The sequence below is a fragment of the Cygnus olor genome, chromosome 8, assembly GCF_009769625.2.
Source record: "Cygnus olor isolate bCygOlo1 chromosome 8, bCygOlo1.pri.v2, whole genome shotgun sequence".
Lineage (NCBI taxonomy): Eukaryota > Metazoa > Chordata > Aves > Anseriformes > Anatidae > Cygnus > Cygnus olor.
Window position 1 is genome coordinate 31,406,322 of NC_049176.1, and position 58,306 is coordinate 31,464,627.

Sequence of the window (58,306 nt, forward strand, 5' to 3'; positions counted from 1 at the left end):
TTCAGTAACACTGGTTTAAGAGATTTGTTGTTAAAACCAATAAAACTTGTTGGTTCACAACCTTGAATATTTACCTTGAGCTTAGAGGTATAATATTTCCGTCTTCCATTAACAATTATATTCTTCTAATTAGCAGCTACAATTACAAGACGATATCAAGTTGTCAGAAAAACAAGATGTAAATATTAGCAGTACTAATTAGTCGTTACTTCTTTTACTCTCAGTGGAAATAATAAACATCCTAAAAATTAAAACATACTTAACTGGCACATACTTGACATCTCCTTCTAAAATACTGTTTTCTATATGTCAGAACCTGGTGGTACCTGATTGTATAATTATGTTTATCCTCAGCAAGGATGATATTTCTAATTTTTCTGAGGAAGCCCCTCTTGAAGCACCGGATCTCTCGCATAAGAAGCTCATGCTGTTCTTGGGATATTTTAAGTGATCACCGCAAATTAAATCCTCAGAACTCAATATATTTTCCTCAAGCAAGCCTTTTTGCTTTTGGAATGAACCAAATATCACCAAACGATACGCGCACATAATTAAAAACCAGGGCAGAAGTTTTCTGGGAAAAGCTGGAACCCATTTCAGCATCCTGCTCCGTCACAGGCACTGGGTCTGCATTGCATCACATACATTCTATTAATAAAATACAAGCATTCTCACTCAGAGCCTTGAAGCGCTGCTTGCTAGATGGCATGGACGGCTTCATGGTTGTAAGATGGCATTCGATTACACAAATGGATTTCTCAGTCACCTGCCCGTAGGATTTTTCACCTCGAATGGAAGTCACAGCATCTATGTTTTGTTGGTTTTGCAAGGACTGTGCATATTTCACCTCCGCTTGTTATATTGGTTCCATATGAAGAGCTCTGCACTCTAGTGTCTTCTAACCACCCAATGAAATCCCGCCATAGACAAAGCAAGCCGAGATATATTCAGTATTCCTAAATTTCCCAAGTGAAGTTATGGCCTAATGGGTTTTGAGTCACACCTTGAATTAAGCACACACAAACAGATTCAAAATATTTTAATATAAACTGAGAAATAAACCGGCTATCGTGTGTATATGATCACCAACAACCAGATGTATTTATTCCACACAGCAAGAAAACAAAGTTGAAGGGTGCACGGTAGGAAGCCGCGTCCTTTTCACACGCTGTCCGCTTGCACGTGGGCATTTGCAATAAAGAGGCCAAATTACTAGCCACACGGGGCCCCAGTTTTCAGGCACTTTGTATTTGAAAATTCATTGATCGCCACATTCGCGTTGATAACTTCTGCCTCACTGGACAGGCACACCCGGCGTAGCGCTGCAGAAATCCCAACCCAGACGTTTACGTGGCAGCTCTCTCCTCCGGCCTTTCCTGGTCAGGACTGCACTTTACAGTTGTTCATCACCCCCCGGACAAACACAGCAGCTGGGGAGGCCTCGGGCCCACGTTCTTGCCGCTGTTCATCTGAGGACTCGGAGCTGAAATGCCACCGGGGGGTCAGGCAGGGCTCCGGCGCCTGGCCAGGCGGGCGGGCTGTGGTCTGTGGGGAAAACAGACAGGAAACGCGACGGGGTGTGAAGGGTGGCTGGCTTGCGTCCCTCGAAAAAAAAAAAAAAAAATGAAGAAAATGTGGGGTCTAACGAGTGACTGTGAGCTGCAGAACCGACAGGCCTGGCTGCCTACACCTGGGGGCGCTCTGGTGGGCTCCCGAGGGCTCGCTTGTATCTCGCAGAGTCCAGAGCGTTGCCCTTCTTGCGGGGGCATCGGCTGCGCCCAGCTGCCAGTTCCACAAGGCTCACGGGAAGATAAGGCCTCCCGAATCGCTGGTGCCCTGTCAAATCTGCTGGGCAGCGAGCTCAGAGGAGACGGGGAGGGTGGCTGAGGCTGACGGTTTGGACATGCCTTGCTTCCTTAGGAAGCTTGACCAACACGTGTTTTCTACCGGGGAGACACCAGCGGGCAGAGCCAGGGGAAAGGCACTCGGTGAAGAAGGTGGTTTTCTGCCTGCCATTTTTTGGGCCGTGGTGCTGCAGATAAGCGGGGCTGGCTTCCAGCGCAGGGCGAAGGGGCAGCACCCAGAGCACCGCACCGGGCAGCTCGGGACAGCCAGCAGCAACCACGGCCAAGCCCCCCCCACCAACGCTTCTTGGAGAATCGGCCCCAGCTCCTCTGCACGCCACAGGCTGTCAGCCACAGGCGCAGTTTTGCTCACACAGCTGCCTGCTGTACGGGGACAGGCACATCCCTCCATGCTCCTGCACACAGCTGGGCGCCGGAGGCTCCTGCCTAGCAGAGCTGCTGGGGGATCGCAGCTCCCCACGTCCTGGCCCCGGGGTGCTCAGGACAGGGCTGACGCCGTGGCCAGCCCAGAGATGGGCTGGTGACAAGGTTGGGGGCTTTGTGACTCTGTCGACGTCTGCTGCATGGCAAAATTTTCATCTGGAGAAACATTTGTGCACGCTCAGTGATGCCCAACTGCAATCTGGTCCTGAAAACCTGAACGGCAGACAGCCATAGCCCTGGGAATTAAATAGCCAAGGACTATTAACACAGCACTTCTGCTTCTAATCAGGGATGTAACTTTTATGTTACGGCTTCCAAATCGCCGAAACCCTGCACGGCAGTCTCAGGACGGTCATTTCGTTAGCGCTGTTTGCTGATGCGGTCGTTAGAGGGTAATTGAAAACATGCACAGACGACTTCCAGGAGCTGGCATCAATGACAGGATGGAAGTGCTGGGCTTCGGGGGAGCAGAGCCTGATCTTACCCGTTATTGTTCAGGGCCGGCGCAGAACCAGCGCTCCCACCAGCCGCAGAAGCGGGCTGCGGGTGCTATTTATGGCCGGGCCAGGCAGCCGCGCCGCTTGCCCGAAGCTGGCCTATAGATAACCCCCTAGGGAGCCCCTCGGCGCTCCTGACCAAAAGAGGCTCGGCGTGCTTTGTGACACGCTACACTCTTAGGCTATTTTCAAGCTTTGCCAGCAGCTGTCGGCTGTCTGCTTATTAAGCAAGAAGAGGAAACGCAGCAAGTTCAGGGCAGGGGGAGAAGAACCCGTTTGGGTCTTTGTTCCATCTCTGAGATGCATTTTTTCCTATTTTTTGGCTGAAGGACATTTACAAAGCCGTGTTGCTGGTTTTCTCCAGATGCGTGTGTCACTCCCCGCCATCACACACAGCACGCCGACCAGGAGGAGGTCGCTCGGGCTCTCTTTGAGGTGGATCACTTCCCAGGCCGTACGAAACGCTCCGGTTTCTTATACAGAAAATATTAGATTTGCTTCTGAATAAAGTCAAGTACAGCCAGGACTTGAGAACAGTAAGAAAAACGTAACATACCACGTTATCATGGTACCACAAAGTACCTTCAGCAACTTCTGTTCAGTTTTTCTGCAGTTGTTTTCACTGGATTTTCGACTTGCTGCAGGAAGACACCAGCGCTCAAAACGCGGTGCTCTACGGCATTGCACAACTTGAGCAGGGACAGCTCGGGGGGAAAAGTGTGACAGATGACCTACTTGTGGCAGTTCTTGTGGGTGAAGAATATGGGTGCTGGCGAGTATGAAATAGCAGACGGTGGAAGAAAAACAAGCAGCCTACCTACACTTAATTTTTTGCAATTAAAAGCACACTGCATTAACTAAGAGGCACCTGGTGCTTGCCGCTGCTTGCTCATCGCAGTGAATACAGCAGGTAGCAGGAACACAGAGCCCTTTTTACTGAGCCGTGTGCATTGGTGCATTCCTGGCACAGGGGTTCCGAATGGGAAAAAGTCCCAGAATTAAACAGCGCCGAGCAGAAGGACAGCGGGAATGACCGGGAGAGGTCCGGCAGAGCTCAGAAAAGCCGCACCGCACGAGCTGCAACCGCCGCATTGTCCTCCCGGATATTCCGCTCATTTCAGCAGCGGCACTGGGCTTTTTTGAGAGCAGAAAAACCAGCAGTGGTCATTATGAGGAGGGCTGTAAACACGGGAATAACAACACCAAGTACGTGCACGGAGAAGTAAAAAAAGGCCCGGCCTGCTGCGTGCATCAAAGTGTGCACCAGACAAGTGAGCAAACCATGCAGCCGCAGAACTTGGCCTGTAAATTCAGCCAGGCTAATTGAGCCCTGCCTCTCCTTTCTTCCCTCGAATCCCAAACAACCTGCAAAGCGGGAGTTCCTCCTTAACAGCAGTCAAGGTAAAAGGTATTTTTAGCTCAGAAAACGAGCACTGGAACAGTAAGGAGCAGAAGGTCAGGGAGCCCGAGCGCTGCTTTATCAGCCCCCGTCGTGGCGCTCGTTCCTGCCAGCCCTGCTCTGCGCACCCCTCGGCACTGCTCCGCTGGCCTCCCGCGCTCAGAAGATGGAAAAGGGGAGAAAAAAACATTTCCCCTTCCTCCGAGATCTGCAGAGTAAGGGGGGGGGGGGGGGGGGGGAGCAGGTTGGCAAGGGCTCTGCAGCACCCGTCGGGAATTAAAAACCCGCGACCGTGGGGCGAGCGGTGCCGTGGGAGCCCAGCCCCGAGCACGCAGCAGGCGCAGCACCCGTGGCGGCTCTTCCCACGGGTGTCGCTGGGGAAAAGAGCAGGGAACACAACGGTGCCGCAGCGAAAGGGCCAGCAGCAGTGCCACGAAGCCCGGGACAAGCCAAAGCAAATCCCGTGGGCCGGCGGGTCGCTGCCCGGGCAGGGAGCTGCTCTTCCCTGCCGGCTGAACCGGCCTCCGCGGCCACGGGCAGTTTCCCATCGCGGCTGCTGCTGCCACGGCCGCTTTTCTGCGGGGCTGGCTGGAAAAAAGCAAGCACACTCGTTTTGTTTTTTTTTTTTTCTTTTGGTCCGCGTTATTATTTTTAAGCTGGATCAGCTCTCTGGCTGCGTGCAGGGAGCAGCCCAAATACAAGGGGGGAAAAGGGAACGGTGCTGCCCGGGTTTGGGGGCAGGACTGGCCGCTGCTTCCCTGCAGCGCGTGCTCGGTGCTCTGCTGCTGCGCCATGCCGGTGGCCTTCCCCTGGAGCATGAACCAGAGCAGCCTGCAGCCCATGGGCTTTTGGGGAAAGCCATCGGCAACGGCCCCCAGCGCCTGCCGGGCCATGCAGGGCGGCACGTTGAGCAGCGCCGCTTCCAGCCCCACCGGCAGCCCAGCCCGTCCCCGCGCCACAGACCAGCCCGTCCTCTCTGCGTGCTGGCCCTGGAGCCCGCGGCTTCACGCGGCGTCCCCCTCCCCGTCCCCAGCCTGCCTGCGGCCACCGAGCCTCGCAGCCGCTGGGCTCCGGCCTCGCTGCCTCTCCGTGGAGCCCTCTCCGTGGCGCAAAGAGAAAGGGCCTGGCGGTTTCGCCGTGCCAACATCTCATCCGGCTCATTCCTGGTTACGCTTGGGAGCGCGGCACACCCCGGCCCCCGAGAAATCGCCTCCTTAACGTGATAGAAAAAGTGCTGTCAGCCCAGCCCCGCAGCTCGCCCTCCCACCGCCCGGATTTCTCCTAAAAAGCAGCGCAGAATGACTGCAGAACCTTTGTCCCAGCTCAAACGCCCTCCAGAGCAGCCCCCGGCACTGCCTGCACGTGCTGCTCCCTGCGGGGATGAGGATGGTGCACGGGCACGACCCGCAGCCCCCCGCGTCCCCCCCCGTGCCACCCGCAGGCCCTTATTTGCTCTGCTCTCTTTGATTAAATCAAACACCGCACACGGCATCGGGAGGCCAAGGGAAACCCTCTGCCACCCCGCGCGGCGCTCCTGGGAGGAAGGCGTTGCTCTTTGTGCGTTTCTGGGCGTTTTCCCAAATTTTGCCACTGGCAGACCCGAGTTTCGAGGCCGCCCTCCCAGCCGGAGGAGGAGCAAGGGGAGGACGTGCGGCGCTTTCGGGCTGCAGGTGGCTGGGGAACAGGGAACAGCCCGAGCCCTCGGTGGCCGTGGTGGTTCGGAGGCGCCCACGGTCCGTGCGTGAAGGCGCCGAGAGGCGAGGAGGGGAGCTTCTAAACGTGGTGTGGATTTCCCCGGCCGCAGCACGCGCCGGGCAGGCAGGGGTGCCCAGGAGCGTCCCGGCTCCTCCAGCCCCATGTCAGGCCGGGGCGATTAGCCTGAGCCATTAACGCTGATGCTGTCACGCGCTAATTAGGCTCGCGCTCCCAGGAGGCGAGCAGGGCGCACGCAGCGCGTTTCGGGGCGATGCCAGCGAGCTGCAGCCGGGACGCCGGCCCCGGCGAACGTGCCGCTGCTGGGCGCGCTCGGCCCGCACGTGCTCCGGCACGCATGCTGCGGCGGCAGGCTCGCCCCGGCGGGGAAATTCGGGGAGAACAAGATCAAACAGCCTGAAAACAGGTCACGGCATTGCCTCTGCTGCAGATGGGCAAGACAACTACTCATTAGGGTGATTACAGGCAGGGGAACTACCCCGGCTCTCTGCTAATGAGCAGCATGGGCTGCCTGACCGGTGCAGCCCAAACAAAGCCCGGGGCTGTTGTCGCATCTTCAGCTCCGGTGGCAGCTCCCAAGGCTTCCTCCCTGCTCCCGCTCCTCCCTGTCCCCATCCCCTGCCCTGCACCACAGGCGCGGCTCCCCTGGCCGCAGCGGCCGCGCAGAGGGCCCCGTCCCACGGGCAGGGAGCTTACGGGGGCTGAAGCATGCGGGAGGTGTCCCGTGGGGTCGGTCACTGCCCGCTTTGGGACGCGCTGCCCGGGGACACGCGCTGGTGGCACCGCCTGGCCTGGGCTCAGGCATGCTCCGGAGAGGTCCTGAGCATCCTCAGCTCCTGCCCGACTTCGGCTGGCATCCCGCCACCCTCCCGCTCACCACCAGACCCTGTGTGCACACGAGACGAGCGAGAGAGACGCTCTGCCCAGCCCAGGACCTGCAGCGAGACCTCCGACACCTCCCCGCGCCGTGGCTTCCACCCGCCGTGCTTGCTTCCCTTCTTCGCCCTGCCCCAGCACCCGCGTCCCGTGGGGGCAGCGCTGCTGGGGCGGATAAAGCGGCACAGGGGCTGCCGGCTGCGATAAGCGCGGTGCCCGAGGCCGAGGTCCTGGTTCACAGCGCGGGGCGTCGCGCTGCGATAACGGGGCGCGTGTCCCGGCCAGCCCCCGTGGCTGCAGGGGGCGCGGGGGGAACACGCCTCGGCGCAGCCTGACCACAAACGTCTCCAGAGACAGATTTCGAGGCCCGGAAGAAGGATGGGAGGATTCAGGCGGATGGGGTTGGGAGCGTCCCCGTCCCCGATGCACGGCTGGGACACCGGAGTGCCCAGCGCTGCGCCCGCTTGGCAACCCGGGCACCTCTCTGCCAGCCCGCACGCGTGTGAAAACGGAGAGGGGGGAGAAAAAAAAAAAAAAAAAAAAAAAAAAGCATTTGCGTTCACCGTGGGCGTGCTGCACACCCAAATCACCGCCTGTGAATTGCTCCGAGTGCCGCTGATGAAAGAGGCGCAGAACGAAGTGCTATTAACAGCTTGGCTGCAGCAGGCGGCTACGTGGGGAGCGGCACCCGCGCCGGGCCAGCCGCCGTGCCGCGGGGAACGGCCGCATCCTGCCCGCCCCTCGGCGCCCACCCTGCCCGGCTCCTCCAGCCCCGCGGCACCTTTCCTAAAGGGATCTCCTCTCACTGGGCCTCAGCCGGCCCTCGTGCAGTGCTTAAAGCCAGGGCCATTCGGTGCCAGCGTCATCCCCGGCTCCTGAGCAGCCCTGCAGGGCGTCCCCCCGTCCCCGGGCTGCCTTCCTGCCGCTGCTCCTGTGCAGATGCAAAACCAACACATGCGTGGTGTGCTAGGTCAGGTGTTGTATGTTTAGGGGTACTGTTTCATACCCATGTTCTTCGCAGCATCCTGTTGTGTATACCATATATAATTATCGTGTGTGCGCTCTGTGTGTATACCATTTATACATGGCTGTAAATATACCGAATACATCTATGTAAGTACATGCCGCTCAATAATAGCTCCCCTGGTGGGTGAGCACCCTGTGCCCAGCTGGGAGATGGGAAAGGCCAGACCCCCAAATGGGATTCCCATGGAAAAGAGGAGCCCACGGCCCGGCTCTGCGGTGCCAGCACTGCCGGGCCACGCGGGGGCTTGTCGCAGCCGCTCTTCCCCGCGCCCGACCCCGCTGCCTGGGCGATGTGCGGCAGCCCCCAGAAAGGGCCCAAAAGAAGTGAGAAATTGTTCAAAGCGCCCGTTTGCCCCGCTGCGAGGGCGGGCAGGGCTGCGCGGCCCAAGCAGTGCCGGCAGCAGGAGCGTTGGCTCTCCCTGCGCGTGCCGCTGCAGCCGGGCAGGGCATCGGGGAGAGCCGCCTGCCTGCCGCCCGGAGCCTGCTGGCGAGCAGAGAAAGAGGCAAAAATCCTCCGGTTAATTAGCTGCTGGAAGGTGCTGGCAGCTCCCACGGGACGGGAAAATAAAACCAGCGGGGCCGCCCGCTGCGGGCTCGACGTGCGAGCACCCCGAGCGGGACGGCCGGGGAGGGATCGGGTTGGCGAGGCTGCTCGGGGACAGGGGGGAGCCTCCAGCACGCCGCACCCGGAGCAGCAGCGCTGCCTTTCTTCATACGAGCACTTTATTAAAAAAAATAAATAATAATAGTAACAGTAGTAGTAGTAGTAGTAATAAGAATAATAATAACAACCATCTTACGGCGCTCATTAGGACCTTGTGCGCACCGAGCAGGGGGTCAGACCCCGGCAGCCTTGATGCTGCTGAGAAAGGCAGGGGGAAGGGGGCCGGGGGCTGACCCCAAGCCCTGCTCCCGGCGCCCCCCCCGCGGCCCAGGGGCAGGGTCCGGCCGCCAGGGGGGGCCCACGGGCGGCGGGGGCCCGGGGCCGGGCGGCGCTGGGGGAGCCGGGGGGTCCCCAGGGACCGGCAGGGGATGGGGGTCCGGGGGGGGGGGAAGGGGGGCGCTGCGGAGCCGCCCGGGGGGGGCCCCGCTGGGCCGGGGGGGGGGGGCAGGAGGGACCCCGAGGTGCTTCCTGCGCCGAGCATCCTGCTGTGCTGCGGGGGTGCTGAGCTCCTGCCTGCAGGGATGCTGCGGGAGGAGGGATGCCGAGGGCCTCCTGCCTGCCGGGAGTAAATCGGGAATTCATCGGGAGCCAGGTGTGAGGCACTCCTGGGGGCCCCCCTCGCGCTCCCCATTCCCTGGGGATTTGCTCTGCAAGTGCAGGGCCTGGCACAGCCGTCACCGACCCCGGGGCTGCAGGCGAGGAACCAGGCCCTCAAACACAGCCCGGGGGCGAAGCCCCCTCCCTGCTCGGGACTTTGCCCTCTCCATACCCAGGACTTCGCCCTCTCCGTGATCAGGACTTTGCGTCCTCCATGCTCGGGACTTTGCCCTCTCCATACCCAGGACTTCGCCTTCTCCACGCTCAGGACTTTGTCCCCCCCCAGTGCACGCTCCCTGGCCCCCAGCACACCAGCGCTGTTCAGAAACCCAGCTTCGCTGTGCCTCGGCTCGCTGGGACGAGCTCCCCAAATCCCTGCGCCCACCCCCCGGACAAGTGCCGGCGGCGTGGGTCAGGGCCGAGCCGAGCGTCCCGTGCAGAGGGGACCTGGCAAAGCCCTCCCAGCACCCCACAATCCGGCCAGCACCCACGCAGCACACTCCGGTTGCCGGGTTTGCCGCATCAGCCGTTTCATCGCCTCCCCGGCGTGCTGCCAGCGGGGCCGGGAGCTGCTAACCCCGCGGGGCAGGACCCGTCCCGTGCCCCGTCCCGCGCCCCCCGGCCCTGCCCGGCTCTGCTCGGGGGCCGCGGCGCTGGAAGCGGTGCCGCAGGGCAAACAAAGCGGCGCGGGGCCGGCGGGGCAGCCGGGGAATGTGCAAGCTGGTGTTTGCTTTGCAGAAGCGCTCGCCGCCCCTGCGGCCCGCCAGGTGGACGGAGGGGAGCTGCAGCGCTAAGGCAGGGCGCGCGGCCCCGCGGAGCGAGCTCTGCTGGGGCTTTCTGGCGCTCAGCGCGTGGGCAGCACGGTTCCGTGACGGTGGCCAAAACCCCAAGCCCAGGGCCCTCACGAAGCAGGGCTGGGCGAAACGGGAGCTCAGCGGGGCGGGTGAGAGGTGCTGGGGGGCACGGCCCCATGCAGGACGGCGGCAAGGCAGGGGCCGGGGAGCGGACGGGGACATTGCTGCAAAACGGGGACAGGAGAGCGCGGGGCCAGCAAGGAGCCAGGTGGAGAGGGAGCTGCAGGGGCAGGGGGCAGCCCGGGGCAGGGGATGTTCGGTGTGGACGTGGTCAGCTCGGGGCCAACGCAAACCCGTCGGGTGGCATCCCAGCCTGGGGCTGGGGCAGAGGGCAGGCCGGGCAGAGGGATGCTTCTGTGGATATTTTGCAGATGTGGGTGAGTAATGAGGAATCACTTCCCTTGCTGTGAGCAAACTAGCCTGATTTTCTTGTCCTTGCCCGGCATTCGGGATTATTTACCTGCCAGCCTCGTCCTTCCCTGCAGGCCTGGTGCCGAGCGGCTGCGTGCGGGTGCGCATCCCACCACGGCTGCTCTTCCCCAGCAGAGCCGCAGTCTCGGGCTGGACGGTGCCAGCCAGGACACAGCAGGAGCAGGGTCAACCCGTGAGCCCCTCTCCCTGCCGTTTGTGCAGCTCACTGCTAGCCGGAGCAGCTCGGGGACGGTGCGGAGCAGCTCGGGGTGCCAGCTGCCGGCGCTGCTCCCACCGCTCCCGTTCGTTTGGTGAGGCCGGGCCACGGGCAGCATCTCACCGACACTGTTCGATCTTTGGTCTCGTTCCCGAAAACTTAAACAACTCGAGGCTTTGACAGGCAGGACACCTGTCCCGTGCTGGTACAGCACCTCCTCCTGCAGCACGGTGCGTGCAGCGCCCGTCGGGCGCGGGCGCAGGACCCCGAGCAGGCCTCTTGCCAATCGCCCTGCACCACCAGAGCTACCCAGGGCCAGCGGGCGGCGGGGAAACACGGCCCGGGGGCGCGGGGCTGGGGCCTCTCCTGCTGCCGGGGAGCCACCCGTGGACCGGCGCTGCACGGCCCAGCACCTGCCCCAGCAGGGGTGAGGCAGGGACCTGCCTGCCTCCAGCCGGGAGAACTGGAAAAGGAAACAGTCCCCGGGCACTGCCGGCGGTCAGGGAGCTGCTGATACCCGGCGAGAGATCAAACCGGCCCCAGCTGCTTTTCGGTTCCCTCCCAGACAGATTGAGCTGCGCCGGAGCCGCACCGACAGCCCGTCTGCGGGTATAATCTGATCTGCGGCGAGCTCTGGGGCTCCGGTTGCTATTAGAGATAGGGCAAATGAAGCGGACTTAATTCGGAGGCCACCAAACAAAGCTCCCACCTGTTGCGCCGGGGCCTTGCCATCTGCCGCCCCCACCTGAGCGCTTCTCCCGCACGCCCCAGGGGTCGGGCACCGCCGCGGGATGTGGGGCACCGGGAGTCACCCAGGGCCGACCTTCGGGCACCCTCCTGGCAATCCCCAAAGGGCTTTGGCAGTGTCTGCCCCCAGGGCTCTGCGTTTGGCTGTGCGAAGCCCTCCCGGAGCCGGGCTTTATGCCCTGAAAGGTTGGTGAAGTGATGGCAGGCAGCGTGCCCAGTGCTCAGCATCACCCGGTGCTGAGCATCACCCGGTGCTGAGCTGAGCGTCCCCCAGTGCTGAGCATATCCCAGCACTGAGCATCACCCGGTGCTGAGCTGAGCATCCCCCAGAGCTGAGCACCACGCGGTGCTGAGCATCATCCAGCGCTGAGCATATCCCATCCACTGAGCGTTCCCCAGGGCTGAGCATCCCCCAGCCAGGTGCCGGGGTCACGAGCCCAGCTCCTCAGCCTTGCCCAGGCACCGCTTCGGGAAACGGGCGCCCAGCAGCAGCAGCAGAGCAGGGCTGCGAGCTGCCCCTGCAGCACCCGCTGCCAAAAACCTGGTGGGGGCTCTGCGGGGCTGAGCCGTAAGGGGCAAGCTTTGGGCAGCTGCGGGGAGCGCAGGCCGGGGGGAGGAGGAGGAGGAGGAGGAGGAGGAGGAGGAGGAGGAGGAGGAGGAAGGCTCCCGGGTGCAGGACCCGGTGGGACCGGGCATGAGGGGGGGTAGCCCGTGGCGCGCTGCCCCGGGATGGCGCGCCGGAGGCCCCGCCCCCTTTCCCACAAACCACGCCCCCCTCCCCCCTCATCCAATCAGCAGCGGCGGCCCCTCCGGTTCCCGTGGCAGCCGGGCGGCAGCGCGGGGTTCGCTTGGGGGAAGGCGAGAGGCGGTCGGGGGGGGGTGGTGGTGGGGAGGAGGCGGGGGCGGGGCGTGGCCTCATTTGCATGAACCAATGGCGCGCGCGCATGCAAATGAGGGCGGCGCGGGTTGGCGGGGCGCGGGCAGGACAACGCCCGCGGGGCGCCTTTGTCCGCAGAGGCGGCGGCGGCGCGCGGCGAGCGGGGACCGGGAGCGGGGCCGGGACCGGGACGGGCGGGGCGGGGGCGGCCGGGAGCGGCCCCGGGGCTGGCGGCGACGGAGCCCCCGTGCCCTGCTGCCCTGGCCGCACTATGACTCTGGAGGAGCTGCCTGGCGAGCACCGCACGGCCGGCAGGTAGGGACCGGGGGGGTGCAAGGGGGGCGGGGGGTGTCCCCCCGGTGCTGGCGGTGCCCTCCCCCCCCCCCCGCCCCGGTGCTAACGGCGCGTGCCCGCCCGCAGGATGGAGCAGGCGGGGGACGCGCTGGAGGAGGTGCTGAGCAAGGCGCTGAGCCAGCGGAGCCTCACCCTGGGCGTCTACGAGGCGGCTAAGCTGCTCAACGTGTGAGTGCTTCTCCCCCCCCACGGTGCTCCCGGTGGCCCCCCCCCCCCCCCCCCCCCCCGACTGGTGTTCCCGGTAACCCTCCCGGTGACCCCCCCCCCGCCGTGCTCCTTGTGACCGCCCCGGTGACACCAGTAACCCCCCCAGTGCTCCCAGTAACCCTCCCGGTGACCCCCCCGGCAAACCTCCCCCGGTGCTCCCGGTGACCGCCCCCCCCCCCACCCCCCCCCCCCCCCCCCCCAACCGGTGTTCCCAGTAACCCTCCCGGTGACCTCCCCCCGTGCTCCTGCTGACCCCCCCGGTGACACCAGTAACCCCCTCCGGTGCTCCCAGTAACCCTCCCGGTGACCCCCCTCCCCCCCCAGTAAACCCTCCCGGTGACCCCCCCCCCGGTGCTCCCGGTAAACCCCCCCCCCCCCCCCCGGTACCGCTGACCGCGGTGTCCCCGCAGGGACCCGGACAACGTGGTGCTGTGCCTGCTGGCGGCGGACGAGGAAGAAGCCGGCGACGCGGCGCTGCAGATCCACTTCACCCTGATCCAGGCTTTCTGCTGCGAGAACGACATCAACATCCTGCGGGTCAGCAACCCGGCCCGCCTGGCTCAGCTCCTGCTGCCCCACACCGGCGCCGAGCCCCCCACCGACCTCCACTGCGTCCTGGTCACGGTGAGACCGGGGCTGAGATGAAGCCTGGGTCCCGGGGAGGCTCCCGAGGCCGAGCCGTCGGCGTACGCCGACGGCTCGGCCTCGGGAGCCTCCCCGGGACCTTCCCAGGACCTTCGTGGTGCTATCGCCTGGATTGAGGGTTGCGTTCGCCGTGCTGACCCGTCCCTCTTTCCCTTCTCCTCTTTCCAGAACCCCCACGCGTCCCAGTGGAAGGACCCGGCGCTGAGTCAGCTCATGCGCTTCTGCCGGGAGCGGCGCTACGCCGACCAGTGGGTGCCGGTCATCAACCTCCCCGAGCGGTGACGGCGCCGCGCCGGGGTCGGTGGGATGCTTTCCGTGCTTTCGCACTTAGCTCAGGAAGGAAAACTCCCCCTGCCCTCGCGCGAGGATGCCGGGGAAGGGGAGGCGTGGTGGGGTGGGGTGGAAAAAGGCAAAAAAAAAAAAAAAATAATCCCCCCAAAAAAAACAAAATGTCGAGGGGGTGGACTCGTGTTGCGTGGGACGGAGGACGAGCGACGCGGCCGGGAAGCGAAGGGAAGGAGCCTGGGAGCGGCAGCGGGAGGAGCCGGAGCCTGCCCCGGGAGCGAGGACGCCGCCGAACGCCCCTCGAGGTTTCTTAAAGTGCGACTTGCAGGTTCTGGTTCAGCTCTCCGAAGAGCTCAAAGGTTAATCGACACGCTTTACGACCGATTTTTTTAGCGTATTTTGGGATGTTGAGTCTCGAGTTTTTAATGCTAAGATATATAGTAAGTTATTTTATGATATTGATTTTAAAAAAAAGAAGTTATTTATACTCCGCGGTCTCATAAGCAGACACCCCTGGAGCGGTTGGTCCTGGCCAACCCCACCTTTTAACAGGCGCCTGGTGAGAGCAGCTGCCCTAACGTCATTGTCTGAAAGTGGATAATGCTTTGTTTCGGGGTGGTTTTTTTTTTTTTTCTGTTGTTTTTGAAATAAAGTTGACTCTCGGATCCTCCGCGCTGTTCTGTGGCCTTCGCTCGCTCGGCAGCGCCCCGTCCCCGGGGCTCGGCGGGCGGCCGCGGTCCTGTTGCACTGGTCCTGGAATGGCACCTGGGCTCCTGCCTCGCCCCTCCCAAAACCAGCAAACGAAAAAGCAGCCGGCGTGCTGCAGGAAATGTTGGGTATTTTTCTTCAACGCCGCCACTTAAAAGCATAGTTTGAACGCCAGGAAGCGTTTGGGACGCTCTGAACGCCCTGCGGGGGTTGAGTCTTCTCGAAAATGGGGGTAACGCGGCTTCTTTTTGCAGGAACCCTTTACCCGGTCTGCTCCCGGCGGTGCTGCCGTCAGCCCCAGCGCCTGCGCGGCGCAGCACCCCCCGCCAGCTGCGAGCCCCTTTCTTCCCTGCTGGCTTCGTTCCCCGCGCCTCGCCAGAGCCAGGCGGGGAGGGCAGCAGGCACGCAGGGCCCCCGCGAGCAGCTGCTTTCATTCCTGTTGTCGCACACCACACAAAGCCGAGCTCCGCAGGGCAGAAATCCCCGCTCCTGGCCCCAAAGGAGCCGGACAGCTGGCGGCGGCACCCCCGCGGGTGCCGGCAGAGCAGCGCCCACGCTCTGCCCGCGGCCAAGGTGGGAGGCTCCGGGGACACCGGTGACCTAAATAGTGGCTGCTGAGATGCCCTGCTTTCTGCAGCCCCGGCACGGGCTGTCTTGGGGTGCTGGGACACCGACCCTACGTGATTTTCTGCCTGGTCCAGGCGCTGGGAGCAGCCCCTGCACCCTCCGTGCATCCGCGCAGCTCGGGTCCGGCTGGGGCACCGCTGCTGCACCGAACGGGAGCTTTCTGAGCTCGTTATTTTTTGGCTTTGTTTTTACGGCGCGTGGCCGGCGTCAGCGCTTCTAAAGCGAACGTGCCCCCGGCGCTGATCCCGGGCTGCCCCCTCCGCGTGCACGCATTCAGACAGCCCCCTCCTGGCCCGTGTTGCTTGGGAAGCACAAATTTGGGTACCGAGGAAAAAACACTGGACCACAACTACCTGGCGGTACAAGGCCAGGCCTTTCTTTTAACCCCCCTCCTGAAAGAAACCCCCACCCCTCTCTGTATGTATGTATGTATGTAGACACACACACACACACAGACACACAGACACACACACAGACACACACACACACACACACACACACACACACACACACACACACGTAAAACTTATGGCTTTTTGCTTCCGAAGAGCCTCCTTTTCTGGGCTTGGAACAAACACCGACCTTTGACTCAAAACCAAAACGCGTCAATACGAGAGCGAGGCGTTCAAGTGAAATCCGACCAGCTGGGCACAGCAGAGAAACAAAAGGAAAGACACCCCCCCCCCCCCCCCCCCCGAAAAAAAAAAAAAACAAAACACAAAAACAACAACAACAAAAACAGAACCACAGCTTTACCAAGGCTCCGTAAAACATCTGTTTTTTTTTTTAAAAAAATAAAACCAGAGCAGCCGCAGTGGAATCACCCCGCTGGAGCAGGGCGCTCCCGGGGCTGTGACCCCAGGGCTCCGCTGTGCCGACAGCCGCACACAGCCAGGCCGCAGCCCAGAGCCCTGCCGGGAGGAGGGCAGTCGCCTTCCTCCCCTTCAGCCCCAGCACTTTGACCCGTACAGGTCCGCACCGAAAGGCGCGAGGGGGCAGAGATTTGCACGCAAGCAGCAGCGCCCCTGAGGCACCCGCTGGGGTTCCCCCGGTTCCCGTCCGGGGGCTGCAGCCCTGCCCCGGCCCCGCGCCGCCCCCCCCCCCCCCGGGTGCCCCCAGCACCCTGAGCCAGCGACGGGCGCGCGTGTGTGAAGGTGCAATGAATGCATCAGCTCAGGGACGGCAGGGGGAAACAGCCGGCGGCGAGAGGCTGGAAGAGCAGAGGGAGCAGGAGTATTTGAGAGACTCGCTGAGAAATACGGAGAAGAACAGCGACTCAACTGGCTCCTTGGCCTGTGGGGCAGGAGACCAAACGCACACGCTGGGGTGGTAGCGGGTCCCCCTGACATCGGAGCCTCGAGGTGGGAGCACCGAGAGGCAGGGCCGTGGGGTGTTGGCCCCAGCCAGCCGCTGAGAGCCGCTGGCAGCACCTATCCTACCTCCAGAAACCCCGGCTGTTGTCCACGGCAATGGTTTCGTTTCTCCTTTTTCATTGCACCAATTAAGAGTCCGTATTCCTTCAGGACCGTACAATTCCCGTTCTTTCACTGGAGTATTTATACCAACAGAGCAAAGTTACAAGTGGAGACGGAGCTGCGGGAGGCCATACACCCCCCGCGTGTACTGCAGGTAAAAACACAGAGGTTACCCGCACAGCCGTACCGAAAATTGCCAGAAGCGGCCACCTGCGTGCCGCTGGGCTAGCTGTCACTCCCAAGCGGTCTGCCTGAACTGAGAAGCACCTGAAGGAAAACCTGCACCGTGTCGTCAATCCCGCGCCTCTGACCGACGACGCATCGCACCCACGTACCGTCTTCCAACGTGTAAGCGAGAATGAAGGAGATGCTGAGATAAATCTTCGCCCCAGAGCTGCAAAGAGTTCCAAATCGTACGAAGAAGCAGAAAAAACGCACCTCGCAGGGAACGGGTCCGTAGGACACGATGGATTTCCCGTAGGCAGAGGCACCCACGGCCAGCAGCCCCCCGGGGAGCCCCGTGTGCAGCCGGGGCAGGGCACGGGAAACGCCGGGGATCCCGCGTGCGAGCAGTAACCGAGCCAACGGCAGCACCATGCCAAACGTCTTTATTAGAAAGTACAAGGTTAGGCGCCTCGTGCAGCGGTGGGGTGAGGCAGGAGGGGGCAGGACGGGGGCTGCACAGCTCCAGGCGCAGGGCAGACACCGGCAGCCCAGCGGGGCGCAGCTGGGACCCACGTCACCGCTGGCTCCTGCTTTAAGGGTGAACACCACAGGGAAAAAGCACGACATTAGAAGTCATCTTTGCGTCTACACAGCTTGCCTTGGTTGGGGCGGGGAGCTCGAACACGCCGTGGATTGCTGCGGGCGGGAGGCTCGCAGAACAACACCGGGTGGGCAGCTTCCCCTCGCCCCCGACCTGCTCAGCCCCCCTGGTGCTCCCGGCCCTTTATACCCACACACAGCCAAGGTCTGTTCTTAACTAGGTGCCTTATAAAATGAGAGTAAAAAAAAAAAATCAGCGTGGATCTACGTTATTGTTTTGAAATTGTCACTAGAAAAATAGTTATAAAAATAATTTGAAGGTGAGCAGAGAATAAGCAGTACGGCTCTCTTACCGCCAGCCTTGTGTTCGCGTTTGTGAACTGTTGGTTAAAGAGGCTTGTTAAACAAATGTATAATTTCTCAATATGTTATCAACAGTGCATATATAATTTAATATAGAAATGACAAATAGGCAATGTAAGACAGTAAATTACAAGTGGTTAATAAGTTCTGTAAATAGCGTTACAGAAATGCACGGTTATGGCAGATCAGGACTTCAGCCTCCGAACCACTGGCTACAGAGAAAGACAAAGAACATTGGTAGCCAGCTGAAGTCGGGATTATTTTAAATCCCCTCGAAGTTTTCTGTTAATATGCAATGTTTGTATAAATATTCTATTAAAGTTTATACACACACACACACACAAGGAGGTTTTCATTATGTATATATATAAAATCGCTTACTTGATGGAAAGGCTCCCCAGTTATATTTGCATAACCACAATCTGGATACAATTTGGCATTTTTTCCCCTCTAAAAAGGAATTTAAAAGAGAGCCAAATTCTGAATCCCTGTACAAAACAAACGAGACTTGGAGTGACAGAACCATACCTCCACCTCAGCCACAAAGCCAGGGAAACGTGAGCTTGTAGCCTTTGATTCTTCTGACAGCTTTTTTTTAATACCAACACAGAGCTTTAATTAGAGAAAGCAGAAAAGCAGAATTGAGCAGAACTGAAGCTGAAAACTCTGCTTTTTCAACTCCTCTTGAAGAGCTATGGAAAAACCCTCAGATATCTGACTCCTGACACTTTAGGTTTTACGCTTACAAATCCTTGTCAAGAGAAAGAGGCATAACAGAGATGTAGACGTGAGTCGCTGGAGCTCGCCAGCAGTTGCTACAATGGTTTTCAAGGCAGCTGTTGCTAAATAATGCACTTGGACGTGGGTATGTGCATGAGCGCACGGCTGTGCGTCACCCAGGCAGGTATCGCTGCCCGCTCTGCGTGCACGCACGATCTGAAAAACTGAAACAAACGATGTTTAATTGGGATTCCCAATCTGTCCCTGTTCTGTCGGCAAAGCCAGGCAACTTTGGTGGTGTTTGTGGAAGTCGGGAGCAGGGCCGGAGCAGAGCGGCTCCCCGGGCACGCGGGCGGCTCTCACGGCGGAGCTGGCCCCGCGACCGCCGGCCCACGGCGAGGACCCCGCTCCCTCGGCCCAGAGGGCAGTTAATTCGGTTTGAAACCCGCTTCCTAATGAAGACCGGGAACAGAGGAAACGCTTTCGAAAGCTTAAGAAATCATTTATACACGTGGAAAAAGAAGAGTTACTAGCAGGTACCTTACAGGTTATTTGTCTATACATCTGCCTGTGCCTTGCCCCGCGTCGCAGAGCGGCGGTAGCGCGAGCGCTCCTATAACAAAACGCACGTCTTCTTATCCTTGAAGGGGTTCTCAGAGGCAGGTATGCCCATTAGCAAGGGATCTTTCTTGGCATGTTCTTCACAATAGAGCATTAGGTCTGCTGACGCCTTTGACACCTGCGGAAGACAGAAGAGAACCATAAAACGGCCACGTATTTCCCTGGAATTAGCGATACGACCAGGAGAGCTGCCCACTGGGGAAAAGCCCTGTGCACGAACAGATCGATGCTGGGCAGTCAACACGTTATTTGGGCCCAGACCCTATTTCCTGCAAAAGCCAGACTGTCCTGGGTGTGACGCTGGGGCCAGCTTTATCTGCAGAGAGAAGAAGAAGATGAATCCTGGTGCCATGCTCTTCCAGGAGCCCTGGGGATAGTTTGTGGCAGGTGGTGAAAGTACTGCTCAGCTCTTACGTAGCTCCTGCAGAAAGCTAAAAATAAACAGGAGGGGTTCGAAATATACAGCAGCTTTGTAATAAGGAACTTATCATCTGTAAAACCGGGGAGAATAAACAGAAGTGCCCTCAGATGACTAACACTTTCTAGAACGCTGCATACGGTCCCTCCTTGCGTAACGCCGCTCCGCAGCCAGCGTGGAAAAGGCACCTTCGCCGTGTGCACTTGGAGGTTTGTGCTGCTGGCCTCCAGGAGGGGCTGGGCAATAATTCGAGAAGCCAAACAGACAAGATCTGTCCAGGCAATATTACCGACGTACCCAACATCCCATCCCTTCCAGCTGGGAAAAGAGTCGGGCTTCTTTTGTGCCTTGAGTTAGAGAAAACCAGTTTCAATGACCTTCCTTTCAACGACACAAAGGTGCAGATGCAACTTTCAGCCATTGGAAGAACGTAGCAAAATCACAGAATTAACACAACACATCAAACCGGAAGCTTACACCTGCTTCTTTTTTTTTTTTTTTTTTCACTTTTGACTTGCACTTCACGTTTTGCTTTGGTCTATTTTGCAAGCCTGTGAAACACCGAAGTACCTGAGGGCACCTCTCAGAGCAGCCCCGAGACCTGGCTGTGTCCAGGTTTCCTGGGCTGAAGCACAAAGGTCAAGTTCCAAATGGGGAAAAAAGCTGAACGGTGTGCCCCCACGCACAGGCGCTCCCCTGTCACATCCAGGGCAGAACAGGAGAAAAGGGGGGGGTGAAGAAGGACGTGCTCTCACCTTTATCCGTTCTATTGAGGCTTCTATTCTTAGCTGCTGGACAGTCCTCCGGGCCTGAGCTATGTTGTTGGTGGTGCTAGCCGTTTTGCCAGACATTTTCAGAGATCCGGAGGCGCTCTGTTGGAAAGACAGCGGGTTATTCTCCCAGCAGGTGGCCCAGCGTGTTGCACCCCTACAAACAGGCAACAGCAAGACGCTGCAAGAAGTGGTTTTTTCTTATTTCACACGAGAGGAGCTGCCAGCTGAGTGTCAGCTAGTCTGGCACCAGACACCCCCAGGGAAACCACACGGAGCCCCCCCGTACGGCGCTGCCGCCGCCACCCCAGCGGGTCGCCGTGCAGCATCTCCCCTGGCCGGAGCAGCAGGACGTCGCAGCGGGAGGAAGGGCAGAGGCTCCCCTGCCCTGCCCCATCTGCCCAGGCTGTTTCAGGTCTGCAGCAGCTCTGTGACACATCCCAGGGAAAAAAAAAAAAAAAAAGAAAACGCGCGCACGCAGAAAACAACAGCCAAAGTTCACAGAAATACTGCCAGCTGCCGTCTGCTCCCATATGGCCGTGTACAGAGGCGTAGCGGGCAAAAAAAAAATAAAAGAGCAGCCCTGGGACTTTCCTTCTCTGGGTAAGAAGGCAAAGCACCGGCCCGGCGTCCTCCGCGGGAGGACACTGGGGTTCCTGCACAGCCTGAGCAGCCCGACCCCACAGCGTGCTCTGCCATAAAGCTCCCGGCGAAGCGCTGGCTCCGCGTGTGGCTGAGCGAGGTGGCGGTGGGGCAGCTCCGCGGGTGCTTTTCCGTCCTTCCTTCCCGCAGCCACGTCCCCAGCCTGCGGCACGCGGGGACTGCGGCAGTGGTTTGGGAGCATGGGGTGGGGAGAGCCCAGGCACCGAGAGGCAAAACACCCTCTGGGAGCCACCCCGAGATAAAGGCTCTGCTGGCTGCTCCGAGCCACGTTCCCCAGGTGCCCAGGAGCTCAAGGAGCAGCGGGTTCGGGCCTCCTGCCTGGCGAGGCCGCCGGCTCTTGCTGCAGCAGGCCCTGCACACGGGCGGTACCCGGGCGGCGCACGAACCCTGCCGCCTGTTTTCTGCAGATCCCCCAGAATAATCGGCTCCGTGGTGCTGCGCTTAAACCATTTATTGCCTTACGGAGACTTGGGCCAAATGCAGCTAAACGGGACCTCCCCAAGGCCGCACGCAGCCCTTCCTCGCCGGCTTCACCTTTCTCACCCCCTGGCCGGGGCAGCAGAGGTGGTTTTCCACCCACCCCTCGTGCCTGCTGAGAAGGGCGCTATCGTGCACCGAGCCCCTGTTTTGGCCCGCCCTCGCTGCCCGGCCCAAATTTCCGAGCCCGAGTTCCCCTCCGTGCGGGGACGTCCATCCCCATCCCCGCCCCGTTATTCCCCCAGCTCTCCCCCGACAGCAGCGCAGGCGAGCGCAGCGCTTTGTGCTGGCCGAGGACTGTTTGCGGTCAGCGCCCAGCACCCTGCGCCCCGGCGCCCTTCAGCATTTTCTGCTGTCAACCACCCGCGGCACCGCGGGGCCGCAGTGCTCCGGCTCGGGGCCGACCACGCCGGTGCTGCTCGCTCACCCAGAAACGCCTCCCCGGGGAGCAGGGGCGCGGGGTTCAGCCCTGCTGCTTGCCGAGATAACAGCAGAGCAGCCCCCAGCTGCTCCCCCGAGGGGGGGTGCTGGCCGCTCCGAAGCCCCGCGAGCCCCTTCCAGCCCAACCCCAGAGGTTCCCGAGGCAGGAGGGGCCGCAGCCCGCCCAAAGCGTCCCGGCAGGCAGCTCGCCGCCCGCGGCTTGGCTGAGCAGACAAGAAACAGGTTACACGCCAAAAAAAAGAGCTTGTGACGGCGTCGGCTGACTTGGAGAAAACGACTCCAACTTCGTATCCACGAAAGACGCCTCCGAATGATTAACTAGGCCCAGATGATTAACTTCGGGTTAAGCAGCTCGTGATGCGGCACCGAGAAGCACCGCGAGGGCCGTACCGACAGGTATTTCACGCTTCGCAGCTCCCAGCTGCCTCGTGCAGCCCCCGGTGAGCCACCGGCAGGGCACGGTGCAGCTTCCGAGCCTCCCCGAGCGCGGGCCGGGAGCGGCTGTGCTGGCAGGACGCGGGAGGACTGCCCGCACGGTGCTGGCCCGGCTCACGGCTGTCGCAAAGCGCGAGTGACGCCTCCTGCTCGCACGCAGGCAGGAGGGACAGCAACCACTGGTGCTGCGATTACGCTCCTGTATTGCAATCCTACGTCCCGGAGCGACCGGTACAAGCGCACTCGGGAATCTCCCTGCTCCATGTGGCCGCGGAGCAGCCGCCTCCCGGGCTCCTGGCTGCTTTCCTGGTGCGCGCAGCCGGGAGGAGGCAGGCGCGGAGCAGAACCGGTTCAAACGCTGCACGCACGCCGAGTGCCAAGCCCGGGGTAAGCGGGGGAAGTGCTTTTTTTAAGTTCGGAGTCTTTAAACGCGCGCCAGTCCAAAGATCACGGCGCCAAGCAAGCGCTCGGCGGCAGACGAGGCTCCAGGTGGCTGCAGGAAGGCGCTGCACTTGCGGCACGAACCCTGAGCACGCCCGTCCCGGTGTCCTGCGTGCGGCTGCCCCGGGAGAGCTGCAGAAAAGCTACGGAAACGTGAGCAGAGGAGCCCCCCGTGCCCCTGGGCAGGGCAACAGGCAGCCGGGTCACGGCAGCGTGCAGCAGGAAGGCCGTGCAGGCGGCTGTGCCGCTGCCACAGCCGGGCCAGTACCCGCACCTCGGCTGCCCCCCCCTCCCCACGGGCCCCTCGCTTCCCAAAGCAAAATTCCCAAAGCAAAAGCAGGGGAAGAGGAGCAGGAGGGGGCGGCTCCTTGCGGTGCTCGGCCTGCGGGGCAGCAGCACCACGAGGCGCAGCAGGAGCCCTGCCCGGCACCCCGCACGCCGCCCACGCAGGCTGAGAGCCGCTGCTGGGGCCGGGCTGCGCGCCGTGAGCAGTCCCCGGGCGCACGCAGGCGAGCGTCGGTGCCGCCCGCCGAGGGCGAGGAAGGCAGGCAGGGCCGCCTGCACGACAGCAGCTCGCCCTGCAGCGCTGCAAGCCTGCTCCAGCCCGAATCGGAGGCAGGCACGGAGAGGCAGGAGGCGAGGGAGCCCCGCGGTGAGTCAGCCAGCGCCGGGGCGGGGATGGCGCGCGGGGAGCAGCTCCGGCCGTGGGGGCGAAGTCCGGCTGTGCCGCAGCCGCCAGGACGAGGGGGGGGGACGTGTGGCGTCCCGAAGCTGCGTGCACGCCACGACCGGCTCGCGGTTACCGGCCAGCCGTGCCCCACGCAGCGCCGTGCTGCAGCCAGGACGGTGCCCGCCACGGAGGCGCGGGCCCCAGCGAGCACTCCGCGCGCCGAATCACCGCCGCTGGTAGCGCCCCAGTAACGAACGGCGTGTCGGGTGATCCAGCCTGCAGTGTACTGGAGAGGAGGAGGGAGGCTGAGTGACGCGCGCGCGGCGGTCCGGAATAGCCGTAACCCGTTCACAGAGGTTAACCTTCAGGTGCTTGGCTTTCCTGCTGGGAAAGGGGGAAGGTACTGGGAATGTCTGTCACTGGAAGTGGCGACGGGAGGGAGGCGCACGCTAAACGCATCCCACCTTACTTGTCAGATGCAGTCGAAGCGAAAACGCTCCCAGGAATTCGAGGCGGAAGCCGCGGCACAGTAACCCCGAGGACCCGTGAGTCACACGAAGGAGCCTTTCCCAATTCCAGCCGGTGACGGCCAGCCCGGCTAGCCGGGGAGGCTCACGCAGCAGCAGCGGCCAGCGCAGGAACACGCCGGGCGGGCGCCGCAGACACAAAAGCTCAGCTTCGTAAACCCGGGGGGAACGACCCTGCCCCCGAGGAGCGCTGGCAGGGAGAGGGGTGCTGAGCTCCTTCCCCCCGAGGGCAAGGGGAGGCGGCAGGACCAGCGAAAGGCCCAGGGCCGTTGAGGCCTCGCCGCACACCCGCACGTGGTTTCTCTTCTGAGCAGCGCCCACCTGGAGAGGCCTCGGGGACCAGGAGGCGGCACCCGTGCTGACGGCCCAACAAAGGAGAAGCGGTCTGTTATTTACAGGTAACGGATGCGCCCCGAGGAGTGGGATAGCTCCGCAGCTGCCCGCCCCTCTAACTCCGGCATTTCAGTTTCAAAGACGCAGGGTTAAAACCGGGCACCGCAGACCTAAAAGCCAGGACTAAGAGCTCCCGTCTCGCCGGTAGCCGTAGGCTTCGTGCTGCCTCCGCTCCCCGCGCCCCCAGCACGGAGCCTCTGCCGCCGAGTGCCCTCTCCGTTCCTAAACGACCGGCCCCATTACCGAAGCTCCCGCGCTTATTTTCCCAACCGCCCGGCTGCCTTCACAAATGGGATGTTTCAAAAACAAAACCGTAACGTTAGAAAATTGACCTGCTGCGTCTCCTCCCCCCCAAACAAACAGAAGCAGCATTACTCTAGCGGCCCTCCTAGGGTTACCGAATCCCTCCTGCAGGGATTTGCCGACAACTGGGTCAGCTCCCCTACTGCTTCCCCGAGCCCCCGGCAGCCGCCCCGTTAAATAAGCTGCCGCAAACGGCTCAGGCTGCGGGGTTTCTCGTAGGGCGCCGGTGTCTAAACCCAAACGCTCGGCGGGAGCTGCGCTGCGCGCGCCCAGCCCGGGGCGGCGCTTCCCGAAGCGTGGCTCCGAAGCAGCAGGGTGCCATCCCGCCCCGTGCTTCTCCTGCCTGCAGGAAGCCACCTGCAACGAGACGGCCACATGGCTGGGGAGGCCGCCCCCAGCTCGCAGGCGCTAAGCCCCCCAGGGGCGAGGCACAGCCCATGCCATCCCACTTCGTCCTCCTGTCCCCCCCAGCAGCGCGCAGCCGCCACCGTTAATCCTCCGTATAAAAACCGAGGTCCCACCAAGCTTTTCAGCGCAAGGACACGAAGCACCCCGTGTGACCTCATGCTGTTCTGCGGCGGCACCTGGGCAGGAGCCCAGCGGAGGACGCGCGCTGGGTGACATCCTGCGGTCCCCGAACAGCCCACGAGTGACCCCGCAGCAGGAGGGCCCCACAGGGCCAGGGTTAGAGACAGGAGAAGCTCCCCACCCGGCACAGCTGCAGTCACGGCACAAATCCTGCTCGCCTCCGGCTCAGGAGCTGAAAAGGGACCCACTTATCAGCCCTAGCAACAGCCGTGCCCAGCACCCCTGCCCAGCACCACCATTTCCACACGAAGTGCTCTGGAAGCACACGCGGCTCTGTTTGAAAACAGACGGGGCTTATTTTTTCCAGCTGCGGCTGGTCTAACAAAAGCAGCAAGCCTCCGTGCCTGTGCTTCACGCCTGCGAGAGGGCCCGAAGCTCTGCCTGCCTGCCTGCCGGCCGGGTCACCTGCTGCGCGCCTCCCGCTGCAGCTCGGGGCTCGTCGTTCCCAGCTTCTCTCTGCTTTCGGCCCTGAGCACACCGTGCAGCTTTGGTTTCCCCCTTCTCAATACGAGGGGCCTCCAGGAGCAGAAAGGTGCACTCAGACCGCTGGAAGGGCAGCTTCTGCTGCAGAAGCCATCGCCTCCAGCAGGACTCGGCTCCCAGGCCCCCAGCCCGCCACGTACCATGGCACACGCTGCCGTGCCCTCGTGGTCACCTTGTGCCCTCCTCCACCCATCGTCCCTACCCCCTGCTCTGGATGTTACTGCTTCCCCTGCTCCTCCACTGGGAAAGGATGGCATTACCTGCCCCGGAGAACGCTTTTACAGTCCATACTCCCCTCGAAAGGGACACAGCCCAGGGCACCAGACGTACAGAAACGCTACAAGCTCTTCTGAGCACGCAGCGAGGGTCTAGGATGAAGTTATTATGGGAGAGGGACGACCACCACCGAGGGCTGCTTGCCCTCTGCGGACACCTGGCTGGCAGGGGCACGCGCTGGGCTAAGACTCCTCCATCGACAGCAGAGTCAACAAACGAGTGGAGCAAACCAAGCGTGCCGCTGGGAAGGCTCGGGCTCATCCTCTGGGGGGAAAAAAAGGACAACAACTTTTTTCCATGGAAAACTGAGGACTTGGGTTTGTTTAAATAACGATCTTTAAAAGAGGAGGGTGCCCGCCAGCCACGTTTGGCCATGGGGAGGTTTAGCTACAGAGACAAAAACACGTGAACCTTCCGGCGCACACTTCATGCGGGACGTGTACCTGCATTTTTTAGTAAGTCAGAACAGAAGCGGCTACGGCCGGGTGGAGCTGCCTCTCCTCCCTCCAAGAACCCTGCTTGTAAGGCGCCGCCCTACCTCTTCCCACGGGCTGTCAGCAAGGAGGTTAAGATGCAGCAGGCGCTCAGAACGACGGCCCCGGCAGGTACACAGCCGGGCGTGAAGGCTGAGCTCCAGCCGGGATAATTAAAGCCCGATCTGTCCTTCGGGCTCCCCTGGACCCAGGAGCGCTGGGCCCCTGCTGAGCGCGATGCGATTAACCGGGCACGGCAGCCCCGCGCCGCCCGCGTTACGTAAAGGCAGCTCGGCCGCAGCAGCTGCTCGAGGTTCAGGCGGGTGTCTCCTTACTGCCCCTCGGGAAGGAAAACGGGTTTTAAGCCGGGTAACTCAAAACCGCGGATCAGTAACGCAGATTAAACCGAACACGGGACGGCAGTGATAAGAACCGTGGCGTTCAGAAGCGCGCAAGGTGCGCGCAGCCCTCACACCGTCAGCCGCGGGGTGCTGACCGCTGCGGGGTGCCCACCACGGGTGCTTTGCCCCAGGGAGGCTCGGCCAGTGCCTGGGATTCGAGCCGCGGTGACGCTCGGCCCCGAGGGCACAGACGGCAGCAGCGCCAGGAGCAGGGCTGCTGCCCGCGGGGCGATGCGGCCGGGGGGCACGCAGGCAGCGCTCGGCTCCCCACCTGCCCGTGAAATGGCACGGTGGGGTCTGCCGTTTGCGGGTTTGGTGATTCCACAGTGAACGCCGCGGGGTTACAAGAGAAAATACCCTCTGCCCTGCGACCCCCCCGCGCTCTCCTGAAAGCCTGAAGCTGGGTGCCTCTTGCACACCACCGGCAGCCCCATCGCAGCGACAGCCCCCCGCTGCTTTACAGAGCCGCCTCGAAACCCCTTGCAGTGAGACCTTACCCCCAGCACCGTCCTCCCTGGCACCCTCTCACCCCGCTGCGGCTCTGCAGGCAATTCAGCAAGAACACGCCAGGGAAGCCCACCTCCCGCCGTCTCTCTCCTCTTACCTCCCCAGCCCCTCCAGCGCTAAGAGGAATAAAAGGCAGGAGCTCGCTGCTGCCTCTGAGGTCAGCGATTTTGCTCGCCCCTCTCCGGCCCCAGGACGCTCGCAGACCACGCACCCTGCAGCACAGCCCGCTGCCCGCGGCGCGGCGCTGAGGACTCGGCGGCCGCTGCAGGCTCCGTGCGCGCTGCGAGCGCTTCAGCACGTGCAGAGTGCCCAGGCACCCGCGTGGGAGCCCGGGAGCTGCGGGCCGGGTCGGGACTTGAACGCCGCAGCCGGTTTTCCTGTGGGAAGCCGTGGCCGCTCTGCGCCGGGTCTGTTCCGACTTGCAGAAGCCAGCAGCGCTGAGTCCTGGCCAAGAAGCCCGGTGCTGGCACCGAAGGCCCCAGCCGGGGGCTGAAATAAACAGCTCTGTTTCGAGGGCACAGCACAGCGCGACAAGATCAGCGCACGGAACGCAGCTGGACCCAAGTGTCAGAAAATCTCCAGACCTCCGCGCCCGTGCATTTCATGGCCTTGTTTTTTTTTTTAATTCTCAGGTCCCTGAGGGAAGAAGCTCTCGAGGGAAGAACTCCCGGCGAACTCATTCGAAGCACGCCTGGAGGGGGACGGGGCTTGCTCTGGAGCCTGCAGCGTCTCCGTGCGCTGAGAGCAGAGCATGGATTTGATCGAGAGCTGGGAAGCCGGGATGCGTACCAAGCGTGGTACACGGCGGGAAGACGTGGTGCGGAGGAAGGGGAGGGAGAACAGCTTCCCCCATCCGTCAGCCTGCCGACACCTTCAGCATTTACCCGCCCGCCTCCCGGGTAGCGCTGCTCGTCCCATCCACAGCTCCAAAGGGCAGGCTACAAAAGCTACCCACGGCGGGGACCCCGCTGTCCTGGGTGCAGACCAAACAGAAATTAGAAATTAGAAAGCACCCGAAGGAGGGGAGGCGTCCGGCACTCCTCCAGCCAGCTGCGCGGCTCGGCGGAGGGAGCAGCGCCTTCAGCACCGCACCCGTGGGGCTGCCCAGGGACGGACAGAGGGACAGGGACGGACGCACACACAGGCGCCCAGCCCTGCGCGGGGCCGCACTGACACCCAGTGGAAAGCAGGGCGAGACGCCCGCCGGAGGGGCAGGCAGCGGCTGAGCCTCCTCCTTCTGCCAGGCACAGTGGGAAACAAAGCCTGGGGAGCAGGAACGCAGCCGAACCCTGCCCGCCTCAAAACTACGCGTAAGGAGCAGAACCCAGCACGGACTGAAGAGGCTTTCTATCCGCCCTACCTGCACAAAGAGGGCTCAGTGCGCCCGTGCCTGTTGCCGCCCCGAGCCCAGTTCCCCTGACGCAAACCCTGAGGGTCCTGCCCCTGCCCGCTGCCCCTGCTGGGAACGATTACTGGTGGCGACGGCATCAGCGGCTTCCCGGGTGTAATCGCTGAACACGCATCAGGGCAGATTTACGACCGCGGTACAGCTGCTTTAAACGTGCTAGAAAAAGTTTGGTTTTGCTAAAAGAAAGTAAGATCCTCTCCAAATGATAACAACCCCTTTGGGTGTTCAAGGATCACACCATCGCGCACAGAAAAGCTAAAGCAGGCGGCAGCCGCAGCACCCGGCGCACGGTGTGAGCAGTGCAGGATAGCAGTTCCTTGGGGTTCACCCCGCACGTTACCGCGAGCTGGAGGGATCGAGGCAACGCAGGTGCCCCAGAAGACCCAGCCTCTTTCCTGCTGGGCACAGAAGCTCCCGTTTCGTGCAGAACTGGCTGGTGTGTTGCACAGCCTGCACACGCGCCCATTTTACAGGTGAGGTGAGCCTGAAGTAAATACAGGCACAGGGTCTGACACGGCAGAGAGGCAGGAGAGGAGGGTGGTGTAAGGGGGACTGGCACGCCTCAATCCTGTTCCGTCTCCGTGCCTCTTGTTTGGATTATGGCACACGTTAGCGCATTTCTAAATCACGTATTTAACAAGAAACACACAGCAACGACAAACTCTCCCTCCACCTGCAGCTCCCGGAGCAAGTGCTGACGTTGGCCCGCAGTTCGCCGTGGGAAGCCTGCTGCTTCCGCAGGGAATTTACACACGAGAACATTCTCACCTGAAAATTCTCTCTTTTCTAAATTACAAACAATACTGCCAACCTCTTAGTTACCCTTTCTAAAACGCGTAGAAATCCCCAATAATCCGAAGTGAAAAATAGACAACTGCCAAGATCTTCACTTGGATTTAACCTCCTGGGCTCTCTGCTAAGGGCTTGTTCCCTCACCAGCTCCGTCTCAGCAGTCAGCCCGCTACAGTCCTGCTGACCGAGTCCGGGCTACAGCTACGTTTGATTTCAAAGTCAGCCTCCCAGCCCGTGATTCTGACAAACCCAATTTACTTGTTGGGAAGGGAGCACCGGAAAAACCTGCTTTTATTTTCCTCTGTGTTTTCACTGCCTGGACTTTTCATGCCTTCAGTATAAATGAAAGCCGTGAAAACTCACTTCCAGACCCAGGTTACTTCGAAAGGCATCTGAGAAGTGTTGTTTTCAGGTCACCAGCCTGACGCCAGGAGGAAAGGCAACCTGCTCCCTGCCAAACCGGGGCGCAGCTTCCCCCGGGAGGGAGCTGCTCCTCCCCACGCAGCACTGCCCCGCTTGCGCACGGCAGAAAGAGACAAAAACGAGCTACAGAAACGTGCGGAGAGACGCGGGCTGTACCAAAATCAGTTGGTCTTACAGCATGTAAAGCAGGAACGGTCCGCGGTCAAACCTCCAGACGGGGAGTCACGAGACGCAGCCCGGCCGCAGGCTGCGTGACCTTGAGCGAATTCTTTAGTCTGAAAGAGAGAGAAAGCCGAGAGCCGGGTGGGAGATGCTCTGCAGAGAGCTCCAAGGTTCCCGGGTCAAAGTCACTAAAGGGGTGCAAAGCATCACGCGAGCCGCTTGGCTGCAGGAATTTATCCGAGTGTTTATTTTGAGAAAAGGGAGGATTAGGAGGCTTTGCCTTCAGAGGTGGGCAAGCGATAATTACGAGCGCACTTCAGCAAATACAGAAGTTACGGAGGGTTCCATGCCACCCCTTGCCAACTGAGGTAGCCCCAAGGAAAGACCTAACCTCCGTGGGAGCAGCAACCCTTTCAAAACAGCGTTCCTGCCCCCGTGCTCAACGTGAAGTCGGACGAGGGTTACGGTGGAGGAGCACCCGCTGCTGGCACAGCGCTGCCCGGAGCACGGGCCGGGGCACGGCCGCAGCCCGAGGAACGCAGGCAGGCACGTGCCACACGCTGGGACCCTCCCTCTGCAAAGAAGCTGAGCGTTTTGTGTTTGTTCTACTCCAGAATTAAATGAAATCGGAGGGGTTTGGGCCTCGCCGTGCTCTTTGGTGTTCTGCAATGGAAGAAAGGAGCGAGCGTGTGCTGGACACTCACCTACATAGGCGGCCCTGTTGCTTGTCCGCCTTGCTTGGGTTTTATTTCTGCAGCGAGCCTGAAACAGAGTAAAACAACGACTGTAAGTAGTGCAAGAAAGCCAAAGCAAAGAGGAGCACCTGGGGTTTAACTCTAACCGCAAGGACTGGGGCATTTTGAGCCGGGCCCCAAAAAACACCTTCCTCAAGCCTCCCCTCCACCCAGCTCCGTTCCCCCGCCTGAGAACGCGGCCACGCGGGGCTGGTTCCCTTGGGCCGCCTCCCAGCCGTGCGGGAAGCCAGCACGTTCTCACTGCCCCCCTCGCGCCCCGGCCTCACTTCCACCACGCTGCGACCGGGGAAAAATAAATAAACAAACACACTTGACTACAAGATTTCCATATGGGTTAACGGAGGGAAATAAAATGAGATTAACGTAGCACTGGTCGCAAAGCTTGTTCTGTATTAAAGAAAAATGGATGCAGAACTGCGGGCGGTGCTTCCTTACAACATTCAAACGATGACAATTCAACGAGGGCAGCAGCTTTCTAAGGGTTTTGGTTGTGAACGGAAGTGAAACGAGGAGACCGATACATGCAGATGAGCACCCTAAGGATGGAAGCCAGCGCCTGGCGGGCGCCTGAAGATCACGGGGTTTATTTGTTTAAAGCACACCTGCGACACGAACATCGGCTGCCTTGATGCTGGGGGCGGGAGAGGTGATCCTAAGGCGACCCACCTGCTGTGAGAGCAAGAGCGGGGCCTCCACTCACAAGTCCAGGTTGCTTTTCTAATCACCTTGCCGTGACCCTGCCCGAAGGCTGTGTGCACGCTCAGTGCGAGCCGGGGGGCACCCAGGGGTGTGCAGCACACCTTCAGGTTGTGCCGCCAGCGAGCAGGCATCGAGCCCTGCCTGGTAATCGGCACATTCACCTCTCCTATCATTGACAATGCAAATTATGCAACTCCGCAGCCCCGCGGAGCCACCGCTCTTCGAGCACGGTGCCAGCTGACCGCCCGCACTGGCTGCCTTCAGACCGAGAAGCCGGGACACCAGTAACTCATTCACCACGGCCCGGCGGGGGCCAGGATCGCCACTGACACCTTTTGGACAAAAACCAAGCCCCATTTGCCAAGGGCCGGTGGAGCCCTGGCTCCGAGCCCTGGCGCAGGTCAGTAACCAGCCAAGCAGTGCAACCGGCCACAAGATTTACAAGTGCTGGCAGGCAGGAGACGCAGAGCAGACTCCCAGTGTGCCCGGTGTGCGGCGAAGCCACAGCGCTGCCGAGAGGGTGAAGGGAGGCAGGGGTGGGCTCTGCCGGCACAGTCCCGGGAGCAAAGCACACCCCTCTTCCCACGCCGGAAACGGCGCTCAAATGTTAATAGCTGCTGCTTAAACCATCGGGAGGAGCAGAAAAACGAGTTGCGTTAAAGGAGGGACTGCCCAGCTGCAGGAATCGTTGTTTTCCCAGCTCTGAACCCGCGCTTCTCGCACGCCGCGAGGAAATGAAGCGCACGCGGCACCCAGCCTGTGCCCGCACGGACGGCTGTGCTGCACAAAACGAGCTTTTAATGGCAACGAGCTTTCGTTTTAGCAGCGAAGCGAGAGGAGGAGTCTTCTGCCCACCTAAAAAGACTGCCTGAAATGGGGAAGTTTTGGGACGGCTTCAGAAGCAGCTCGAACGCGCGTGCAGCAGGACGAGGAGGCGGCAGGCCGGGGGCCCAGCACCGGCTGCAGCGGGACCAGCCCCGCTTTCAGGGCAAATCCCCCCCAGCCCCACGGCGACACAAACCAGCTGCGGCCGGGAAGACGACGGTCAGGCTTCCAAAACCGCCTTCTGCCCATCCCAGCTCCAAGCGGAGACCCAAACGCCCGACTTCTTTGGCCTGAACCCACAATCTTTCCATTGCGCTCGCTTAACCTCCCTCTGCAGCGCTGAGACTAACACTTTAACACGTTTCCCGGTGACTTAAATCAGGGATTCTTTTGTCGTTATTTGGTTCAGAAATCAATGCCTCCTGGACTTCTGCGTCACCGGTAGACGACTGCAGGTCCGTATTTAATGTTGGTTTACACTCCCTTCAAGCACGTCCTGCAGCAGCACAGCTCTCCAGAGGATCGCTTCTGCCAGCTGCGCTCGCGGAGGTTCAGGACCGCTGAAGGGAGAGGGCAGAGCAAACTCCGTATTTTTCCGATGAGCCAGTTTGGCTCATTTGGCTGCCTGGTGTTTCAGGATGCACGCTTTCTTCCTTCTAAGGTTTAACTTCCAAGCTGCTAGATGCCCGAGAGGTTTTTACAAGCTCGGCACTAAACCAAATCTATACACAAACACAATCTTACCTACTCTCGTGATGCATTAGCCTGTCTAAACCACACTTGCCCGAGTCTGACGCTCTCTAACAGTTTCGAGGAGGGGGCAGCCCCATCCCCGCAGCCTCCTCCTGCGCGAACGCTCCCGGCCACGACGCCGGCAGCAGCCGGGACGGCTCCTCCGTAACGCCGAGACGACGGCCCTCGCACGTCCTCCTGTATCCTGACCGATCCGGGCGTGGGTTGGACAGAAAAACGAACAACGCAGTTAGCTTTTCGGCTGCTTTTCCGTAATTCTTACCTACGAGGTAAGCCCCTGGGTGGCATACAGGTCCGGCTCAGTGAGGTTGTGTAGCTGAAGGACCCATCCTCAGCATCCACCGGGACGCCACCACGTGCCGCCCTGCCCTCAGCAGGCTTCGAAACCACAGAGCTGCACGGCGCTGCTGCAAAGGGTCCTTCAGGAGAACCTCATTTCTCTAATGCAAGCTGTAGTAAACCACCCTGGGCAGAGCTTTTTGCACGCTCACTGTAAGGTGGCAGCACAGAAAAAAAAAATGAGGTATTTTTGCCCTTTTGTATCCGTCTGATTTTACTTTTAAAACCAGAAAGGGAATTTTCTTCTGGAAATACACTGGCTACTCACTGAAACGATGAATGGCCTAGCAAAGAGCCTTTTCCTCTTTTATTAACTTAAAAGGCATACGCAGATACGTCAAACACCTCAGAACAGCAGAGGCTGCACCAAGCGTTGGGGAAGCTCAAGCACAGAGCCCTGAGAGGGCAGGACAGAAATCCAAACACGTCCAACTGGGGACAGACGGCTCAGGAAAGGGCCTGCTGCAGGCAGACTTCCTACGTTACAACCAATTCGAAACTGAAGCTTACATTTATAAACAATTAAAATCGCCTTGTTTCTGTCGAACACAGCCGTGTAATAATACACACGTGTCGGTGCTCTGAAAGCTTTGCAGCCTTACTGGGACACGAAGCACAGAAAAGCAGCAAAAGCGTTGCGGTGACCGTGGGCCGAGGGATGTCTTCTTCGCAGCAAGGGTCTGCGTTTTAGAAATGCTGCAGCCGCTGCTGCAGTAAGCGAGTGCTCGGGGCCACCAACCTCCCGCCCTGCTGCTGCTGGGGCTGTTCGGCAGACGCCCGGAGGCAGGAGATCCCGGGGAAGGCAAGGGGCTGCGCGGGGTGATGGTGCTGCGGGAGACACGCCGCCCCACGGCGAGGCACCGGGACGGCCCAAATCCCTCCCGGCTTTTACACCCTTCCGTCAGGACGGAGCCGCTGCCCGCGAGGCTTTCCAACCCACCCAGGGCCGCCGCAGCAGTTCCTGCTCCGCCAGCCAGACTCCAACAACAGGTTTCCCCGATCCCCTGCCCACACCTTCCCTTTCTAACGACACCCTCCGCTTCCCCTGGAGAACGCCCTGCACCCGCACCCGCCCGACTCGGAGCTCCCCGGCACGGAGCCGGCCCCGGCCCCATGGGCACGGGGCTGGGGACAAACGGCCGGGGCTGGGGACGATGCCACGGGCAGGGGACGGTGCCACGGGCAAGACCAGCCCTCGCCGCCTGCCGTAGCGCTAACTCTGCCGCCGGGCCGGCCGGCACGACACGCGGGCGCTCCCCGCGCTCTGACCCCCTCACATGCCGAGACGCTGACGCGGCCCGGGGAAGCCGAGCGTAAACGCCCCGCCTGCTTCACCGACCCTTCGCAGGGGCGAAGATAAAGCCCCAGAGCGGCCGGTGCCTCCCAGCGCCTCCCCACGACCGGCCGGCCGCGCGGGCTGAGGGCGCCCGGAGCAGCGGATGCGGGCACGCAGCGCCACGGCTCGCGGCTTGAAGGTGTGCCGGGGAGAGCCCTGCACGGGCCCAACGCCTGACCAACGCCTGCACGGAAAGCTCTGCTTGCGCAGGGGTATGCTGGAGGAGACACGACAGGCGAGGCAGTAAATGGGGTTTACCCACACCCTGCCTATTTATTCAGCGGGCAACTGTCTGAATCTGTCTTCTCGCAGCCTGCCGCGCTACCCATTTGTTCATATTTAACACCAAACAGTGTTTTCCTCTGCTAATCTGTTTTTACCTACCTCTAGAAAACCCCACAGAGAATTCTACCGTACCTGTGAGGACTTCTGTCATTACTTCTGCTCCTTCTGCTACTTCTCATTAATCCTTAGAGAACACAGAGTAAAAATCTTTTGCTCATGACTTCGGGATTTTCTCTTCCCCCTCCCTCCTATAATCCTCAACAGATTTCAGAAGAGAGCACTGTGTCAAATGCAGCGTCAGTGTCCAGGTTTAGAAAAATGAGGTCTCATTGTGTAAGACCACAAAATGCAGAAAGCAGCTGCACGATTCCGGCAGTGATTAACTCCGAGCAAATCCCGAGAGTCGCCCAACATCTGCAGCTCCAACTTCCCAAGAAAAGGCAAGTCCACGACTACTTTCCAGATCAGGGGAACTCGCTTTCTGCTTTCATTAAAGCCAGTGAAAGTTTTACTACCGATTCCTATCTCGGTGAGATAAGGGGTTTTCTGTGCTGGAACACGAGACCCGAGAGCCCCGCTCCTTTCTGGGGCACGCAGACGACAACCTACTTGCAGAAATACAAGCCTTCTAAGAACGCTGCTAAATAATCTGGCCGGTACTGTCGGGGCGAGTTTCCGTGCTAATTACAGACCGCTTCGGAAGTCCCTCTCTCTGCCCCCGAGAGGATGGCTCGCGCTGAGATCTTTGCCCTGGTAGGGGGATGAAGCGAGACGGCCCGTGGTGGGGATTTATGGGGCCGCCCCGCGGACTTCCGGAGCGGTCTGAATTTGCTTTTGCAATGAGCCTAATCACAAGACGATGCATCTGGGAAGAAAGCACGCTCCCAGCCGGAAGAGCCGTGGCGCTCGCCGTCTCCCCGGCGGGCTGAGGATCTCAAGAACACTCGGAGGTATTGTGGAGCCGCCGCCGCCCGACTGCCTGCGTCTCCCACGGCTCTGCGCTACAGAGGAACTTCTCGTGACCTGGGCTCAAGTATTCCGAGTATTTGGAGGAACACAGCCTAAGAAATGAACTTGCAGCGTTCATAAAACAGCTGTTACATAGCCACAGAGAGAGACCTGAAACAGCAGCCGTGCCTGAAACGCAATGGCTGTGTTAAAACTTAGCGCTGCTAAGGGGTTAGGGATGCTGGCGGTGATGCCGATCAGCAGCGATTGCTGTCTGGGGGCCCTCAATGTCTCTGACGAGCAGAAATGCTTCATCAGCAAGAAAAAGGTGGTCCCATCAGCTGTGTGATCACACAAGCCAGCCTTACTGCAAGGCTCAGCCCTCTCAAGGTGCTTCCCTTCCGAATTTATTTGCCACTTTAGCGCTTGATTAAAGACACCCCAAATTCCGGTAATACTCTCAGCGCAAGGATGAAACACGGGATTGAGAAGTCATTAACCGCACGCTTAATTAACCCTTAATCCCATCCAGTGGTACAGGAGCAGCACGAAATACTACTGCCGCCCGGTACTCGGTATTTACTCACAGAATTTTACCCCTAAACGAACTTACGAGCGAGATAAATGCAAACGAGCAGCTTGTTAGGATGCTGTTAGCCCCGAGAAGCGCCGGCGAGCAGCCTGGCGGATTGCTCCCAACTCGGTGCGACACGCGGCGCTACCCAAACTGCGCGCCGTTCGCCAGGGCCGGCCTCCTCCTGGGGCAGCCGGGCATCCTCCTGGGGCCTCCCTGTCCCGCTGCAGCCCCCCTGGCTGCGGTGCCGGCCCCCGTCCCGGCCCAGCAGCGCGGTGCCAGGTCCCGGTGCCGGTCCCGGCCTCGCCATCGCCCTCATGTGAGGCCTCCGGCGCACACGCGGCCGGCGGGGGCGAGGCCGTGCGGGCGACGCCGCGGGCTGTGCAGCCACGCCGGGCGGGCGAGGCGCGTTTGCCCCTTTTTTTTTTTTTTTTTTTTGTGCCCCAAACCGAGCAAATCTCAGCGTGGGGCTGAACTTAAAAAGTTCGTGACGTTAGCGAGGCGAGCCTGTAGTCGCAGCCCGCTGCCAGCCCCGCGCAGCCTTCCCCACGGCCCCAGCACGCAGCGCTCCCCCACCCGGGGCCCCTCGCGGAGGCGGCAGAGCGCGGCCGGGACGGGGAAAAAAAAAAAATAATAAAAAGCAGCGAAAAGCAGCAAAAAAGCAGCTACAAACTCCGCTCCAGGCGCTACGGGCCCGCCCGAGGCCGGGCCCGCCCGCGGGCCGCTTCCCTGCGCCGCCGCCGCCGCCCCTGCCCTGCCCTGCCCTGCCCGGCCACCACCGCCCGGGCCCGGCCACAGCCCCCGGCCCGGCCCGGCCCGGCCCGGCCCGGCCCTACCCACCGTCCGTCCGTCCGTCCGTCCGCCCGTCCTTCCGGCCCCGCTCCCCGCCGCCGTCCTCCGCCCGCAGCCCGTCTCCAGGGGCGACCGGAGCGGGCGGCCGGGCCCCGCGCTCCGCCTCCTCCGCCCCGCTCCGCCCGCGCTCGCCCCGCCCGGCCCGGCCCCTGGAGGCCCCGGGGAGGCTCCGGGAGGCCCCGGCCCCGGCCCCGGGAGGATCCGGGAGGCCCCGGCCCGGCCCCGCAGCGCCCCGGAGAGGCCGGGGTTGGGGGCCGGGGGCTGCGTGCCGGGGAGCGCCCGGTGCTGCTGGTGCTGCTGCACGGGGAGCCACGCGGTTTGGGGCTCTCGGAAATAAACGTTTTCGTGTTAAAAAAGGGGTTTTCCTCGTGTTTTGGGTGCGGTGACGTGTTGTTGGAGGGATCCGATGTATGTGGGGATTTGTACGCCCCATGCTCCTGCTAGCCCCAGCAGCACGCTGGGTGCCCCCGCAGCAGGGCAGTGACAGCAGGACGGGGCTCGGGACGGCACAGCAGCCTCGAGCACTTTGAAGACAGATTTTGGCGATGCTTTGGTGTTTACCCAAGCTCAGTGCCCACAGTCCGAAAGAGCAGAACAGGGGCTGAGGGAGCCTTTAGAACCCCGCCAACGCTCCCTGTCTATAGCACCAGGCCCAGGCAAGTGGCCTCCATGGGGAGTTGGTGCCAGGAGACACCAACCACGGCACCACCGCCCGGCTCCGTGCCGGGACGCACACCGAGGTGCACGGAGCCAGAGCCTCCTCCAGGCCTGCGGGCGCTTGCGCCACCAAACCCGGTCCCTCCGGTTCCCCCGGTGCCCGTGCGGAGGCAGGAGCTGGGCTGTGCACGGGCTTTGGGTGAGCGCGGCCCGCAGCGGGCCTGGCGGCTGTCGGGGCTTGCCCTGCGCCCCGCCGGGCACGGCCTGCTGCTGCTCGCAGGGCGCGGCGCTGCGGTGCCCCAGTCGCTCGCAAATCGTGTTTGTTCGCAGGGGAGGGTGCTGGTGAATATTTGAATACAGGCCTGGAAGCCCGCGGCAGCGCCTGTTAGATCACGTTAAGTTTTGGGTTTATACCCGACCGATTTTTGTTGAGATCGAGGGGGACGCAAACAGCTGAGGTTCTGTGCCTGTCCTGTTTTCCCTTTCCATCGGCAGTGGTGCTGTGCTTTAAAACCAGAGTTCTCCCTGGCAGGGGGGCAGGAGGTGGCCATGGGCACTACACGAGGAAGCCGGCCCCACACACCAAATCCTGCCGCCTGCCTTCACCCACTCCCCCCCCCCCCAGCGAGGGGCCTGATGCAGGCACTGGGAAAGGAGAAAATTGCGGCCCCATTGCGACCGTGGCTTTCTGAGACCAACACTGGGGAAACTGGTGTGCTATCAACAGGGATTTGGTGCAGAGCGCAACCCCCGAGCCGCAGCCCCGCAGTCTGGCAGATGTGACACTCCCAGGAAAGGCCGTCCTGTCCTCTCTATTTTCCACAGCCAAGCTGGCTTTGACGCCTTCCCAGCGCAGCCAAGCCGTGACTTTTCTGGCAGAGCCGGGTCTGGGCACGGTGTCAGCCCCTCCGCAGGCAGTGCCTGCAGGAGGGGAGATGTCACCTCCGTGCCGGCAGCCGGTGGCATTGCAGTGCTCCGGGTGCTTGTCGCACCAGGATGTCCTCGCTCGTTACACACTGCTGCCAACGCAGGAATAACGCAGCCCAAAACAATGTCTCTGCACCCAAAAACCATCACCCGACACGCGCCTGCGGGCATCCCGCAGCAGGACGGTGTCCCCCTGCCACCTCGTTTGGTGTCCTGGTGGGGAGGGATGGGGACGGAGCAGGCACAGGGCTGTGAGGCTCTGGTTTTCTGCCTGGCTTGGGGGAAAATGGGTCTTTTCACCCAACGTGCGCTTCCACTGCAGTTCTGGCAGCAGTTTTTGTTACAATCGTAATTTTTCAGACTTCTGACAATGGCAAGAAACCTGATCTGTTTTTTCAAGTTTTTGTTAGGACTTCTTTTACCCAAATTAATGTAAAGGTGTCTGCTTTTCTTTTAAGTGAGCTAGCTTTTAAAGACCACTGTTTGCATTTTGATGTAAAGTAAACAGAGAATAATAAAAAAAAAAATCAAAAGAGAGTGAACTCATGCAATTTCTAATTAAAAAAAGACAATTTTCCTCATGCTTCGCAGGCAGCCAGCTGGCTCCCAGGAAGCAATGCCCTCTCGTGGGCTAAAGCAGCAGATATCCAGTAATTCATTTATAGTCATCAGCTTAATTAACCGCCATTTACCTACCTGCTGACACATTTCCTCTGACGGTCTTCTGATGGGAGCAGGGGCTTTTGCTGGTGGGCCCCTCGTTCACCACACAGGAGAAGAGGAGAAAACTGAGCTCAATCCCCATCTTCAGGCAAACTGAAAAGCCTCCTGGAGCAGGTATTTTCTAGGTTTCAAAAAACACCAAGTATGCTCTCATTGGGACTATGCAAATAATTCAGTTCTTTAGCAGCAAAATTATGCTTCTTGACCAGCTGAATAATTCCTTTGATGAACAACAGGATTTGCTGTTCCAACCGTCCTTGCGGTGATTAATGAGCTTCATTTATTTTTATACACTTATCCTTTAAAAAGGCATTTTATATGCCATTCACAACCACCAAACAAATAGTGGCCATATGTCTGGAAAATGACTACACTTGTTTGAAGCCAGCAATAATTAATAGCAGGGCCGCAGAAATGTTGACGTTTAAACCTCTCGATCCAAAACAGACTGCCCTTTTTGGTGGCTCCTCCTTTCCAGGCTAAGCAACACTACAGCATCTTACACCTTTACATCTTACACCTTTAGTTCTTACACCTTCACACCTTACAGCTTCACATCTTCCACCTTTACGTCTTACACCTTTACATCTTACAAAACAAACAAACAAACAAACAAACAAAAAAACCCAAGTTGTACAAAATTGCCACGCATGGGACTAAACTTCCAGCTCTGGCTCAGAGCAACAAAACTGTAAAACAAGTCTGAGCTTCGTATTTTCTCTGTTAAACTTCTGTTTTCCTTTTCAGACAGGACTGGATAAGGACTCAGCAAGAGGAGATGCTCTTGCCCTGCATCCCTTCAGAGGCTGATGCTTTTCCGCCCCAGAGGCCCTAAAGCAAGAGCTTCCTCACATGTGTCTGAGGACACAGGACTGAGTTCTTCTGACCTGCAGAATGACACAAGCACTTTATTTCCTTTCTCCTCCACATACAAATATATAAAGCCGTGTATTATTAATGTATACTACAAGAGGCCTAAGCCTAGATCAGAGCCCCACGATATTTAATATCCTCAGAGTCTTTGCCTCAAGAACTTTCCCGCTTTCTACACTTTGTCCATCCAGAAGGACATTGCTTTTGCGTGTACTTGTAACCACTTCCTTCTGGCACAAACACACACGAGGAAAGTCACACGAAGCAATGGGTTGTTTTTGCAGCTTGCTTTTTACATATATTGCATCCGTATTTCAACTTTGGCTACCGTAAAGACTCTTTTTGTTACTTCATTCTTTTACTTTGCTCCCTTTAACCCGTAGCAGGGCACATGAACGCTGCTTTGAATGTGAGGTATCAGCACCAGCCCATGCCTGTGGGATTTGATGCAGTACCCAGGCCGTGATCCTGTCCACCACAATCGTTTATCTTTGCTGAACTCTTATTATTGCGTGTGTGACAACATGTAGAGTTCAGCCAGGGGACACACTGCAACAACAAACCTGGAAAACAGAAGATCGGGTCTCGGCACGTACTTCGGCCCTGCTAATGCAAAGCAAGATTTCCTCTGAGCGCTCTGCTCAGCTGCTCCTCCTGTCCGGGTGCCTTTTAGCCAGTTCCAGTGGCAAAGAAGAGGACACCCCAGCTCTGATAGAGAAGTGGTCGGGTGCTACTGCGGTGTCCTACCCTACCCGACTCCAGTGCCAGTTAGGTGGCGTGCCTGTCACTGGGAGAGCTGCGGGGTCTTCCCCAGGCAGTCGTGGAGATGCTGCAGAGACCTAACCAAACGCTGGCCTCAGGACGGTGCGGTGCACGTGGCTCAGAGGTCGGCCGGAGCTGTGGGACGGGCGGCGTGTCACCCCGCCTGCGATGGCAGAGCCCTGAGCAAGCCCCGTGTCCAGGGGGCAGGGCAGGATTTTCCCCAGGATTTTTTTTCCTGCAAAACAGGAATTTTGTCTTGACAGCTTTGCTGAGGTTGTGCTTAACTATAAATACACAGAAAAGCTACTCAGAAAACAGCTAAGACCAGGCAAGGGCTTCCTCCCAGTTCGCATGCCAGTGCAGGGCAGAGGTGTGTGGCTGTGATTTCCTTTGGGAAGGGGCAGTCCCAGACCTCCGGCGCGTTTAGTTCACTGAGCAGAGCCTGGAGTAATATCTACAGACAGGTACTTTGCACGTTAACTAGAAGGATGCCCACAGCCAGCAGGGTTTTCTCTGGAGCAGAACAGTAATCCAATTCTGTTGGGCATCCAGGGAAGGAGGGCCGGAGGTGCAGGAGACAGCACGATGCAATTTGCAGGTCACCGTCACCCATCACGGCGATGTGCTGGAGGCACAGCCCGAGCCTGTGGCCGCGGTCCCCCCGAGCGTGTGTTTGTGTGTAGGTGTGTGTGCGTGTGTATACACGCTGGCATCATGCCTGTTGGGCAGAGCTGCTCCTTCGGTGGCAGCGATGCAGAAAGGCCCCGTTTGGGGCTGCTCTGCAGCACCGAGGGGATCCCCCGCAGCTCTGGGGCAGAGCGGCCGGGGGCACTGATCCCCCCCCAGCAGGCTGCTGCTCAAAATAGGGCTGCTGCTCCCTCTCCACCCCCGGCTCTGAGTCACGCCGGCTGTGGCATCGCTGCTGACGGAGCCGCTGACGCCGCTGAGGGGTCCCGCTGGTCCCAGCCCACCCCTGTCCCCCCCGACAGCCCCGTCCCACCACGGGTCAGCGTTCCCGACAGTGATCACCCTGCGCCCCAAAGCACCCCGCTGCTGCCCGTGGGCTCCGTCCCGGCCGCCCCAGCACAGGGCTTTCTCGTTTTCGCAAAGCCTGAATTAATGAGCCAAAAAAATCAATATCTTGGCTGCTCTGCTGAATGCTGAACAGACTGTGCTAAAGGAGAAAGAGCAGGAGGAAAAGAGAGGGATTGGGGAGCGGCGTTGATATGGCTGTTCCCCTCTCCAGGGCGGCTCCAGCGCACAAAAGAAGGTGGGCTTTAACCCACGGGGAAGTCTCTGGGTACGGTCAGCCAGGGGAGCACCCCTTGCACCCTCCCCAGCAGTCAGACCTGCTGGCATTGCACTGCTCCAGCACCTGCAGTGCTCCACAGAGGATCACCAATTCCCCCCAGTCCCTGGTGGCGGCAGAAAGTGGATAAAAGGAGCAAGAGCTCCTGCACACAAGACTCGCTTCGTTGGTTGTCCCCTTCCCGCTGCCACGCACGCACCGGCACGGTACCGGAGGTTGCTGCTTCTAGCGGCCGTGGCTCTGAGCGAGGCCAGGGCAGCGTTTGCTCTGCGGCCCAGAAGCAGGCAGCAGACGACTCACGCCTCAAAGACACAAATGAGGTGAAGGAAATTGGTGCCCCCGTTTTAAAAATGAAGGAGTGAAGGCACTGGCAAGCAGCGCTGCCCGTGGGCACACAGGAGGACGGGGAGAAGGAGCCGAGGCTGCCAGCTCTCTGCCTGTCCCCAGAAATCACCCCTTTTTGCTTTCTGACCACGGCTTCCTCTGGTGCTGTTACAACAGAAATGAATGCCATGAAAATGTGAAATGCCAAACATCCTGCTGTTACGTGTTACTCACACTGTGGAGAAGCACCAACCCCAATTTAGCATCCTCTCTGTTGTGCGCAGACCATTTTTCACCCAAAAAAAGAACCCAGCAAATCAATGCCTGGAGTTAGGTCTGTGGAAAAGAGGAGTTTCTTACGGTCAATAGAAAGGTTTTCCACTTGAGCCACGTTCTGGCCAATCTTCCCAGATAATCAATAAATCAGCCGGTCCCTCTGTCCCTGCTTAGCCAGCTGGTAAGGCGTCTGACAGCAGAAAGAGCTGCAACAGTTTGAGCTCAAACATCCCCCTACACATTAATTTCCTTCCCCTCTCCTTCTGTGGGCTTTACCCTGCGGAAGTGCAGCGTCAGGACCAATCTGTACCTGAAAGCTGCAACACCCGATCTGCTAAGGCCACGACAGCAAAAAGAGCAAGCAACGACAGAGATATCTGTATGTTCAGGGGTTTTCTTCCTTGCCACCAGGGGCAAGCCCCCCGCCGCCAGTTACCGGGCGGTACCAGCAGTGCAAGAGCCATTCCTGGCCGCAGTGGCTGCAGAGCAGGACCAGGGCTGACACCGAGGGCAGCGAAACAGAGCCTGAAAACATCACCAAGTGGCCTGGATCCAACGCACCTTGGGGCTCCCGGGGCCCCACCCCGAGCTCATCCCCTCCTGCAGCATCGCCCCGAGCTGCGCCAGCCGGAACCAGGCCGGGAGGGCGAGCAGAGGATGCACGTGGGGAGGCTCGGCAGCCCTGGGGCACCTGCCTTCGCTGCGTGTGCTGGTAGGAGGGCGGCTGCCCTCGCTCTGGGGGTGACAAAGCCCCTAGGAGGTACGGGGGGCAGCACTGGCATTTCTGGTATGCACCCATGCGCCTCCGCGCTTACTGTGCATCTCTGGTGAGGGGGATTTAGACGCTGTCCACGCTCGTGAAAGGATGTTTCTGGTCGCTGTTCTGGTCTTGCTCCCCGTTCCGATCCCAAATGTCGGTGAGGTCCTCGCTGCCTCGCGTTTCAGCTGCGGGTCACACAGCGAAGGCCGCGCCGTGTCCCCGTCAGGTCTTTCTCCTTGGGCCCGGCTGGCTCGCGCTTCGGGAGCTGGATGCTCTCCAAGGCCACGTCCAAGAACAAGATTTAAGTGCTTCCAAAGAACATGAAATACTGGTGCTATTTTATGGAGCGGGTACGTGAGCCGATTTTATATAAGAAGTCGCATCCCAGCCAAGCGGTTCTGCTGAGCCCCTCGGTTTCTGAGCACACCCCAACCGATTTTCTCCTGGTTTATATTTTGGCAGGCCAGGGACTGCAGTACCGGGTGGGCACTAAGCCAGGGGATGCCGGAGCACATCCCCCTCGGCGTGGTCACTGCCTCCTGACCCCAGGCTGACTGGTGCTGGGAGCAAGGATGGGTGCAGCGAATGGCAGAGCTGGGTTCCTCTGAAAACTGCAATCATCAAATGAACCTGAGGAATGCTTTTAGGACAGATTTTACAATGCTGATTTAGGTGTTATTTCTAATTTTCTGACCTGCTGCCCCTTTCCCCCACTCAGACTATGCCCACGGCATGCTTTGGTAAGGGTTCTGACAAGGACGTGCTTTTTTTCCTCCTCTGTCCCCGGCTGAAAGCAGGATTCAGCAGGAGGAGCATGGCCGGACTGCAAACTCGCCGCAACACGGGCAGCATTGTAATGTGCCGCCGAGGCTCCCGAGCAGTTCCTTCACTCACTGCAGTGGTCGCACACAGTACCTTTATATTTTCCCTCCTGGTGCTATCAGAGGGAGGCCCCCACTCAGCCGGGGCTCAAACCCAGCTCTCACAAGCAGCGGCTGCAGCTCCGTCCTGCAGGAGCAGGTCTTGCACTGCGGGCACATCCATGCAGGTGCTCCCGGGGAGACCCCCGTCTTGCAGGCAGTGGATGCAGCCACGTGCTCTGGCATTCGGACAGCAGCCCTTGAAGACGCCTGAGCACCGGCTGGGAAGCGTTTGCTGAGCAGTCGATGCTTCCCTGTTGAATTCTGCACATTTCTGGTTGTCAGACTGCAAACAGCATCCCCGCCTCCCCTAGGTATCCCGGAGTAGCGCTGCAAACCTGGGCTGCTCAGCCTTGGATACTGTTAAGATGCTGACTCGTTTTATGTTGGTCTCACCTCTAGGAACAGCCAGCTGTCACCCCAGGAGTGCCCCTCCAGGAAAGCAGAGGTGAAAGGAGCAGCCCCTTGCTGCTGCCCAAGATGCGAGGCTTTGGCTTCTGCCCTGCCCAGGTGTTTCAGCACAGTGGCAGCACTCCCAGGTGCACAGAAACGGTCTCCCACAGCTGGAGGAAACACCGTGGTCCCATCACGGGTGTGTTAGTAACGTCACTGTCAGTAAACTGTTTTTAATTGCACTCACTGAAAAGCAATTCAATACCTTCCAGCAGGAGACCGCTTCCAACCGGGACAGGGCACGCGCCATGCTCTGGGGCTCGCGTCGTATTTACCTACAGTGAAGTCACCTCCACCTCCAGCTCCTCCCAGAGGATCCAGCATCCCTTACGGAGTTTTCTAGATTTAAACTCTGCTGTTTTAGGAGCCAAGCAGCTCATACAGAAAAGCTGCCTGGCCACTTGGCTCAGAGAGGCAGCGCAGGACAAGAGGCTGGATTACTTCTGTGTGCTAAAGATGGCACGAGCTCTGTGCCAGCAAACTGCAGGCTGCTCAGTCGTATTCCCTAGGACCTCCTACAGCCAAAGGGACCCAGCTACTGAGTCATTTATGCATTTCTGGGAAAAACTGCGCACTAGAAGTGAATTTGCGTTGGGTTCAGCTTCAGACTATTTGCCAGCACTTGCTGAAGTGCTTAATTTTCACTCTAGCTAAATAAAACAAACCAGAGTCTGACAGGTACCGATCATTGCATTTCCCAGAGCTAAAATGCGTAAACAGAACCGACCCTGAATAGCTTGAGAAAGGCCACCTCACTCCTGTGGCTGAGTCCAGTCTTTAGCATTTTTGTTGGATCTTGGGTGCATTTGACATACTTCATTTACTCACACCATAAACTGTAGAGGCTGGCAGGTGATTAAGATGTGCTTGTGTTCTACCAGCTCCGGGTATCTTGTAGCTACAGACCGTGCACATAAAACAATATTGCCTATTATTCAGGGCTGTTTGTCACATTAATCATGTGCTTGCTGTGCTCCGGGAAGAGGCATTAGAATATAGCAATATTCTGGCTGCTTGTTTTTAAGATACTTGCGTGGGTGGACACTCCAGCTGCTGCTCACGCTTTTCTCTTGCAAGCTGCAGAGGAGCTGTTTGCAGTTCTCCTCCCCGGTATTTTCTCTTGACACCAATTTTGCTGGCCAGATTCAGGAAGGAGCTGCCTCAAGCCAGTTGACAAGTGCTGCATGGAAATAATAAGCGCTGCTAATTGAGAAGTGTCTGAATTTCTGGGTTGCAGAGAGGAAATCACGGAGCAGCTTTAAAATGAAAGCTGTCAATCATTTTTTTTTCCTGGAGCAAAGAATCAGAAGGCCTGCAGAGCTATCTTTGTCCATTAGGGCAGAGGTGATTTGACACCTCATCTGAATCCTGCCTACCAAGTCCTCAGGGGTGAATGAGGCCATTACAAGAGTTTCTGAAAGTTATTTAAAAGAGCTCTGCAGCCGTGGGAAGGAAGGAGCTGACTGAGCAAAACTGGAGCCAAGCTTTAAGCAAGCTTGAGGTCCTGAGACACAGACATACGGAAAGCCTGGGCTGATGCTCCATCCTTCCACCTCGCTCCCCACCAGGAGATGCCTCTCCTGGGGCTCTGCTGGGTGGGCGGGAGCCATGGCCCGGGGATTTTGTCATCTTGCTGGTTCTGGCTGAATCAGGCATCCTCGCCCACTGCTGGCCAGCCTGGAAGTTACCAGTTCTGGCGTAGGAAGGAAAAATTTTCCTTTCTGAGCTTCCCCGCTGCAGGGAGCCCAGTGCCAGCCAGGTTTTGAAGGCAGAACTCAGAGCAGGGCTGCACGTCCCAGAACAAAACGCGCCTGCTGCCTCTGCGATGCTCCTCCCGGGGGAGGGAGGCAGTGGGCAGGTACAAGCACCTCTCAGTTCAAGTGCAGCCAGTTTTAGGGACCTGGAACGGGATATGTAAATAGCTCCATAAAAAACATGTTGTCGCTGCCTCATGAAAAACACGCCCTTGGCAATCAGCAGTTAAGGACAGGGCTGGTCACATCATATAGGAGCTGTATCAGACATCAGAGGGGCCTGTTTGCTCCCGACAAGTGACTCTTCCTGAATGTCTTTAATCAGCTTTTTATTTATTTTAAAGAGAACGGATATGTTTAAGAACCCCACTTATTCAAATACAAGGTTAAAGCATTTACTACCAACTTACAGTCCTTAAGCTATAAAACATTTTAACACTTAAAGAAAAAACACTGTGCCTTTACTTCAGCAAAACGCTCCTACATAAGGAAAAACCTTCTGCATGTGTGCTGTAAGAGGCGAGGTATTGCTTTAGGGTTGGTTTAGCAAAAGCTCGCCCATCAGTGCCCCAAAATGACGGATCTCCAGCTATTCAGCGTTAGTCCAACGGTCACAACTCAACAGTTATACTGTTAGTCCAGAACAACATTAGCCAGTATTTTTGGTTATAACAGCACAGGACGAACCGTGTCAGAGCATCCCACTCCACACCAGCCCGTCAGACCCTGGCTGTGAGCACGCAGACTCAAACACAAGGCTCGGGAAGTTACTCCCATTTACAAGCTGAACGCAGCCGCTGGTTTGTAACAACTGGTGTCTGCAAGCAGTGCGGTGTTTTTCACCCAGTTACTAACTATAGTCACTGCCTGCACAGTCCCCCGGCAGACTGTGGAGATCCTACCCTGGAATTTAGATTTGTGTGGAGCTTAATGGCTAACATCTTGACAGGCACCACCACAATTAAAATACATTTCTCTTCTTGTAGGAATATTACAGAAGAAATCAAACTAGGTCGGTTTATATGGAAATAAATACAGTTATACAGTACAGCGTTCATACAGTTTTATTAATAGCTTTGGTTTACAGTTGTACAACTGCTGCAGTTGACCTAGCCCCAAACACCCCTTTGCACATGGTGAGAGGCAGCCACACCGGGGCCACCCGTGCGGCCCCCATGCCACCTCCATCGTGCTCTGCCATGCAGGACTTCCCATCTCGCGGCCACCACAGCAGCTCGGGAGACGTGCCAGTGATTCTGCTGGGTGCTGAGGGGTCCGTCTGTCCCGCTGGCATCAGGTATTCCCTGTGCTCCACCAGGCCCCAGTCCGGAGTGGTGTCCTTGGGGGACACAGGAGAAACGCCACAGCAACGAGGACACGTCACAGAACGCCCCGCGTGTGAGTAACTGCGGGTACGTGCTGCTCTGCCTTCGTGCAGACATCTCCATGAAGGCAGTGGGAGTTGTAAAGGCAGTACTAGGTCTTACGACTTTTTAAATAGGCTTAAATATGTAATGCCTTACAGGGCCTTCAAAGGCTGGAATGGAACTGAAATAGGCTTCACCGTTATAATTGCCAGACGCTAAAAAAGACCAACAGTTAGGAAATGAAAAAATGCAGATCAAAATCCACGCACAGAGAGGAAAAAGCGAGTTGTTTTCAAGCAAAGCCATTACGGCCGCTTCTGCAGCCACCCTTCAGTGTGAGCCCCCCAAGTGCAGGGCCCAGCCTCGCACCCAGCGCTGCGGGATGTCATCTCTGGAAAAAAAAGTATGGGGCCTTCGTATCAATGGACCTACTTGGCAAACCCACTCTTTATTTTGGCAAGTAGACTAAGCACATATGGGTGAGGAGAGAAAACTGCAAAACATTTCAGCCTGCACCGAGCACTCCTGTTGTTTCTGCAGTCAGCTCCCAAGAGCTTTCTGCTGGCTCAATGGCATGAGAGCCCCAGCTGTAAGGGGGGTGAATCCCCCGGCACACCACAACAAAGCTAACTGACCCCTTACGTCCAGCAGAACCAGTCTGAGACGACATAAAAAGCAGCTCGTGTTTTACTCATCTTCGACAATAAACTCCTTTTGCTAGAGAAGGGCTATAAAAAAAGCAATTCATCTCCTGTCAAGACTACGTTACCGTTTAAAAAAATCCAGTCCGCTGTGTGATCCTGAAGTCCTTACAGCCCCCTGCTTTACTTAGGGCAAGCTTCGTAGCATTGCTCTCAGCTCAGGAGGCCCCACGGTTCTGAGCAAGCCACCATCCCTGCAGCACCCCCTGCGAGACCCACAGCAGCCAAACCAGCACCTCACACTCAGCCCAGCTGGCTCCAGGGCCCCTCATCCTCCATCCCAGTCCAACAGCCCATCAGCAGCCCACCCAAACCCAACACCCGTGGGGCCGGAGGGAAGGGTAAAGTTCAACTGTAAATCTGCTGTAAGTTGTAAATCCAACTGCGAATCCCCCCCTCCTGAAGGCTGCAGCTCTGGACTGATGCATACCCAAAGCGGCAGATCTGTGGCATACAATGAATACTTATTTCCTGGGTATCGTTTTCAATCATGCCCTGCAGATGAGGCTTATCATGGTTATCTCTTGCTAAGAACAGCCCACACGAAGAAGGGAACATGCAAGAGCTAAACTAAGTCCACGTCTCCTGTCCTTTCATTTGTGGAAAGTGTTGTTTGTGGGAAGTGTTCACCAGAAGTTTCAGTAGGAGAGGAGTGTACTTTAAACACACAGCTTCCAAGTTTAGATGTTTCTTCCTGAAGCACTGTTACCTAGAACAGCTTATCATAAATTTCAGCCAAAATCTGGGTAACTCGGATGAAATAAAGAGGTGGGGGGAAAAAATACTACAAGAGTAGCCTCAGTCACACACAAAGCCAGGAGGATGAAAGGTGAATTGCCAGAGTAACCAGCTATTAAATCACCTGGTACTCAGAGCAGCCCGATTAACTTCATGAAGCATGTTGCTCTCACATAGAGATGACAGGAATCACCTGATGTATGGAACCAAAAACCACAAAACCTCCTGCCTCAGTGAACAGTGGCAGCACCGAAGCTGCACAAAGGCTGAAGGTACCTCCAGTCTGTAGCCACTGCTCCCCAGAAGTACAAGGAGAAGGGAACTTGCTCACCTTTTAAAGCTCTTACACAAGTACAGCATAAGAACACCATACAAGCGCGCAGCATTATTCCAATCATTCAGGCTTACATTTGAAAGGAAAAATTAACTGCCTCTTCCCATCCGCTGGCCAGGCTCCAAGATCTGAACTCAAGCTTCAAGCCAGCTCTTCTCCCACTACGTCCTGGAGATGCTGTACACCCTACAGGACTGACACTGGTTTGAGGGACAGAGGTCAACAAGGCAGAAGTAAAATCAACCATTAACACAGTGCATTGGAAAACAGACACAGTAGTGAGGGGGTGGGGGTGGGGGGAAAAAAGCAAAAACCATCCTGATTATACACAGGTATAGCTTTAATCATTCACAGAACTGCAGAAGTCTCAGGAACTGCAGAGCACACAGGAAAACAATTTCTAAAATGAAAAAGTTATGTCTTTGGTAGGCAAGCCGGTCTTCATGCCCAAAAGTGTAAGCATCTGGAGTCACAGACATGATCACTTGCAGTGCAGACCCCTAGCTTTATTAGAGATTTGCTCTATTCAGATTCCTGAAAATGGTTTTTGAAATATACACTTTATAGATAACAATTTCTTTCAAGCTAACAGCCTGGAAATACTTAAAAACTAGCATGTACTGACAGGAATAGAGATGTTGGTTTCTAAGTGACATTCTTCTCTTCCGTAAACTTCTCGCATTAAAAACTTCATCACGTCATTACTAACATTGAACATTTATTGTTTAAAAAAAATAAACATGCACAAAGCCATCCCCTTTAAAACCAACACAAAATAATCCAGAAATTTTACAGAAAAGCAATAGCCCTGTAAGGCAAGGATCCTTCCGACCCTTTCAGCAAAAGCGTATTTTCTATGAGTCCATGCTCTGTTTACACCACGCAGCGTGCAAGTCTAGCCAAAGTCAATCACATCACAGAGCACTTGCCTTTCAGTTTGTCTTTCTTTTTCTGCTGCTTGGATTTCTTTCCATCCACTTGGAGACTGACAGTTCTCCTCTTCTCCAGATTCAAGAGCTCCTGGAAGAGCTCCTGCACGTTGTAGTTCATTTTGGCTGAGGTCTCCATGAAGGAGCACTTCCACTTGCTGGCTAACGCTTCCCCCTCGCTAGCATCCAGCTCCCTCTGGGTCTCGTCGCTTTTGTTACCAACCAACATTATGGGGATTTTTTGGGTGTCCCCTTTAATCTGACAGATCTGCTCAAAGATGGGCTGAAGATCCTCCAGGGACTGCCTGCTGGTGACGGAGTACACCAAGATGAAAGCGTGCCCTTTGGATATAGACAGCCTCTGCATAGCAGGGAACTGGTGGCTTCCCGTCGTGTCCGTGATCTGGAGGGTGCAGATGCTCTTATCGCAGCTGATTACCTGCCGGTACGTGTCCTCGATCGTGGGGATGTAGGTTTCCCTGAAGGTTCCCCTCACAAAACGGAGGACCAGGGAGCTTTTGCCCACCCCGGCGGCTCCGAACACAACCACCCTGTAATCGTTGCTTTGCTCGGGCATGGTTGCCGTGCCGCGACGCGGGCGAGGATTTTACCCGAAAAACCCCCGAGGTCTTCAGGCTTACACAGCCCTCCACAGCGACGGCCTGCGGAGGAGGAAGGGGAAGGGAGCCATGGGGAAAGAGAAGGAGAAGGAGAGCCATCAGCCTCGAGCATCCCCTCCCCGGGAAGGGCTCACCCTGGCCGGGCTCGCCTCCCCAGCCCCAGCCCCATCTCCGGGCTCAGACTCACCCGCAGCCGGCAGCTCCCTCCCGCAGCCCGGCGGGGCCGGGCCCCATGGCAGCGGCACCCAGCAGCCGGCTGCGAGCACCCCCGCCCGGGGCCGCCTCCTCCTCCTCCTCCTCCTCCTCCTGCCCCGGGTGCCCGCTGCGAGCTGCGGGCTCCCCGTCCCCTCCCGCGGGCTCCATCCACCCGCCCCCGCCGCGGCCCCTCACGCCGCCCCCTCAGCCCCGGGCCCGGAGCCGCCGAGAGCGGCGGGGAGCTCCCGGCGCCCCCGCGTGGAGCCGCCGCGGAGCGGCCCCGGTCCCGGCCCCGGCCCCCAGCCTCTGGAGCCGGCTCGGCCCGTGCCCCGCCAACGCCTCACAGACCCCCAGAGCCCCCAGGGAGCCCCCAGGCCGGGCAGGGCCCTGTGTCCCCTCACCCCCCCCCGCCATCCCCGGCCACCACCTGCACTCGGGGAGGGCAGCACCAAGCCCACCACAGGGCCCAGCCTCACCCGTTAGCCGCTTAATAGGCATGCCTTAATTGTTCAGCCCTGATTTCCTGAGGAAATTAATAAAATATGTGCCTGTTGTCCCCATAGGGAAGATGGAGTGTTTGTAGTGCTCTGTGTTTTTCATCAGCTGTGAAACTGACTCGTGAGTTGGCACTTCTCGGCCCTGAGGTGCTGCCGGCTGTGAGGCACGGGGCTGAGGGGTCAGCACCCCCTTAGTGCCTCCTGCGCAGCCCTCAAGCAGGGGAAGCTGCCTTCACAGGGCAGGCTGAAATGAAGCTTTTCCCAAAGCTGTACAAGCTGGGAACGTCCCAGCCCGGCTGCTGGGAGGCACGACCCTTCCTGGAGCTGCCTGAAGAAGCGCAGCTGCTCTCAGCTTGTGTGGCATTTCCTACTGCGGCCATCACAACTGGGTCTGACTGTGACCGAGGGGGGAGTGTTGTATTGCCTAGATAAGAATTCTTTTTTTTTTTTTTTTCTCCTCCAGAATGAGTCTTTCCGAACACAGCTCCCAGCCTGGACCGGGGCTTCCCATCTAGCAGCCTGCAAAAGGCCGCGGGTCCCGGGGAGGCCATCAGGGAGTCATCAGCACCGCACGGCCAAACCTTAGGGAAAGGAGGACGAGGACAGACAGTCCCCAGCCAGCGCCTCGGACAAGGCCGGGCCCTGGGAAAGCTGCAGGAGAGGGTGGGAACCGAGGAGGATGCCAACTTTAAAATGTGGCAAAGGGCACTGCTGGTACTGCGCTGCCAGAACACGCAGCAGGAAGCATGCGGAGGGGACAAACGTCAGCCTGGGTAACGGGGATACCCGTGGGTAAGGGGTATCAGCACCCAGCTACTTTGTCTGCAGCTCTTGTGCTGCCCCAGAGCGAGACAGAAGCATTGCCTTTTGCAAAACTTCTCTCCTTTATGGCTGTTGTTGTTAAATTACAGCTGGCCAAACTCAGCAGACGAAGGGGCCGGTACAGCTGTGCGAGGGCCACCCTGTGCCGTGCTCCTTGGGAGAGGGCAGCCCAAAGCTCTCCCGATTGCTGCAGGGGCTGGCAGCGCGCTGCTGGCCAAGGGCAGCCCGGGGGGAGGCAGCTTTGAGCTGTTCGGGTTGCGGGCACTGCTAAACCTGCCTGCCTCTTCCATGGGGAAACGGTGCTGGGTGATATTTTTCGGGGTGGGTCTGGCTGGGAGGACGCTAGCTGGGCTGCAGGGAACTTCAGTGTCTTCCAAATAGCTGGCACAGATGTTCCATGGCAAAGAGCAGATTTTCTTAACAGATGTGAGTGGTGATTTGTAAAATAAGAATGTGCTCTAAAGCATTAGGTCACTGGATCAGCTCACCCAAGCCATCCTGCGGACTGCTGTTTGTTTCTCACAGAAGCTGCAAATGAAAACATGGTTAAAGTTGGTGCCCCTGGTGTTTCCCTTGATTCTGTGGGCCACAGGTGGCAGGGGCAACAGCTCTAAAAGGGGCAAATAAAGTGCTTCTGAAGGAATGTGATTCTCATCAGCTTCTATCTGCAGACCACCTGCCCTGGCCTCCCATGCCCCCCAGCCACACATACGACTGCGTGGCCCTTTGGTGGCACGTCTTGGACATCAAACGCTCCCCCTCTGCCCCAGCTCCCCTCACAGACTGGCAGCGACCATCACTTTTGCAGGCTGAACTCACTGGTGGTACCTAAGAAATAATTGCTTATCCCAACATACAGAGCTGAGGGCGTTTAATAAGCTGTGGTCTCAAAGCCATAATTACATCCTGGTCACAGGAGGGTGATGCTGCTGCTTCTTACAGGTCTGTAAGCAGAGGAGTTAAATCTCTTCTGGGGCATTGATCACAGCTGCTCCTGGGGAGCTCGGAGCCAGGGAAGTGAAGGATTGCTCCTGGTGGGACGTTGCTGTGCCACATTTACGCTAACAGATCCACAGCAGCCTGAAGCAGCTGCAGAAGTCAGGTAGAGGAGCTGAAGGCAGGCTGTGAACGCCTGGATTGGAGCCCTGACGGTGACTGACGGAGTCACGAACCGAATTCAATACTAAACAAGGAGAGATGCATGTGGCCTATGTGCTGGTGTGAGCAGGGATCCGCACACACCTCACACAGGTGCCCTCCACGAGGGTGCAGGCTCCGTGCCACAAAACCAGAAGGCTGATCTCACCAAATCGCCAGGGATTTCTGCCTGTTCAGACGCTTTGTCCTTTTAAGCGATGGCCATTCGGCTGCTGGGAACAGCTTTGTAGAAAATACCATCGGAAAGGTTTTCACTGTGCTGCTCATAGCCTGGGAGTAGCTGGCTGTGACAGACCCATATCGCTCCCGAGCCTCTCAATGCGTGCTGGCACGCCGCTGACTGCCCCCATCTCAGCGGGAGGAGGGTTTGGCCTGATGGAGGACGACCTTGGGAATGCAACTGCAGGTGCCTGGCACAGTAAAAGCTCTATAAATCTCCTGCTATGGCTGGTACAGGCGCTGGAGAGCAGCACGTTTACAGACGGTCTCAGATGAATCCTGGAACAGAGGGAGTGTACCCCACAAGGAGAAAATCTAGACAAAAGCACCACTTTTTGGTCCTAACCCAAGCTTGTTTTTCCAAACTGTTGTGTGGATTTCCAGGCTATCATTTCTTATCTCTCTGTTTCTTGGTGCATTGCTGACTCCATGCTGGTCTCCCACCTGTTTTGGATCCACTTCCACCCTTACCAAGCAGCCTCGTAATGCCTGACCCTGCCCTAGAGCAAAACAAAAACAAACAAACAAGGGTGGGAGGGGGCTTTGGAGCTATTTCATTCTACCCTGGTGTTTGCGTCTAATCCAAAAGGCCTGGAGGATTTTTCTCAAGGAGCTTCCATGTTAACAAGAGGCCCTTTCGAGCAGTGCCGGTAACGCTGAGCTTCTCTGAAAGTTCTTGTCTGAAGTGAAGAGTGGCAGGAGTAGTAATAACAACAGTAATAATGACGAAAAGAGGGGAATGAAGCAGATCTCCCTAACAGCACACCAATCAACATTGCTTCGTGCTGAATTCAAAGGGATGGAAATTAGTCCTAGTCGACTTTTATTGCATTAGCGAATTATTAGTGCTATCACCGCAGCCGCTGAACCACAGCTGTCTGCAGAGCTGGCGCTGCTCGGGCCGTTTTCTCCCGTGGTTAATTAGGCAGCTCAACAAACCTGAGCTCAGCTTGGCGGTGCAGCTACGAGGGGCTGCAGGCTGGGCAGCCACGCGAGGTTGCCCGGGTTTGACTATGAGCAAAAGCAAATGCTGGATCCGGGCATCTTCTGGGCGATGTACCGCATGTGCTGGTGGCTGTGAGCTCCCGTGCAGATGTTGCTGCGTGGGGACTTGTGGAGGTCAGCCCGGTTGCACCCGTAGCGATGCTCTGCAGGCTCTCACTCACCGGCCCTTTTCTCTTGGCGTTGGTAAGGCTCCTGCCACCCCCGAACATATCGGTTTTAAAATGCCGATGTAATCCTAAATGTCCCTGCTGCAGGGCGGCTGGCAGCCAGCTCGTCCGTGCCCGTTTCTGCCCTGCCATCAAATGTTCCCCCTGCCAGGTCTGCCCTCCCCGGGCTGTGGCACGAAGGCTGATCCCTTAGCCGGCCACGCTCCCCGTGGGGCTGCTGACGCAGCCAGTGCTCGGTCCCGGATCCTCCCCGCGTGTTCTGCTGGCAGGCAGAGGCCGTGCCCAGCGCGTGGCCCTTGGCTCCCGTCTGCCCGGGCAGGGAGAAGCGCTCACGGCCTGCCGAGCATCCGCTTCGCCTGAATCCTATCATTAACGGGGATTTCCAGGGACGATTTCTAAAACATCGTTCCTGGTGTTTATGAGGTATTTATTAGCCACAAGGAAATGCTAACTAGCAATTATTAGCTTACCCGCTCTCTTGGCTAGTCACTTTTGCTCAGAGGCAGATATCCCATTTTCAAACAACCTTTTCCAAGCGTGGCACGATGCCGGGCGGAACACCGCTCCCCGCCTGATCCTGGCCTCTCCCGTGAGTGCCACGGGAAGGGAGCTGCGAGCCACCCAGCGGGGACACAGCCGGAGCCTGGACATCGTCAGGCTCACCAGGGGAAGGGGTGGGAAGGGGAGACAGGGTGCGGCGCGGTGCCCCTGCCTTGGGAAGGGAAGGGCAGGCGGCCGGAGGAAGGATGTGGCCGCCAGGTGCTGGCTCCGTGCCCCGCTGCCGGTCAGGGTTTGCTGGGGCCGGAGCTGACAGCGACCAGATTTTCCATTTGAAATGGAAAGCAGCTGCTTGCCAGAGCCCCTCGGGCGAGCAGAGCACGGAGAGCAGGGGAGAGGCACCGTGCGGTGCTTTGCCTCCCCTGGTATCATCCGGGAGGATTCCGGGAGCTGGGAGATGGTGGGGGAGCGTGGTGGGTACTCATAGAAGGGGTGGGTGGGGATGGTCCCGTCCCTTTTCTGTGCTGACTTTGCCAGAGATCGCTTCTGGTGGCCGGGGACCTCCCGAGACTAGCCGTGCTGCACCAGGATGTGCTTGCCAGGGCTACCAAGCCCAGGCAGCGCTCCTCTTTTATCCACATTTGGGGCAGAAAATCCTCCTTTCCCACCCCCTAGCAAGCACGGGGGCCCCGCCTCACTTCATGGGTTTGCTTCAGAAGGGAGGGAGTCTGCAGGGCCTGCTCCTAGCAGAATCGGAGACAGGCAGACCTCGCTTTCTGTGCTGCTGCAGAGGAGGTTCTGCTGCCTCCGGGCCTCACCTCCCGCAGTTACAGCGCCCGATTTTTGGGCAGCACTACCTGGGGTGCTGCTGGGGCATGTCCCAGGGGGCTGGGGCAGGCACAGAAGGCACAGCGGCGAGCACGGTGCCAGGCACCGGGGCTGCTCCATCCTCACTGTGCTCCTTTTCCACTGCTTTTCCTCGTGGGGGACGGACCTTGGACCATCTTAACGCCGATTTGGGTGTTGCTGATTCCTACAGAGGTACGAGACAACGGAGAAGGCAGAGAGGGGATTTTCCTCTGGAATTACAGAAATGAGTCTTAAAACCAGAAGGTGCGTGCCACTGGTGCTGGCTTATCAGAAGGGCTGTCCCTGCCCAGCAGAGCCGACTCCTGGGAGCGCGGCTCAGCCTGTGAAATACTTAGCAGAAAATGTTCCAGAGCGGCTTATCCATTGCTGAGCCACAACATCCATCTCACGAGTGAGCCTCGGCTGCACCTGGAGGAGTGCCCTTCCCCTGGAGAGCCCGAGAGGCTTTCAGCGCGGTGAGACAAGGATGGAGAAACAGAAGAGAACACGGGTGCCTGCTGCTGTTACAGTGGGTATAACCATCCCTGACCCCAGACGAAGACACAGCCAAAGGGTAGGGCAGCATTTTGACCGTCTCAGCCAGGGGCTGCCGCCCCACGCCCGCGGCACGGAGGGATGAGGCTCAGAGGAGCTGTGGGATGCTGTCACCCAGCAGTGCGTCATCTTCAGAGGAGACCATGAGGGCATCCGGCACCCGGAGCCACTGTGCTGCTGCCCGGGGACATCCTGAGCACAGCACCAGCCCCCGCAGGCACCCAGCTCCCCCCGTGCTGCTTTACCTGGTGGGTGAGGAGGCAGCGAGGTGGGAAGCGTTTCTTTCTGGTGCTACAGGACAAGATGTGCTGCTGTGAGACGCCAGGATGCCCCAGCAGCTTCAGTGGGAGCCTGTTCCCTCTCCACGAGACAGGCTGGCCCAAAACAGTGGGGCAGGGGCCAACAGCATCAAGAGATGCCGAGCCCCTGCCCGCCACTCGTGGGAGGCTCAGCCTGCGGAGCTCCGGCACCTCTCACGTGTCAGAGGTGGGAGGCAGAAGGAGCCAGCAACTGCAGCCAGGGTAAAATCTCGTATCCCATTTAAAACTCTAGCTCTGAAGC

The 58,306-nt window shown here is 58.7% G+C and overlaps 3 protein-coding genes and 1 long non-coding RNA gene across 10 annotated transcripts; 1 reads left to right on the plus strand and 3 right to left on the minus strand.

Annotated features, from left to right (window-relative positions):
• Window positions 1-1,024: 1,024 nt before the first annotated feature.
• Window positions 1,025-4,400, minus strand: LOC121073674. The gene is made up of 2 exons (XR_005821861.1): window positions 3,124-4,400; window positions 1,025-1,545 (listed from the first exon to the last, which is right to left on the minus strand). It is a non-coding gene; the product is annotated as an uncharacterized LOC121073674 (long non-coding RNA).
• Window positions 4,401-11,772: 7,372 nt separating this feature from the next.
• Window positions 11,773-14,327, plus strand: GADD45A (growth arrest and DNA damage inducible alpha). 2 transcript variants are annotated; one of them, XM_040564832.1, is made up of 5 exons: window positions 11,773-11,786; window positions 12,405-12,481; window positions 12,587-12,688; window positions 13,138-13,351; window positions 13,541-14,327. In XM_040564832.1, exons 2-5 carry the CDS (start codon window positions 12,438-12,440, stop codon window positions 13,652-13,654), a joined length of 474 nt encoding a protein of 157 aa, XP_040420766.1. In that variant the 5' UTR covers window positions 11,773-11,786; window positions 12,405-12,437; the 3' UTR covers window positions 13,655-14,327. The 2 variants fall into 2 exon arrangements, with proteins under 2 accessions (XP_040420766.1, XP_040420765.1); XM_040564831.1 differs by lacking the exon at window positions 11,773-11,786 and having other exon boundaries at window positions 12,301-12,481.
• Window positions 14,328-17,059: 2,732 nt separating this feature from the next.
• Window positions 17,060-37,431, minus strand: GNG12 (G protein subunit gamma 12). Of its 4 annotated transcripts, none has more exons than XM_040564749.1 (5): window positions 37,338-37,431; window positions 30,692-30,749; window positions 30,001-30,100; window positions 20,110-20,226; window positions 17,060-19,054 (listed from the first exon to the last, which is right to left on the minus strand). In XM_040564749.1, exons 4-5 carry the CDS (start codon window positions 20,203-20,205, stop codon window positions 18,929-18,931), a joined length of 222 nt encoding a protein of 73 aa, XP_040420683.1. In that variant the 5' UTR covers window positions 20,206-20,226; window positions 30,001-30,100; window positions 30,692-30,749; window positions 37,338-37,431; the 3' UTR covers window positions 17,060-18,928. The 4 variants fall into 4 exon arrangements, with proteins under 4 accessions (XP_040420683.1, XP_040420682.1, XP_040420685.1 ...); XM_040564748.1 differs by having other exon boundaries at window positions 37,342-37,410; XM_040564751.1 differs by having other exon boundaries at window positions 29,982-30,100; window positions 37,342-37,410.
• A 13,118-nt stretch (window positions 37,432-50,549) lies between these two features.
• DIRAS3 (DIRAS family GTPase 3) lies at window positions 50,550-52,528 on the minus strand. Of its 3 annotated transcripts, none has more exons than XM_040564755.1 (2): window positions 52,452-52,528; window positions 50,550-51,822 (listed from the first exon to the last, which is right to left on the minus strand). In XM_040564755.1, the coding sequence occupies exon 2, from the start codon at window positions 51,735-51,737 to the stop codon at window positions 51,141-51,143; it is 597 nt and encodes a 198-aa protein (XP_040420689.1). In that variant the 5' UTR covers window positions 51,738-51,822; window positions 52,452-52,528; the 3' UTR covers window positions 50,550-51,140. The 3 variants fall into 3 exon arrangements, with proteins under 3 accessions (XP_040420689.1, XP_040420690.1, XP_040420688.1); XM_040564756.1 differs by lacking the exon at window positions 52,452-52,528 and adding an exon at window positions 52,403-52,445; XM_040564754.1 differs by lacking the exon at window positions 52,452-52,528 and adding an exon at window positions 51,968-52,155.
• Window positions 52,529-58,306: the final 5,778 nt, after the last annotated feature.

Coding starts and splice junctions, on each gene's coding strand:
- GADD45A (XM_040564832.1), top strand. CDS start 12,438: ATGACTCTGGAGGAGCTGCCTGGCGAGCACCGCACGGCCGGCAG. Junction 12,482..12,586: donor GAGCACCGCACGGCCGGCAG/GTAGGGACCGGG, acceptor GCCCGCCCGCAG/GATGGAGCAGGCGGGGGACG. Junction 12,689..13,137: donor GCGGCTAAGCTGCTCAACGT/GTGAGTGCTTCT, acceptor GTGTCCCCGCAG/GGACCCGGACAACGTGGTGC.
- GNG12 (XM_040564749.1), bottom strand. CDS start 20,205: ATGTCTGGCAAAACGGCTAGCACCACCAACAACATAGCTCAGGCCCGG. Junction 19,055..20,109: donor CCTCAATAGAACGGATAAAG/GTGAGAGCACGT, acceptor TGTCTTCCGCAG/GTGTCAAAGGCGTCAGCAGA.
- DIRAS3 (XM_040564755.1), bottom strand. CDS start 51,737: ATGCCCGAGCAAAGCAACGATTACAGGGTGGTTGTGTTCGGAGCCGCC.